Source organism: Argentina anserina, chromosome 5 (genome assembly GCF_933775445.1).
Source record: "Argentina anserina chromosome 5, drPotAnse1.1, whole genome shotgun sequence".
NCBI lineage: Eukaryota > Viridiplantae > Streptophyta > Magnoliopsida > Rosales > Rosaceae > Argentina > Argentina anserina.
In genome coordinates, this window is record NC_065876.1 from 28,212,533 (window position 1) to 28,279,632 (window position 67,100).

Genomic DNA, 67,100 nt, shown 5'->3' on the forward strand with positions numbered 1-67,100 from the left:
TCAGAACATGGTATCTACACTAATACTCTATGCTATGTACTAAAAAACTAGTCTGTGTTGCCTAATTTGATCAAATCAACTGGAAATTATTCAAATTAATGCTCACTGGTTGATGACTTTCATATAAACCACTATTGTTTACTTGTGATTTCAACTTTGTTTCAAGTTTCTCTATAATTGAAGATCTGCTTCCCTGTACAAAACTTAAAAGTGGCCGACACTAGGTTTCAGTCAAAATGGTGACTTAAAAGTGTGGAGAATAGTTGGAAACAACGGAAGAAGAAGAAGATATGTGATTTAGTTTTAGGAATAGAGGTAACTAGATGGAGACGTGTCATATATGCGAGATGGTAAGTGCAAGATCATCAGTTACCTTCAAATATTTTATGCGGCGCGCCTTATTGTCTGGAATTAACTTTACCTTCTAGGAGAAAGAGTAATAGTAATTTGACAGTACCTCCCCCACACCAATTTGGTAATCCTTTCTTTGTAAGAGAGAATTGGCTGATGATGTTAGATAATTTTTTTCTACCAAGGATCTTTAGTTGGGTCAATTTTAAACAGTTCAATTTTCTTTAAATTTGATTGGAGATTGCTGATTGTTTGACAAATATGGAGAGTCAGAGTCTTGTTAGAGTTCAGAGCTACCATGGTGAACCTACTTAGTGACTGTTTTATAGTAGAAACTACCTAGGAAAATTACAACACTGGTGCTATAGCTCTACTGTGACATGCTGAACAAAATTGTGCTTTGTCGAATGGCCTCCTAATTTACATTTAATTCTTCAAACTTCATTTGCTAAGGCTCCAACATAGGTGAAATTCGGCACAGTAGAGTTATCTAATTTGACTTTGACATTTAAACCTTTCACTTATATTCCTAATGATAGTATTAGTGCAGTCAGTTATTTGTCCTGCTCCTATTAACACAGGAACTGGAAGTATTGCAGGCTCCAAGAGGATTATGGGGATCTTTCACTGATGGCTAAGTTATCTATGCGGAATGCCAAAGGGCGGATATGTCCTGTTCGTATGAACACAGGAACTAAATTGCAGGCTCCAAGAGGACTGCTGGCTAAGGTTCATACATAATGAACGGAACAGGGCAAATACTGATGCTGCATCAGCATTCTATGGGCAGTAACCTAACAGTTGCGTTCATTTATTTGGTTTTCAGAGGTGATTATTGTTTGCAAGTGTAATCTCTGTTTGGTTATTCATGTTTCATAATTTGCTGCATTTGCTATATGTAAAATGAAATAATGATATTACTAAAATGGAATGCATTCATACCCAGTTGTGCGTGAAATCCAGCCTCCAGCTGTCCATTCCAAAGCTACTCTGTAATTGCCAGTGTCATGTCCATTCAGAGGTGTGAAATGTAGCAGCACTCCTGGATCGTTCCTGCTTACAATGTCCAAGCCATCTGGATAGGCGCTCCCAACTACTCCTTCCATCCACACCAATTCATCATTCCAGAAGTCCACCACCTGGCCCATGTGGGAAGCAGCCAGAGGGCGGTGTACCCATGGTGGTGGTGTGGGACGAATGTGACGGGTAGGAACCATAGTATGCACACCGCCATTAGGGTGCTGCACGCATATCACACTGAGGTTCTGAGCGGTTGTCACCCAATGCAAAGCTCTCTGATGACGTCTGCCATCAGCCAAGTCCCTCCAGATCTCAATTCGCTCGCCGTGTCCTGCTTCATAGTATGCCATCGACGTAACGACCTCAACTGCCAGTACAATCAATATGAAATAAATGATATTGCATTAATACCCATGACTAACTGTTCCCTGAGCCCAAACTGATAAAGAATTCGAATTTCGGTTTCCCAACCCCCAAAAAGCTATTAATAATTAATCATTTCCATGCGATGTACATGAATTAGTGACCAAATACATACCACTGATACCAGATTGAGGCGCAATGAAAGAGAGACGAACTCTGAGATCGGCGGCGGCCGTGTAGGGTTTTGGATGGAGAGGGTAGGGTTATAACCACAGAGATGCTGACGTGGATGGAATCAATTTTTATCCAGGGATTAATAAATTATTGCGGTTCTCATGTGTCCTCTAGTACAGTGGCTAAGGAGGCATATTGTTCCCACCATATAGCCAGTTCGATCCTCGGAGAGTCGGAGGCAACCTTATGTTTTGTAAATATTAATTCATTCAAAGGTTCTAGTTGAGTTCATAACTTATTTGAAATTTCAAATGTACTAATTTGTGTTATTTCTGGTAGCGAAAATGCCCGAGCCAATGTTCGAGGGTTCTCTGACTTTAAAAAAAAAAAAAACTTCTCTGACTCTCGGTGATAATATTATCGCGGCCGCCACCACAGCTTCACATCCCCAAACCACAGACAAGCATGAAGTGAAGGGGCATGTGCTCGTTTCCTTTTTTAATAAAACTTTTTCTCTTAGAGACCTCAATCCCACATCGAGTAAGAGATTAGATGGGGACCTCTGATAGAAGGCAACATGAGGCCAGCCAAGGATAATCACTCTATCCTTACTTTAGAATAAATTGTATTAGTGTGAATGTGTGATAGGTCGAACGAGACATAGAATTAGGGCTCATCAACGGGCCGGGCTCGGCCCGACCCGGCCCATGAGTGACGGGTCCGGGCCGGGCCGGGCTTTAATAAATTTAAATAAGTAGCGGGCCGGGCCGGGCCGGGTATTTTCAAAAATACGAAGATCCAAGCCCGCCCACCTAAGGCGGGCCTTGCGGGCTTTTGCGGGCCGGGCCGGGCCTTACGGGCTTGTATTAGAAAAATAATATAATACTCTAATTTAAGTGTTTGAAACAATAAAAGAATTGTTAGAAAACATTCTAAAACAAAAGTCACAAATAAATTCTAGTTTCGAAATATTGTCGATCGACACCAATAGATGTGATCGATATATATATTTAGGGACCGTGTAAAAATTTCATCCAATTCGGACCTCGTTTAACCGTCGGAATTTTCGGTCAACAAAAAAAAGTGGCGTTTTCACATAATAAAATCTCATTGACCGGGGCTTTGTCAAATAGATTTCTTCAGTTCGACCACGCACGATAGGTAACAAAAATTAGGTGATTTCAAATATGTAAACAAATTTCCACATTCACATCTTGGTAATTGGTCCTCCCTTAGGGCATATTAGTGTTGTTTTTGGTTTACCGGAAATTCTGACGGTTAAACGAGGTCCGAATTGCATGAAATTTTAAAATGATCATTAAATATATATATTGATCACATCGGATGGTGTCGATCGATTCCGAGAAGTTTCCTTCATATAGTCGCTTCATAATGTGATAGTTTTATTATAAACCTAATATAAGGTTATAATACATTAGTGGACACATCGGCGATCGACAACTCAAATTCAAAATATGGTCGATCGACACCAGTAGATGTGATCGGTATATATATTTAGGGAACCCGTAAAAATTTCGTCCGTTTTGGACATGGTTTGACCGTTCGTACCAACGGTCAACTAAAAAAGAGGCGTTTTGACATATTTAAACCTCATTGACCGGGGCTTTGCCAAATAGATTTATTCAGTTCGACCGCGCACGATAGGTAACAAAAATTAGGTGATTTCAAATATGTAAACAAATTTATAGATTCGCATCTTGGTAATTGGTCCCCCCTTAGGACATATTAGTGTTGTTTTTTGTTTACCGGAAATTCCGACGGTTAAACGAGGTCCGAATTGCATGAAATTTTAAAATGATCATTAAATATATATATTGATCACATCGGATGGTGTCGATCGATTCCGAGAAGTTTCCTTCATATAGTCGCTTCATAATGTGATAATTTTATTATAAACCTAATATAAGGTTATAATACATTAGTGGACACTTCGGCGATCGACAACTCAAATTCAAAATATGGTCGATCGACACCAGTAGATGTGATCGGTATATATATTTAGGGAACCCGTAAAAATTTCGTCCGTTTTGGACATGGTTTGACCGTTGGTACGAACGGTCAACTAAAAAAGAGGCGTTTTGACATATTTAAACCTCATTGACCGGGGCTTTGCCAAATAGATTTCTTCAGTTCGACCGTGCACGATAGGTAACAAAAATTAGGTGATTTCATATATGTAAACAAATTTCCAAATTCGCATCTTGGTAATTGGTCCCCCCTTAGGGCATATTAGTGTTGTTTTTGGTTTACCGGAAATTCCGACGGTTAAACGAGGTCCGAATTGCATGAAATTTTAAAATGATCATTAAATATATATATTGATCACATCGGATGGTGTCGATCGATTCCGAGAAGTTTCCTTCATATAGTCGCTTCATAATGTGATAGTTTTATTATAAACCTAATATAAGGTTATAATACATTAGTGGACACTTCGGCGATCGACAACTCAAATTCAAAATATGCTCGATCGACACCAGTAGATGTGATCGGTATATATATTTAGGGAACCCGTAAAAAATTCGTCCGTTTTGGACATGGTTTGACCGTTCGTACCAACGGTCAACTAAAAAAGAGGCGTTTTGACATATTTAAACCTCATTGATTGAGGCTTTGCCAAATAGATTTATTCAGTTCGACCGCGCACGATAGGTAATAAAAATTAGGTGATTTCATATATGCAAACGGCTTTCAGCATTCACATATTTGTAATAGGTCCTCCCTTAGGGCATAATAGTGGTGTTTTCGATTTACCAAAAATTCCGACGGTCAAACGAAGTCCGAATTGGATGAAATTTTTACAGGGTCACTAAATATATATACCAATCACATCGGCTGGTGTCGATCGATTCCGACAAGTTTATTTCATATAGTCGCTTCATAATGCGTTAGTTTTAATATAAACCTAATATAAAAGGGTATGATACATTAGTTGACGCTTCGACTATCAATAACTCTAGTTCGAAATATGGTCGATCGACACCAGTAGATGTGATCGGTATATATATTTAGGGAACCCGTAAAAATTTCGTCCGTTTTGGATATTGTTTGACCGTCCGTACCTACAGTTAACAAAGAAAAATGCGTTTTGACCTATTAAAATCTTCTTTGACCGGGGCTTTGCCAAATTGGTTTCCATGGTGCAACCACACACAATCGGTGACAAAAATTAGGTGATTTCAGATATGCAAACGACTTTTGGTGTTCGCATTTTGGTAATGGGTCTTCCCTTATGACATATTAGTGTTGTTTTCGGTTTACCGGAAATTCCGACGGTCAAACGAGTTCCGAATTAGATGAAATTTTTGCAGGGTCACTAAATATATATACTGATCATATCTACTGGTGTCGATCGATCCCAAGAAGTTTTCTTAATATAGTTGCTTCATAATGCAATAGTTTTATTCTAAACCTAATAAAATATGTATGTATAATATTTTATTATTTGGCGGGCTTTTACGGGCCGGGCCTTGCGGGCTTTTGGCGGGCCGGGCCCACGGGCCGGGTTTCACACCTCTAATTTAAGCCCGGCCCTCTACCCACGGAAGCGGGCTTTGGCGGGCTTTCTCGCGGGTCGGGCCGGGTAAAAGCCCGTCGGGCTTGCGGGCCTCCGCGGGCTTTTCGAGTCCGCGGGCTAAATAATGAGGCCTACATAGAATCACTTAACTGTGTCCTGCTTCTATGGACTCTTCGAGACTCACATAAACAAGTAGTATGCATTATTGACCTATAAACTTAGGAATGTAGTATATTATTTTTCTTTGTCAAAAATGTCAATTTGCACCCCAAATTTAGTCTTAATTGTCAATTTGCACCCCAAACTTACATTTGAGTCAATTTACCTCCTAAACTTGGTAAAAATTGCCGATTTACACCCCGAACTTGCATTTGAGTCAATTTACCTCCTAAACTTGGTAAAAATTATTGATTTGCACCATATCCGTTAAATTTAATGTTTTCAATCCAATTTTAAGTCACATGTCATACATTTAAGGAGCAGTATTGTCATTATATATTTATTCATATTTAATAATGAAATAAATTAATAAAGTTACTTAAGAGGAACACTTGCTACAATGTTTGTTTTTTCGAAACATGTTATTGATTTATATATTTATTATTTTATGTGATATGATATGTTAAAAGATATTAGAAAAATATAAATAAATAAATACATTAAAAATTAAAAATAAATGTGTGTTCCGAGAGAATTACTATTCTACCATTGTGTGTGTCTTAGCCTTATTAGGTTTCCTGTTAGAGATAGATTCGCATCTCTGTAATAGATTAGGACTCCGAATCCTACGGGGTTGTGGTTATGTAATGCCTATATATTGGCCTCATTATCAATCAATAAACGGTTACGTTCTGTTCTATTACGTCGTTATTATTATCGTTTTGTTCATCCTCTAACAATGTGTACATATAAAAATATATTTATACACAACACACTATATTTGAATGGGTGGATATGTTGAATATATAATTCAAAGTAGGGTTACGTATGTAGAAAAAAGATGTAAATAAATAATTTGATTAACAAAATAATCCTCATTTTAAAGAATATTTTTATTTGTTTTAAAGAAAAATATAAATAGAAAATGACAACATTACCCCTCATGTGCATGACATGTGATGCAAAATTGGATAGAAACAGTTAAATTTAACGGATGGGGTGCAAATCGGCAATTTGTACCAAGTTTAAGAGGTAAATTGACTTAAAAACAAGTTCGGGGTGTAAATCGGTAATTTTTACCAAGTTTAGGAGGTAAATTGACTCAAATGCAAGTTCGGGGTGCAAATTGACAATTAAGACCAAATTTGTGGTGTATTTTGGCAATTTTGTCTTTTTCTTTTTGCCGCTCTAGTTCCTCCTATTTTAGGACATAAAAAAGAAAGGAAAGCCATTGTTACCTGTTCTAGTTGAGAAACTTTTTGCCTCCCCAAGCAAGGCTGATCAAGCAACGAAACTTCTTCTTTTTTTTTATAGCAAAAAGTTTTATAACAAATTTTTTTCTCAGGCCTGAATAACCAATATATACCCATCTATTGTATCAAAACACCAGACAAGAGGTTATGAGTCGACACTTAAAACTAGCTTTGGAAGAGAACTATTCTTTGGTTATAAGCTCAAAATGGAAAAATAAAAAAAAACATATTCTACGACTAATTCAAGCGCAACAATAGGCAAAAAAAAATCTAAATCTTCCTATTTCCCTTCCCACTAGGGCCTCGATCATGAGTTGCAGCTTGGACACTTAGACCTCCAACTTTCACTTCCACCTTTGTCTCTTTAGGTCTATTCCTAGAGCCATAAAGTCTGCCTTTCTTCTTTTTCTTAGCCAATGGAGGCATCATCAGCTTCACAAGAGAGCTTTATGTCACGAGCTTACTTCTTTTTCTATGCAACTCGTGCGGCCTTAGCAACTCCCTTATGCTAAGTCAGCCTTACTCTCGCAAACGCCAATTATGCTTGATAGCTTGCTTCTTGCTTGATTGCTTGATGGAGCAAATGAGAGGGGTGCTTTGCTATTTATAGGCCTCCTCATCCTACTTTACAAGTTCTAGATATTTCTAGGACTATGTACATTGTAGAGAATTCTAGAGAACTCTCCATAAGTCTACACTAGTCTAAGATGAACCTTGAGTGTTCTAGAGAATTCTTGAGTGGTCTAGTTCACCTAGCCTCTCCAAGGTTCTAGAGATGTCCGGCAATATCCCAAGGCTTCTTGAGACTTCTAACGCCTTCTAGGATCTTCCAAAGAGTTCCGCCACCTTCCGGATTCATCTAGAATGCTCAAGGTAAAATTTGGCTTAAGTTTGGCGGGATGTAACATTCTCCCCCACCAAATCCCGCGATGCCCTCATCGCGCTTCATTGTATCGCTGGATCATGTCCTTGAACTACCAAAGCGTATTCTCGGACTCCCAGCTTGCTTTCGTATCGGGCAGGCCTCTCCACTTGATGAGGTACTCCTTGTAAATTGGTACGCCTCGACGTCGAATGATCCGATCTACAAGTACTTCATCGACTTCCTTGTCGAAGTTGGTGATTACCGCTGTTGGTGCCCGATGCGATATGCCCCTTGATGGGTCTTCCTCATCCTCATTGTATGGCTTCAACATACTAACATGGAAGACCGGATGTATCTTTAACTTGGGCGGGAGGTTGCGCTAGTATGAAACTTTACCGATGCGCTTGATAACTTCAAATGGCCCTTCATACATGCGGATCAAGCCTTTGTGCACCTTCCTAAAGGCCTTGAACTGCTGCGGAAAGAGTTTCACAAGTACAAGGTCTCCTTCCTTGAATTCGACATGCCTCTTCTTTTTGTCCGCCCACTTCTTCATCCTCTTGGCAGCCTTGTGCAACGCCGCTCGGGCTAACTCCTCTTGCTCATGCCATGACTTGGCGAACTTGAATGCGGCTGGACTCTTCCCTTCATAGTGAGTTGCAAGGGATGGAGGGGTAGTAGGCTGCTGTCCCAAAACGATCTCAAAAGGACTCTTGTTGGTGGCCTCACTTTGCTGCAGGTTGTAAGAAAACTGCGCCACATCTAGAAGCTTGGCCCAATTCTTTTGATTGGCACTCACGTAGTGCCGTAAGTATAGCTCCAAGAGAGCATTGACGCGCTCCGTTTGACCGTCGCTTTGTGGATGGAAGCTTGTTGAAAAGTTCAAGTCTGACCCCAACATCTTGAACAACTCCGTCCAAAATCTCCCCGTGAAGCGCGGGTCTCTGTCGCTGACAATGTTCTTTAGAACTCCCCAAAGTTTGACTACATTGCGTAGGAATAGCCTTGCTGTCTCCTCCGCTGTGCAGTCGGCTTATGCGGCCATGAAGGTTGCATACTTGCTAAATCTGTCAACGACCACAATGATGCTCCCAAACTGCTCGGACTTCGGCAGGCAAGTGATGAAGGCCATAGAGACACTCTCCCATGGTCTCTCGGGTATGGGTAAGGGGTCAAGCAAGCCCCCCGGCTGCTGGTGGACTACCTTGTCTTGTTGGCAAACTAGACATGTCCGTACATACTCTTCGACCCCGTCTCGCATCCTTGACCAATAATACATGGACTTTAACAAAGCAAGTGTGCGTTTCATACTTGGGTGGCCGGACAATTTGGAATCGTGGCATTCCTTAATATGCTCCCTTCGCAAGTTTCCCCACTTCGGTACGTAGATGCGGCAGCCTCTTGTATAGAGAAGGTCGTCGTCTAGCCAAAACATCAGGGTTTTTCCTTCCTCCACTAAGGTGATGAGGCTTTGTGCTTGAGGGTCTACCCTTAGTCCCTCTTGGAAGTAGCTTATTGCTACGTTTTCGGTCATGATCACAAACTTGGTCCCAAGCAAGTAATGTCACCACACTCGAAGGCAATGGATGACGACAGTCATCTCCTTCTCTTGTACGGTGTAGCGCCGCTCCTTGTCATTAAGCTTCCGACTCTCATAAGCAATTGGATGCCCTTCTTGCATGAGTACTCCGCCTATGGCAAAGTCGGAAGCATCGATGTGCACCTCATATGGCTTGGCATGGTCCGGTAGGCTAAGTACGGGTTCCTCGCATATCGCCTTCTTCAAGTCTTCAAAGGCTTCTTGACACTTTGTTGTCCATTCCCATGTCTTGTTCTTCTTGAGAAGGTCGGTTAATGGTGCAGCCCTCGCCGAGTATCCCTTGATAAAGCGGCGATAATAGTTAACTAGCCCAAGAAAAGATCTTAAGTCATGTACCTTGGTGGGTGGCTCCCATTCTTGGATGGAATGCACCTTGCAATCCTCCATCATAAGCTTACCGTCCTTGATCTTGTGCCCCAAGAACGACACTTCCGGCTTAGCGAATGAGCATTTCTCCATCTTGATGTATAGCTGGTTTTCCCTCAAAACCCTAAGCACTTCCTGCAAGTGCTCCACATGCTCCTACATGGTCTTGCTATACACCACTATGTCGTCCAAGTAGACGACCACAAACCGATCAAGGTAGGGGTGGAATAACTTGTTCATCAAGGTGCAAAATGTCGCCGGTGCATTAGTTAGACCAAAAGGCATGACCAAGAATTCATAAGATCCATACCTTATGATGCATGCGGTCTTCGGCTCATCTCCCTCCGCAATGTGCACTTGGTAGTACCCCGAACGAAGATCTAACTTTGAGAAGTAGCGTGCATGACCCAATTGATCAAAGAGATCGGCAATGAGAGGGATAGGGTACTTGTTCTTTACCGTGATCTTGTTCAGCGCCCTATAGTCGATGCACATGCGTAGAGATCCGTCCTTCTTGTTTTGGAACAACACCGGGGCACCGAACGGGGCTTTCGAGGGTCTAATGAACCCCGCGTCCAAAAGCTCCTTCAATTGCCTCCTTAGCTCCGCTAACTCCAGCGGCGCCATGCGGTATGCACCCATGGCTGGTGGTTTTGTCCCTGGTTCCAACTCGATTTCGTGGTCGATCTCTCTCCTTGGGGGTAGTTTCTTGGGCAGCTCCGCGGGTGATACATCCTTGAACTCCTCAAGAACTGCAGCTACCTCCTTAGGGATGTCATCTTGTGGCCTTGGCTCCTCGTCATCGAACTCACTAAGGATGGTCAAGTAGCTTTCCTCTTCCCTCTTGATGCCTTTTTTGAATTGCAATGCCGACAAGAACTTGATGTCTTGCTTTGCTCCTCGGGTTGTTGGCACCACACACGACCTCTCACCATCCATAATGCATAAGCTGTTGGCGAATGGCACCGGGAATGCCTTGACTTGATCGTGAAACTCCAACCCCAAGACTACCTTGTAATCATCCATCGGTACAATCGAGAAGTCTAGGTTCCCACACCAAGCTCCCACGCTTGTCTTGACTCCTCGAGCTACTCCTTGTATTGGGCGGGCAGGTGAGTTAACCGCCTTAATGGAACCTCCTCCATTTGTTGCCTTAAGTCCAAGAACCAGATTTCTATGGTGTAACAGGTCAAGATCATCATATAGTAGGTGAAGCTACTCCTACAGCCTCTATAGCTAATCGTTGTAAGATTGGTATGGCTTTAAATATTTCTAACTTTGTTAGTTCTGATACATGGATTATTGATTCTGGTGCTTCAGATCATATGACTTATGATAAATCTTATTTTGCTAAATTATATCCTCTATCAGTATCATATGTTACTAATTCCAAAGGAAAGACATTTCCAGTTTTAGAAAAAGGGTCAGTCCGTATCACTCCCACAAAAGAGCTTCTTAATGTGTTATATGTGCCGGACTTGTCTCATCATTTGATATATGTTCCACTGTTGAATACTGAATCTAAATACGTTGTGACCTTTTATCCCATGTATGTGATTTTTCAGGATCTTCTCACTAGGGAGTTAATTGGTTGGGGGTATCTGAGGGGCAGGTTGTTCCATCTGGATCAAACATACGCAGGAGAGAAACCAGGAGCACAATTTCGTGCTGCCATGACATTGACATCATATAAGCTAAGTGAAGTTTGGTTATAACATCGTCGTTTAGGGCATCCATCTTTTAGTCCTATAAAAAAATACATGCTTACTTTGTTTATTGGTGTGGATGAGTCAGTTTTACGTTGTAAAACATGTGTTTTGGCCAAAAGCCACCGTACTACTTACTCTTCTAGTATTTCCAATAAAAGTGTCATTCCTTTTGAGCTTATTCACTCTGATGTTTGGGGACCCTCTAGAGGAAAAATCACCATTTGTTTGATATAGCTTGCTCTGTTCTCTTTAGTGCTCATATGCCTAAATATTTTTGGGGCAATGTTGTCTTAACCTCTTCCCACCTCATCAATCGTCTTCCGTCTAGTGTCATGTGAGTTTAAATTCCCTTTGAGGTACTTGCATCCCATATTTCCTTATCTTCATTTCACAATCTTCCTGCCACGTGTCTTTGGTTGTGTTACTTTTGTTCATGTACCTAAAAACAAAGATCTAAGTTGGATACTCGGGCACTGAAATATGTGTTTGTTGGATATGGAGGACATCAGAAAGGGTACAAGTGTTATCACCCTCCTACTAGATGTTACTTTATTTGAGGATACGAGCTATTTTATCTCTTCTGATACAACTCTTCAGGGGGAGCATTCATATTTCGAAGAGCTATATCATGAAGAAGGGGGAGGAATTAGAAGAAGTCATTCAGGAGAGTGAAACTTTGACGAATCCAATTGAAATTATTAACTCATCAACTCTCAAAGAACATTCAGATTGTGAGCCTCCAAACATCCAGGTACCAGAACCGGCCCCTCATGTCATCACTCTTACCCCTGACTCACATCTCCCTGGTACTGAAGATCATACTCAAGAGGTTAGTCTGTCTACTGATATCAGTGGTAGTGAGTCTAACAGTGGTCAATATGTGTTACCAAATAGGTCTACTTGTGGTCAGTCAGCTAAAAATATGAACCTACTATACAAGCGAGATCTAAGTATCCAGTAGCCAATTATATGTCCACTAGAAGAATATTCAAGTCATATGAATCATTTGTTAATCAAATATTTGTTGTATCAGTACCTAATAAAGTGCAGGATGCATTGGATGACCCAAAATGGAGGAAGAGATGGAAGCGTTGCAGAAGAACAATACATGGGAACTTGTTCCTCCACCAAATGAAAAGAAGGCTGTAGGTTGTCGCTGGGTGTATACATGGGAACAATAATGCCGATGGATCAGTGAGCCGGTATAAAGCACGACTTGTAGCAAATGGGTTCAGTCAGACATATGGTATAGATTATGATGAGATATTTGCTCTCGTTGCTAAAATGAATACTATTCAGGTCCTACTCTCATTGGCTGCAACTTCAAACTGGCTACTTCGGCAATTTGATATCAAGAACACATTTCTTCATGGAGAGTTAACTGAAGAGGTATACATGAGTCTTCTACCTGGATATGTAGCTGCATCACCTGGTAACTTTGTCTGCAAATTAAGAAAATCCGTATATGACCTCAAACAGTCACCTCGTGCTTGGTTTGAAAGATTCTCACAGTTCATACGGAAGGTTGGTTACAAGCAGAGTAATTCAGACCATACTTTGTTTCTCAAACATCAATAAGGAAAAATTACAACCTTAATTATCTATGTTGATGATATGGTAATAACTGGCGATGACACTGTGGAGATGGAAAGATTACAAAAATAGTTAGCCTCTGAGTTTGAGATGAAGGACTTGGGTGAAATAAGGTACTTCTTAGGCATTGAGGTAGGTAGGGGAAGTGAAAGGATGTACTTGTGTCAGAGAAAGTACATCCTCGATCTACTGGCAGAGACATGTATATTAGATTGCACACCTGTTGACACTCCTATTGAGAAAAATCATCATTTAGCAGAATATCCAGATCAGATATCTATTGATCGAGCTCGTTATCAGAGACTCATTGGGCGATTGATTTACTTAACTCATATTAAACCAGATGTTGCATATGCAGTAAGTATGGTGAGTCAATTCATGCATAATCTGAGTGAGGATCACATAAATGGTCTTGTGAGAATTTTAAGGTACTTGAAGTCAGCTCCGGGGAGAGGAGTGATGTTTTCTAAACACAACAATATTCTTGAAGTATGTGGCTTCACAGATGCAAATTAAGCTGGAAATATCACAGACAGACGGTCAACATTAGGTTACTTCACATTCGTGGGAGGAAATTTGGTTACATGGAAGAGCAAGAAACAAACAGTTGTGGCATGATCCAGTGTGGAAGCTAAGAACAGAGGTATGGCTCATGGTGTGTGTGAGCTACTATGGCTGAGAAACTTGTTACTTGATTTGGGTGTCAAATTAAAAAGTATCATGAAACTGTATTGTGACAAACGAGCAACAATTGATATGTCACATCCAATACAACATGATCGCACTAAACATGTAAAAGTTGATCGTCACTTCATAAAAGAAAAGCTAGATGCCAATCTCATAGCTTTCATTTTGTTCCCATACAAGAGCAGCTGACAGATATATTAACAAGGTGTTTCCAGAAAAACGTTTTATGATTAACTTAGTAAGTTGGACATGATTGATGTGTATGCGCCAACTTGAGGGGAAGTGTTAAAGATGAGCATGCTAATGTGAAATAACATAGCACACCAACAAGAAGTGACATCAACCATAGCACACAATCCTTGACATACAAGCATACAAATCTTTACTATTGACAAAACTATCAATGTCTTCAATGCATCAATAAATTCTCAATTGTATATTGGTAGAATAGTTGTACTATCATCTGTATATAAGAGCATCACCATAAGTTTGTAATAAATAGTTGAATATCAAGTATATATATACAACAATTCTGATTTTAATCTCTCTTGATTTCATCTAGTTTAACTGATGCAAATGACAAGAAAAGGTTTGATGAATCCAAGAAGGAACTAGATGCACTCCTTTCTGATGAAACCCTTGCATGTGTCCTATTTCTAATATACTGGCGAACAAGATTGACATACCATATGCTGCCTCGATCAGAAGATGAATTGTGATACCACCTTGGACTGACCAACTTCACCACAGGCAAGGGGAAGGCAAACCTAGCCGACTTAAATGTCCGTCTATTAAAGTCTTCATGTGCAGCATTGTACGTAAAATGGGCTTTGGTGATGGTTTTAAGTGGCTCTCTCAATACTTTAATGAAGTAGGTTCAAGGATGGTTGATGAATTTATGTTCTGGAAGCTCCTGAATTTAGGTGTAGCTTACTCTCTCCTGCTTTGTCTAGGCTCTTAGAGTGTTTTAAACCCAATCTTCTGTCAGGAATGTTGTTCGTTCTATATTCTCAGTCATTCTCTTCTCTGCATACATAAACTGTTAGATTTGAGGGTTTTTCTTTTAATGGAGAATGCTGCTAAAGATCCTCGTAGCTTGGAGGTTGTTAGGTACAAGATATTCAACAGAAAAAAAAAAAACCGATCGTAAAGCCAAAATTTGATACATTATTGCTTGCCATTACCTAGCTACTATCCATCTTATAGCTTTTTGTAAAACTGTTCGAGCTGATAATTTATTTCCAAGCAGTTGAACAGTTATTGTTTTCTCACCTGTAAAGAGGCTAGATTTTCTCAAATTTTTGACCTTTAGTCCCTTTACAAATCTAACCCTGAGGGTGTCCGGGTGATTCAGATTTTCCAAATCAAGTAGTTTGGCAATGGCAGCTTAGTTATAGAAACTGGGGAGTGTATTGTGTGCTCTAGCAGTGTGTGCACACTAGCACAATTTAGTGCTTTAGATGACACGTGGTTTCTAACTTTTGATATCAAATTAATACTCTATTTTAAGTTTTTATTTTTACCCTCTTATTCATCATTCTCTCACCCTTATCTGGGTTTATGATCGTCGGTCATCGTGCCAAGCAACAATGATCAGCATTAATTAGCAGTGATCTTCAATCTGCATCTACTTCAACAAATTAACACAATAATCACTTAGGCAATGAAATTATAGTGGCGATTTTCAAACTAGTCCTCGTTAGTCATCCATCTCTCTCTCTCTGATCTTCAATCTGCATCTACTTCAACAAATTAACACAATCATCACTTGGGCAATGAAATTATAGTGGCGATTTTCAAACTAGTCCTTGTTAGTCATCCATCTCTCTCTCTCTCTCTCTCTCTCTCGGCTTGGCTGTGTGACTGTTCGGCTCACCGGAGAAGATCGATTGAGGTATATGTCTTGTGGTAGAAGAGCTTTGCTGAGTGGAACTGTGAATGTTTGAAATGTCTCACAGATCAAATGAAGAAAAGGATGATGAGAATGATGGTCCGGCAATGCCGTTATCCGACTAATCCGAGAAATGATGCCCAGAGAGAGACGAGATTTAATTCCATAGGGAGAGAAAAGGGGGCAAACGAGTAATCTAATTTCAAAATAAATAATTATGGAAAAACCACCTGCCACATATATATTGTCTGGTGTGCATACATCGTTAAAACAGAAGGTGCATCGAATCCGTTTCCTAAAAACTGTTATGTTATGAGAAAATATACAAGATTTGTTACTCTATTCTTCCTCGATCTTCTCAGCCACGGCGTTGCTTAAACAAATGATGTCTCTTTGTCAGATCCCGTGGCTTACTCTTCATCTGTGCTTTGGAGTTCTTGTGTTTCGAAGTACTGCAACGCAGGTACCTCATTTAACAAATAAATAATATGTGCTTTGCCATGAATAATTATTATGATAACAAATAAAAGATAGAGCTCATTTAACTCTTACGATTGCGGCAAGAGAGAAAAATTATCAAGCATACCTGTATTCCATGTAAACTGTTCCATTAGCGCCTGACATCGAACTCATGGATCCTGAACTTCGATGCGCTTTCTGAAGGGCAATCTCATCAGCATCTTCTTCTAGTATCTCTAAGCCAACTTTGTCATCACCAACACTCAACACCTTTAAGCATTAAAACTGCCAGTATTATCCTTCAATAAGATAAAACTTATTTAGTTAAAAGCCTTAGAACGATGCATGCAATATGGAAACCTTTGACAGTAGTGCAAGTTGGTCTTCAAGACGGTGATAGCTCAAATCAGCTCCTGATTCAGGAGGGGGCAAGCTTGTAATGACCTGTTAATCGTAGAGATCAAAATGAGATACAACGTACGTACAAAACTATAACCATATATGTACACTTCGGGGAATATGGACTACCTTAAAACTATAACCTTGATCAATCAAAAACTGCTGCCTTTTGGTGGAAAAGTACATCTCCTGCATTCAAATGGACGACTAACCGAATGTACGTCAAGCTTATAATTTTAGAATTAAAAAAAAAAAGACATGTATGTATAAATAAGGATAGGGAATATGTCTACAATATCTTGAGGTTATAACATACCCTCAATTACAATTTTGAAAATCAAAATTAAAATTTTATTGAACTAAATTTACAATATTGAGAATAAAGTTACAACATGTGTTTTTATATATTTACAAATAACTAAATAAATTTACCACATTGACAACTATTTGTTCATAATCTTATAAAACAGTGGGTGAAATAATTACAACGAATAAAACTATACTTACCTAAAACATTAACTTTGTCAACCTATTTACTATAATGACAACAAATTTATTGTCATATTAATAAATAGGATATTGTAGACTTATTCTTTAAATATGGAGAAAATATATAAATAACAAGGGGCGAAATCGCATTTGAAAATTCTGTGGTGGAAGACTGGGGCAGCGGTTGGTGTGCCTCTATTAAAAGGTAGAGCTCCACATGATCGATGAAAACCAATTTTTGTTTTGTAGGAAAAGATCAAAGTAGAAGTTAAGAAGATAATAAATCTTATGAAACTAAGTGTCACCGGAGTTTTTATCTGGCTGTAACATAGTAGGAAATCTGCATTATTGAATATTAAGATATGTTTTCATGTTACATATGTATTTATCTTTGCATTGTGTCACGTTGTGACAAAGCAAAGAGAGTCGTCATTTGTGTATTACTCTTTATTAGTTAGTGTTTTATTAAGTACTTATTTATAGAGATTTCTGATATTATTTAAGGTAATAAATGATTCAGATTTCACGTCCTCTTTGTATTCGACAGTTTCTTTAATAAAAACTTAAGAGAAACCGCATCAGCCCATTATTCAAAAAAAGAAGAAGATAATAAATGCAGACCTGAGTATCAGTTGACACAAGAGAATAAAAGAACGCATTGTACTCTTCTTTACCTCCTGCTATCCGATCCTGAGGTCTACCCTGGTTATCCAATGAAAAGTTAACTAACATGTTAGAAGCAAATTAAGATGTAATGACTATGCTTATATATATACGCAAATCGGATTCCCCGAATTTTTATGAAAGTAAAACTCCTCTTATCTCAAATGTACGTATCTCTGTACGTAGAAAGAAAACATGAAAAAAAAAGGAAGCACAAAGTCCAACCAGACATGCATGGTGTCCCCATACGTCCAAATGAAATTAAGTAGATGAACATGAACGTAAGTACGTAACCTTGGCCCTCAAAATGCGTCCAAGACGCTGTGCTTCTTGACGCCTTGAACCAGCGTGTGATGATATTTGAATAATCACATTTGCCTCAGGAATGTCTATGGAATTATCACCCACCTAAAATAAAATTATTAAACCCCACTATGAGTTCAACTATATCATCTGCAAAAGTATTTCAAATCAAACGATAATAAAGCTCCACTTGTCAAGTAATTGACTTATGAACATGACTAGAACAGAGAATCAACAGTGAAAGTTATTTTAATAGCTAATTTAGCTGAGAATAAACTATTTTGAAAGCGATCTAAGAAGGAACTGTACTAAGTTTAATTAGCATTTTTTGAAATAGCTAGTTTAGATACGTTTAGAGCATTTTCAGCCGGTTGTCTATTATAGTTTTTAAGTTATTTAAGAGTGCATGTTTAGTTTTTTAAGAAAAATTGTAGATGTACCAGATTATCTGTTATAACTTTGTTTTAATTTTGAGATATCTCACTCATTAGTTTTTCTAGTGAGATAACACAAATTTAAATATTTGAATTTAAAATATTCATTGTATAAAATTATATATAATTTATAAATAAACCCATAAATTTATAACGTTTTTTAGATATGTAATAAATATTTTGAATTCAAATAAAGCTAAAATATAGTGAAATGACGTAGACGCATTTCTAAATTGGATAACTAAAATGACTTTTAAGCTATTTTAATTGAAATTTAACCCAAATATGATTAACATGTTACTAAAGATGCTTATTACTTATTTGATACTTCTTCTAGTCGGCTTTTCTGAGTTTTACTCTCTGCTAGGGAAACCCAGCTGAGAAATAGACCGAAAGTTTCCGTAACATGGTGACGGTGACTTCAAGAGACGCCGAGGCTATCAGTCAGCGAGGGATCAATATTGTGAAACAAGATTCTTTCTTTTACCTTTGTGGACGTTTGCTCTCTTAGAAGAAAACCCGTGAGGTTCCTTGACTTCATTTACAACAGCGCACGATCACAGTAATATAGGGTTTAAACTTTAAAGTAGAACATCTTGATCCGGGAAGATCGAGGAGCCCCAGAGTCTTTGTCAACATGTTCATGGACAAGGAATAGAACTCTCCATCGACGATCGGGTTCTCGGCGTGGACCTTGGTACTACGGTGGCTCTATGTCAGTGCTGGGGGTTTAAGATGGACTTGGTCCATTGATCGTGGTAGCACTTAACCATTTGGAGCTATGGGTTATTGTGAAGGCTAGGGGCTGACTACTGACAAAGCCGGCTGTTGACAGTGCAATGAGTGCACCAGCACAGCTATGGCCGCAAATCAGAGAGCCCTAATTGTTTTACTAGATTGTTAAAAGTGTTTTAATTTCTGGAGAAAGAGGCCTCATACCAATGTATCCTAATTATCCTTCTTCACATTCTCCACCATTATTGCTCTCTCTCTCTCTCTCTCTCTCTCTCTCTCTCTCTCTCTTTCTATATATCTACCATCGTTGAAAGCCGAAACCGACATTTCCCCTTCTAGAGAAGGCAAATTTAACTTTAAAGGGTTTAGGTATGTTAATAAAAAAGAATAACATGGAAGTGTTTCCATCAAGCACAAAAATGTAATTAAAGGGATAATGTGTTTCTTACTAAAAAATTACAAACACTTGAAACGACTCAAACGAGGACAACCTTACCTTAGACAAGAATACGGTGTTTACGTCCGGACTTGTTTTGAAAGCTTGTAGAATTTTGGTCCTCTCAGCATGGCTGAAATTAAGAGGGCATAGCTTTATTAAGATTATACAATCACCAGATAGTCATATCCACAGCACTGACAGCTAGCAGAAGTAAAGGAAGTTAATAAAATTAAAAAGAACGTCCAGAAAATAACCTGGTAGCACCATAGATCATAGGTTTCCGAAGTTTCATTGCGTACTCTGTAAGCGCAAATAGATTATCGGCAAATACAATGATTTTATCACCACGGTGCTCTTCATGAAACCGTATTAGAAACTCGCATGCCCTAAATTTATTTGGATTCATTACATAAAGTGCCTGAAAATGAAATAAGTACGTCTTTGAGGATTTCTGAAACATGAACCACAAACAGCAACAAACAAATTTGACAAGTTTCAAAAAAGAAATGATGCATCTTGGCATAGGTGATGATCAGCCGTTAATAAGTGACTCTGAAACTTGTAAACATACCTGCTTTTTCTTTGAGTTTTCTTTCTTCAAATATTCCATGAAAAACTCTTTGGTCATTGGACACCATACTTCAGCACACTGTACATTAGCAATAAATCCACCTTTAACCAAATCCAACCAGTTTGCTTCATACAATTTGGGACCAATAAGGAAGTTCAGGTCTGTGATCTTCTCATCCTCTCTCACAAGTGTGGCTGCAATTTTGCTGATGAATGAATTTGGATGTCCAAAAAAAAAATATCAAGGGCGCACAAGTGTAAAAATGAACCGAAGCCGTATCCAACTCACCAGTGAGCCCAAGCTTGCAGTGTGATTTAGTCCATTTGATGACATTTCGGAACATTTCAGCAGGAACAACATGCACCTTAATGAAGAAGAGAACGTAATCAATATTCTAAAATGTTAGTATTACATTATTGTACAAGCAAAGCATCTCTCTCTAAGATCATATAATTAATCACCTCATCCATGAGAAGCAATCCCCATTCTCTGTTTCTTATTTCTTCAATGATCTTTTCAGATTCTTCAGACCTCTTGCCACCAAAACCAATCATGTTATATGTTGTCACAACCACCCCAGCATTTCCTTTGACTCTTTCTTTACTATCCGATGTGAAACGACAAATTTGGTCATCTCGGATAGTTGACCACAACTTAAACTGAAAAGCCCACTGATCAACAGAAACAGCATTTGTTGCTAAACAAAGGCAGCTCTTTCTTATTCGAGAGGCTGCCAAAACACCAACTAGAGATTTTCCAGCACCACAAGGCAGTACAATAATACCAGATCTTGCCCTCCCTAAAAGTATCAAAAAAGTATCTTTAGTTCAATATATATGAATAACCAAATAAAGGCAGAAATTTTGTTTATACAACTTTTTTTTCTTTTTCAACAGGTTTTGCATAAATTTCAATATTAAAAGACAACTAGAAGAGTTTCAGTTATTTCAATGTAATAATGTGTGTTTATTCCTCAGGACTTGAATAATTTTTCATCTGCAGTCATGACAGACCTACAGAAATGATAAGAGTCTCCGAAAATTTAACAAGCGTGATAAAGTTATTATGTAAATAACAAAAAAATTAAATCTCAAAATTCTAACATTCCTATCCAAGTGAAAGCACATTATAGGTACAGTTAAGTAAAATACTACAATATATCAAACAGAAGCATCTGTATTTTTGTTAATTATAGAAAATTATAATGGAGAAAAAGGAAAACAGAAAGAGATAAATATAAAAGAAGAATACCATTCCCAAACATTTTACTCAAGCTTTTCTCTTGATATGGCCGGGGTTGCGCTTGAGGCTTTAGTTCCATATCAAGATCAGGGTTAACCTGTAGTTTAAAAAAAAAACAATTTGAGAACAAAAGAAGCAAACAAACTTCCAGATGATGACTGATATCCATTGATCACTTATTAGCAAGATCCAGCAGGGAAAAAGTAGCTCACTGTATCATTTTTGAAGTCATACTCCTCCAACATAGGATAGTTCAAAGACTCTGGCAAGCAACGTTGCTTAACATTCTCAACCTGTCAATAAATTGAATAACATGCCTCATTAAATTAAGTAGAAGCATACAGGACCTGAAAATAATATGATGTAGTAAACTGATAAAATCAATCTCAATAAAGAAAAGAGTTCAAATTCATAGGTCGGCTCTGTCTACTGTTGGAACATATAATTATGTGCCCTGACAATAATCTGCGTACTTCCAACCATGTTGCAATGTTGCATTCTGTAGTCACAAACTTAATTAATTACAGTACGTAACTATGAAACTTAGTAGTAAGACCATACAAATGCGAAGCTAGTATAGTGGCCTAAAGCAACTTAGGTCGGGCACACACACGCGCACACATCAGTAATAATGGGAAACCATACACTGTATGGCCTTTAGCTTTGAAATTAGAAGCAAGGTACCTTTGAAGGATCAATTTCAAATGCATGAGTTTCTTTTTCGTCAGCCACAGTAGCCATTTCTGCTTCATTTAGCAAATCACTAGGACCAGCTCCAGTTTCACCCATCATTGTGCTAACAGTAAAACCTTCATTTCCTTGAGGACCCTATAAAATAACTCAGATTTTGCATAATTGTCAAGCACCATGTACTTTACAAACAACGACATAAAGACATAATTTTGATATATAAAGTTGAATGGTTAATTAGCTGCAGTGTAACAGACCAGTGTTCAATACAAGTGCATATGAGCAGTAAATCTACCTTTATTGATAGAACGGGACTCAAGATACACAAAAAAAAAGGGGAAGAAAGTTTTTGTTTCGATATTTTTTCTGTTGCTTATATTAAGACTTGTGTTAGATGTTCTCATTGCTTCCCTGGTGCTCTAGCTTATCACTATGTTTACTTGCCCTTGTTTCCTATGTTTTATTTGTTTTTCACTTCTCATTATTTTAACCGATCAGAGTCATCAGACAAGTTCAGCTTCTATGGAGCATGTACAAACCTCAGAATTAATCCTTGATTCTGCTATATAGTTGTCCTTGAGCAATGTCTTCAATACCTGCAAGAAAGTATGAATAAACTCCAAAGATCTGCATCACTAATATAAAATGAAAAAGGTAAGAGGGGAGGGTCTTGCCTCTGGAAATGGGGATTCAACAAAGTATCGATTCTTCTTAAGCACGAGCTTGACTTTGCCATAGTTAGCAGTAGAGTCATGAATGAAATCACAAATATCTTTGGGAAGCTTGGTCTTTGACAACTTATTCAAAACAGAAATAATTGTTTCGGTTTCAAGGCCAATTGAGACAGCCGCATATAGAGAATGCGGGGTCAAATTATACTCGTGCATCAACTCTTGCCTACCAATTGAGATTGAATGAGTGTATACGTACATGCTGATCCATTAAGTTAACACAAAAGAGTTCAGTACCTGCAAACGGGTTCGGAAATGGCAATGAGGAAATCATAAGCTTGTTTGTACAAAGCCGAGGAAGTTTCCAGGAATAATCGGCCGTCGGGACAAGCCCATATAGGCCGATTAGTGTGATCAGGCTTCAATTCTAGTTTGGTAAAGTCTCTCTTTTTTCCTTCAACTATATACTCCATGTCAGTCACAAATCAATGCCATATAGGCACATAAAAAAACCACAAAAAATAATAGAATTTTTGCTCCTTCTATCACCAGTTGACCTGTAAACTTAAGATTTACACCAATTTATGATCGATCTGGACGTAATGAAACACGCACCATCTCGAACAGGCCGATCGTCTTCTTCACGACCCCTGTAGTAGACGTCATCGTTTTCCACTAGTGTGCTTTCCTGGATCCAAGACACCTTTTGTTAAAACCATGTCGAATAAAATTGGTATGGACGTTAAATTATTTAGAAATCAAGAATGAAACCTGCGCTCCGACTTTGAGTTTTTTATTGCGCCGGGATTTCTCACCTGGAGAGTTACAAGAAAAATGATATAATTTCTCTTAATTTCGAACAGAGAAGTCGAAAGGATCTAAATTAGAGAGACTAGGATACCATGTCCCATTGCTGGGTTTGGTTTGGAATTTCTCTGCAGTTCCTGGTCTTTTATTTGAGGGAGAAATATGAATTTGTTCAAGGCTTTAGGCCTCTACAATAAGAAAAAAATAACTGGTTGATCAGTCCTTGCATGCCTCAACAACGTACTTACTACCAAAGGCGCAAAAATCCTTCCGGAGAAAATAATCATACCTCAAAGAAACGTTTTGGCTGAAGCTACGATCAAGCTGAAGTGATCTTTGTATTAGTTGGAAGGCAAACATTTTGATAAATCATCCATCACACTGTACGTGCGATGCTTTTGAGATCGGTTATCTTGGACTTAGTTAGGATCGAAAATTATACCCTACACGGCTGTGGAGTGTCACGGCATCTAACTAAATGAGGTGGCAATCAATCATTGGTGCAGTAAAAATCAGTAAATTTTTGCCTACACCACCTTTTTTTTATAATACTTTATTTTTTTGGGAAAAATCTAACCTACGCGGATGTATACGGTACGCAGTCAATCTGACCGCACAATCCCACCACCACAACATCGTGCAAAAGCTGACAGCTCGTCAGCCGTTCAGTACATGTTGTATGGTATACAACGATGTACCCAAGATAAACTATTTTCTTTTTGGTTAGTCCTATTTCCATCTTTCTCGGGTATGACCTAGTTCCAAAACTTTCTTCAACCATAGATTGAGCATAAACCAACATCCATTAGATTACCAAAAAAAATCCAGCCAGTGGGTATCTCAAGGAATTTCAAATTCAAATGTTTGCCTACAACATCTAGGGAAGCATAGGTGGGCATACTTCTATGAGTCCTGACAACTCCTTTGAGTCCTTTCAGACCAGAAGTCTTATAACTCTGATGAGAGCATTGAAGGGAAATTGGTTCCCAACAAGAAGCATGGAGTTCTGGCTATCCAGGTTAATAGGACTTCTGTTATCTATCATGTATTTCAATTCTTTTTAAGGTTAATTTTGTTTATGGAATGTGTTGAATCGTGCTTGGCCAGAAATTGACCTAATCTTTAATTTGAGCAAAGCAGCGTAGCAAGACCAAATTATGTGCTTAACGGGCCGGCTCATAAATTTATTATATCCGGACCGTGCCGGACCCATAAGCTAAAATATTTCGACCCGGCCCATTACAATAACGAGCTCAGGCCGGAACGCTAATGGGCTCGGGCCGTGCCGAGCCGATATTTAACGTGCCGAATCCGAGCTGAGCTCGGGATTTTGGGCCCATTTGCCACCTCTAGTATATGGTATTGTGAGTTCTCTTGGTATGAAATTGTGTCGAGACCAAAAATACAAAATGTTGATTAAAAGGACATATACATCTGATGCATAGAATTTTCCCATATATTGCGCGCTCTTCAACCACTGCCGGCCCTGGGGCAAGAGCAAGTAGGCTCAAGCCTATGGCTCTACATTTAAGGGGACCTCAATTAAAGGAAATTAAATGAAAGAAAAAAGGAGTTCAAAAATACTAATTACTTTTGAATATAATGAAAAGTTACTATTATATCAACTAAATAAGTGAGATGCATGAGCACTACAAAAAATCTTAGCAAAAGACATGTGAGATTACAATAAAAAGAAAGTCCCAACTTTTCATTCATTTTCAAGTCTTTTCTTATAGCATGTGAGAGATCATGAAATAATCGCAATTCGTCGAAATTTAAACTTGTGACTTATTAATAGCTCAAATATAGTAGATGAATTTATTTTGTTTTTACATTTACGGTTTTTTAAACATTGATTTTGGGGCCTCGAAATATTTTTTGACTTAAGCCTTTATAAACAGAGGACCGGTCCTTTCTTCAACACAATCAATCAAAGACTTTAGCCGTTTAGGTACGGTATACATAATAAGTCTGAGCACCGTTGTTATCGATCAACTTCAACCAATCCAAATTATCCTTGGTTGGGTTCAATGTCTTCGTTACCGCGAGTGTCTACCGTACCGATCCAAGTCAGAGGATGGTGTTGGTATAACCATACGGAGTTGATATATCTCACATTCCTAAGTTCTCTAAACCCTAGTTTATCATTATCAGGTTATCAATCACGTATAGTTAAATTATATGGATCTAAACAGCTGAAATGTACGTACGAGTGCGAGTCTGCATATATATGGCCCCCGTGTAATGCATGAGACTAATGACCAGTACTGGCTTCATTCCCTTCATGCACGTACACGATCCAGAAATGGTTTGCTTCTGCTGTACAAGTCTGTGATATATATGTGTTATTATCAATGCTAACTTAAGGTATTGTCACGTACTGAGGCCTATGAATGCATTTTCAACGAACATGTCAATTTGATACATCTTTAATCAAGCTGATATGTACGAATAATTAATTGGACAATCACATATATACGGTTAATTTCTAGGGTTTTAGGTTAGTAGACGCGTCGTTGTTAAGGTTAACGTACGAATGACGAATGAGCTCTTTGCATCGGTTAATGACCGTACCGACGGGGCAATAGAAGATACTCATCTCCAATGTAATTACTCTAAATCTGAAACAGTTATATGCTTCTTAATAATTAATATTGAAGGAAAAAACTTGCATGCATGCACCCTAATATCTGTGCGTCTGTCTAAACTCTACGGTGTAGAGTATGGTCCAGCCTCATTCAGTTATACCCTGGTAAGATTTTAGACTACCCAGGTAAGATTTCAGATCTTCAGATTCGGTTACAGTCAAACACGATCGACAAATATGAAATCAGGTAAATGCATCATCATACAAGTAGATTGTCCAACATTGATGCGATGCTATGACTCCTTCTGTGTTAAGCAAAAACAGCTAGTTGTATAACGTTAATCACGGCACATTATCATTCTACAGCTTGATTATGTTACTGGATTCAGGATGGACCAAATTCACAAGAACTTGAACCATAATTCCTCGACACTACTACAGTTGAACACTATGACACCTACGAAACGACGTACAGTATTGCGTTTTAGCAATCAAAACTCACAAGCTCACTCTTATTTGACGTTTGTAGTACACAGGGCTGCTGCAGCTCTGAGGAATTATAACTCGTGTGTCCTTCGGTACTTGCATTCTGTATTTAGTAGTTGAAAGCAGGCCACTTTAGAGGCTTATTGATCAAAATCCGTGTTGTATTTTACAGGATTATTGGCTCTAAGCCATTGGGTAAATTCCTTAAATAATACTTAATGTGTGGCTACTTGGACAATTTGGTACTTGATATATGAAAACATACAATTTGGTACCTAAAGTTCTCAAATTTAGGTCATTTTAGTACTTATGTCAATTTTGACCATCTTTTCAGGGTTATTTTCGTCATTATATCTATACTTTATTTAATTTTTTCATAATACCTCCAAATTGCCTATAAATTATCACTAAAATTTTGATAACTCATCCATTTAGTATATGTGATGATTTACGTATATAAGTTTTCATAATTTAGCTATCAATCTAAATTAATTTTAATTATAAATAATTTTAAAAATATATTTTAATAAAAATTTATAATTGCATAAAGGCAATTTATTTCTTTTGCATAAAATAATTAAGATACAATAAGTATATTAAAAATTTTTTATTTTCGATATATGCGAAGTAGATGTTAAGTGGAGTAGATATATTAATTTAATTATCTCCAAAGAGAATCAATTATAGGAAGAATTAAAGAAAAATGTGAATTTAATGAGTTTAGGGCTTGAAATGACAAAAATAACCCTAAAATATGATCAAAATTGATAGAGGTACCAAAATGGCTTACAAATGAGAACTTCGGGTACCAAATTGTCTAAGTAGCTATACTTTAGATATCATAGGAGGAATTAACCCCCTCTAATTATTAGCTGAAAGTACATTGGCCGGAAAGACCACCTTGCTCTACAAGTTGAAAGATGAGGTCAGCTTATTCATTCAGTCCATGCTTTCCGTTACTTGTACATAACTTAATTAGATTGTAGCTAATTGGAATTTAAGCGAGACTTACCATATCTGTAATCTTTTATCAGTTTATGCTAAACAACGCTAACTGTTGGAGCTTGAAGCTGAAATTGACTCAGTCTCTGTGCACCGAGTGTCCGAGTCCAGCCCTTCTTGTTTAGGTATTTCCACCCCGGTTTTCCCTACCATTCCGTAGCCAACCCGCATTCACAACGAATCATATATTGATTCTTTGTCGATCTACAGTCTAACTATATTACGAGAAGCAATCAGAAACGGAGAACTTCATTTTTGAAGATAAGTTTTTGTACAAAGCAATGTTATAAAAAACGAAGGCCTATCTCAAAACGTTTTTTTAATAGCCTTAAGTCTTAAACTTGAGGCGCATTAGACGTAAGCATTATGTTATAAAAAATTAGTAGTTAAATGTGTAAATATATAATTATACACGTACAAAAAGAACAAATATACATAAGAACTTACAAATTTATTACATTTTGATGTAATGACATTCATGATCTAAACATTTTAGATAGTTTTAATCAATTTAGACACACACTATATATATATATATATATAATATTATTTTTCTAAGGCGTAGTAAAATTCGTAAAAGTCATGAAAAACGTAGTTATAGGCGTAAGCTTTTTAAGCATCACTGCCTAGACTGAAAAACAGAGACGTTATGTAAATAGTTTCATGCTTTTTAAGCCTCGGGCGAGCCTTGAGGTGAGTTTTTTAAAACATTGGTACAAAGTAAGCAAAGTTGATGCAAAATTTGAAGCAAATACTATAATTATTATCACTATAACAACCCCTTCACATTTGAGCTTACTGGTATATGAGTATATCATAACTATAAGCAAAGGCAGACATGAGTAATTAGTTCAAAACTAAAGATCAACAAGTTTATTAGCCAACAATATCTGAGCTGTGTATATATCTGATACACATATAAAATCAGTATTATGTACCTGAGGGAAAGCTTTCATGATGAGAATATCTTCATATAGTTCACCCAGGTCTCCATGTTGAAAAATTTGATGGAAATTGGTTGAAGAGAAGCCAAACTCGATCTGCTAAAAAAAGTTGGATTCATTAAGCAGCTTCTACAGTAATGTAACAAATTAAGACTCATAGACTACACGTTGACCAACTAATCAAGTTCAATATATTGATGAAAATAATTTCTGCCTTTAAAATAACACCGTACCAGTTTCGATCTATTCAAAGTTTTAGCAGAGCTTCACCCTTTGCAACTTACTAGTATGAATTTTGTAGAACATGCTTCCCAACCCCAACAACCAAAATCTCTTGCGAGTATACAAAAAAATATGGATCATTTAATTACTTCAAGACCAACAGGCAATTGCCATGGACATCAAAACCCATTAACTAATAATCTTTCCTGTGATTGTTAGCATACCTTAGTCATACGCTCTGTTCGAAATATCGGCGATATCGCCGATATATCCCCGATATATCGCTGATATTTCGAATCCGATACGATAATAGCATATCGGTCAAAATTTATCGATCAACGCAAAAATGATAGTCAACGGTCAAATATCGGTCAAACTTTCATTTTTTTATTATTTTTTCAATTTTTGTTTAATTTTTTAATATTTATTTCCTCTTTTTTTTGAAAAATTTATATATTTTTTCATTTTTTCATATATATTTTTAATTTATATAAATTTTAAATATATATGATGAATTTCAAGTCTAAATAATCATTCTTAAATACCTATTTTTATTATTAGATGTCGTTCGTGTACTTTAATTGTCATTAAATCAAGTATTTATTTTTTTATGTAATAACCCGAATTTTTAGAAACTGAATGTCGAGTATTTTCAAAGTGTTAAACTTGTGAAATTAATTCAAGACGACAATTGGAGGTTTGCGACATTTCGAAACGAAAACGGAAACGTTATCGGATCGTTTATTTAGAAAACGTAACGTTACCGCAACGTATAGATCGATTTTTATTCCGTCGCTCGGTTGCGAAAACTTCCTTCACGAAAGTCGTAGAGCTCATCGATACGAATTCGTGGACACGTCATGCGTTCGAATCGGACGTCGGACGCGAAAGTTATTAACGTTGGAAGTTCGTTTCCGATTTTGGAAATAGTATAAAAGGAATGAGAGGAGATTAAAAATCAGAAAATCAGATTTTTTTTCTAAAAATCAGCTCGGGTACTGTTCACCCGACCCAAAAACCTTCTTCGGCCGATTTCTCCACCATCCGACGTCGCCTCGTGTCGTGCCACCTATCAAACTGACGGGCTCGACGAGCTCCATCTTTTGGGCTACGCCTTGCACTCCGACGACAACCACACACGGTGTAGCAACCGCCGGAAGTTACTGTTATGGCGGCGCCGCCTCCTCCGGCCACCATGGCTCGAGATTCTTAGGGGGTTTTGCTTGTCTCAGTCCCAGCAACATTCCCACAAAAGGAATCGAGCCAAATCGAAGTGTAAGTACCCGAATCAAAATTTCAATTTCTAGGGTTTGTGAATAGTGCCGATTTTATGTTTTTCGTTGTTTGGACTGTTTAGACTCGGATTTAGACATTTGTGTCAACTAGGAAGTTGTTGGAAATGTTGTTTAGGTTGTGGTGGTGAAATTTGGTGATGATTGGTGGCGGTCGGTGAACAGTAACGCCGAATGGATAGTAACTGTGAATAGTAACTCTGCATGAATAGTGATCTGTAACAGTAACTGTGAATAGTGATCTGTAACAGTAACTATGAATAGTGATTTGTAACAGTAAATGTATCTGTGGCGTGGTAAAAACAGTACTATGAACAGTGTTTTGGTAAAAAACAGTAACTGTGAACAGTGATTAGTAAACATGAACAGTGTTCCGTGAGCAATGTTTTATGAACAACATTTAGCTGTGCTGAACTCGTCACCTGATATTTTAAGTATCATTTTCTAAGCATTTATCGTGCTATTAGGTGACTGACGAAACGAGTGGGGAAATTACTTTCAGGGTCGTGGAAGTTGCACGCAGGAAAGAAGGTGAGTAAAATCTCACATAATTACGAATCTACCCTTGTGGAGATTCAGGATTTTACAAGAGTTTTTAATATTGAATTACGACATGTATACGATATAGTGGATTACATATATATTGTATAAATGGTAATAAGTACATATATATATAGTTTGCTATATTATATACTGTTATAAATTCATTGGAATTGGTCATTTCGATGACGAGAATTAAATATTGAGCATGTGATTTGATTTTTGTACAATAAGATGTGTGATTATCGTACGTGGTTTTAACATGAGTTTGTTAAAATGTTTTGTCTTCGGACGAGTTTTGTCTTCGGACGTGTTTATGAAATATGACATGTATATGATATAATGGATTATATATATATTGTATAAATGGTAAATATGTACATATATATATAGTTTGCTATATAATATACTGTTATGATTTTATCGTGTTTTATGTCATTTTGATGACGAGATTTATATATCGAGCATGTGATTTTGATTTGTACAATATGATGTGAGATTATTGTACGTAATTTTAACATGGAGATTGTTAAAATGTTGATTTGTCTTCGGACTTGATTTTTGGTACAATATGATGTGAGATTATTGTACGTGATTTTAACATGGAGATTGTTAAAATGTTAATTTGTCTTCGGACTTGATTTTTGGTACAATATGATGTGAGATTATTGTACGTGATTTTAACATTGAGATTGTTAAAATGTTGATTTGTCTTCGGACGTGATTTGGTACAATATGATGTGAGATTATTGTACGTGATTTTAACATTGAGATTGTTAAAATGTTGATTTGTCTTCGGACGTGATTTTGTACAATATGATGTGAGATTATTGTACGTGTTTGGCAAGTCGGAACCTAGCCTTTGGCCGGGCGAAAGTTACGATACAGTTAGAGCTCTAGTATGTCTGCCGTAGTACTGCATGTGAGGTAACGGGTGGTTATCTGCTTATGGGTACTCAGATTTTTTGGATGTTGGGTAGCGGGTGGCTATCCAATATCGGTGGTGTATTACGAGAGAGGTAACATATGTGTACCAGCGTTCTTGGTACCCGTATTATAAATGCATTTGGGTAACCAGAAGGGTTACTTAATTTCTCATGAGCGCTTCTTTTCATATTTCTTTGGGACAACCAGATGGGCCGTCCATTAACTCATGAGTGCATTTATCTTTGTTTGATTTGTGGATTTTCGTATATATATTAATATGCGAGTTATATTTTCATTTTACTCATACGAGCTGTAAAGCTTACCGGGTTTGTGTTTACAATCCCGGTGCACTAATTCGATGGTGTAGTGGATAACTCCGCAAGTGTGGATTAGCGGGAATTGACGGACCGCTCAGAGGACTTGAAGTTATTTATCTCCAGCTTGTGTGAGGATTTTGTGTGACTATCTTGTAAGTTTGTTGTGAGGATTACGCAATTCCATTTGTTATAATGTTGAACTATAATTTGGGTTTAATAATCGGTTTAACTGAGTTGTATTTTGAACTCAGAGATGATCCGCTGTGGCATTTTAAATGATTTCGATTCGTTGAAATTGTTTGGTGTTTAACGACTTTGAAATTTTGAGTTTTTAAGCTTGAAATTTTGGGGTCGTTACATTTTAGTTTACTTAGTACCGTTTTTTAGTTTATTTGGTACATATTGAAGTATAATTTTATAAATTTTATTGAAAATAAGCAAATCTGATAAAACTGATATATTCCCCGATATATCGTTTTACCCCTCGACCGATACGATGCCGAAAACGATATTTAGACCATTGGTCATACGTACAGATTTTTAAGGTTATTTTGTAGGATTCAGTTTTGCTCACCCCCCCCCCACCCAATGGGGTGATATCACCTCCCATTTCATAACAGGGCACCTGTCTGATAGAGAGAGAGAGAGTTAATTTTTTAAATAAATAAATTATCTGATAATATATATTCTACATTTAATGAGTAATTAAACTATTTATTTAGAGAAAAAATTAAAAAAAAATTCACGAGTCTTCACGGGTATATTCTCACAATCTGGTGTCAATTATAATCATTAGTGAACTAGATTTTAGTTTTGTGTTCGATATTTGTATTTTTCTGGGCACGTACTATGGTAGTTTATGTTATTTAACCAAAGAGAGAATTATTATTTTTAATAAATAAATTATCTTATAATTAATTTTACTTAATCATAGTTTACCCATGATAATTTATTTTAGAATATAAATCAACATAGTGTGTGCTCAGAAAAACATAAATATCGAACATAAAGCTAAAATCTAGTTCACTAATGATTATGATTGGCACCAAATTATGAAAATATACCCGGAGTCGTGTAAAGCTTTTAATTTTTTCTCTAAATGAAAAGTTTAATTACTCATTGAATGTGAAACATATATTATCATAATTTCTCTCTCTCTCTCTCTCTCTCTCTCTCTGAATTCCTGCAACTCTGCAAGGAAACATAGATGAGTACTTGAGTAGCAAGAAAGGACAGCAAGAAAGGAATTTGTATGCTTTAAATATGTGGGATTAACAAGAAAGGAAGAGAATACCGAACAGCAAAAGACCTCTTCGAGCTCGAAAGTTGAACTTCATAGGCACAATTTGAATTGAGTGACAAAAGAAAAAACAAAAGAAAAGAAAAAGAGCAAAGTAAGGAAAAAAGATTATAATATATGGTCCTACTTAATATAAAGCCAAACCATTCTACTCTTGTAATTATGCTCTGCTTAATTAGACTAAAATTTAAGTCTAGCTCAAAATGACTGCCTCCTGTGCTTCAGTTGCTTTTTCTTACAGTTCTAATGTCATTTTGTTTTGAATTTTTATGAATCTTTTATCTTTTTTTTGTTCCTGGCATTCATTTTGTGTTATACTGTTCATCCTTACTGTACAAGGTTAGTATAGAATGTGAATTTGGTTGATTATAGTACAGAACTCAGTACTAAATACAAAGTTACAAACACATGTAGGCCTTAATTTTAAAATGGCCAAACCAACCAAATGAAGCAATTTTGTGAAATTGATTTGAGCCTAGCTTATGTCAACAAATTGCAATTCATTCATCAACAGTTTATTTTTCTTCCATTTGAATTCATTCCAATAATTCTGGTAGGGAGCCAGTAATAAGTTCTTTAGAATTAGTACTTAAATAGTCCAAACATCTTTTGAGTTGCATCTTTCATGCTCTTTAAGACTTTTGGTAACCATTTTCAACTTCTGAAGCAAATTTTTCTCTCAACATGACACCTACACAAAAAAAGAATTCGACTTATGACTAAAGTAAGCTTCACTGCTTGTGGTAATAATTTGTTCATGGTTTGCTTTACAGGTAGATGCTGACGATCCTGACATGCTGTAGTGTACTTTGCTGATGCAAATGACAAGAAGGAACTAGATGTACTCCTTTCTGATGAAGCCCTTGCGTGTGTCCTATTTCTAATACTGGCGAACAAGATCGACATATATACCAGAGGCTCCCTACAGCAAGGGGAAGATCGATCAGAAGATGAATCATTGAATTGTGATACCACCTTGGACTGACCAACTTCACCACAGGCAAGGGGAAGGCAAACCTAGCCGACTCAAATGTCCGTCCATTAAAAAGACTTATGTGCAAGCATTGTACGTTAAATGGGCTATGGTGATGGTTTTAAGTGGCTCTCTAAGTACTTCGAATAAGTAGGTTCAAGGATGATTGATGAATTTATGTTCTGGAGGCTCCTGAATTACCTAAACTCAACATGTAGTTTATTCTCTCCTGCTTTGTCTAGGCTCTAGAGTGTCTTCAACCCAATCTTCTGTCAGGAAAACAGTTCATTCTATCTTCTCAGTCATTCTCTTCTCTGCATACAGAAATTGCTAGATTTGAGTTTTTTTTTTAATAGACAATTCTGCTAAAGATTCTCGTAGCTTTGAGGTTGTTAGGTACAAGATATTCAAGAGAAAAAAAATCCGATTGTAGAGCCAGAATTTGATACATTATTGCCATTACCTAGCTACAAAACATGGGTGAAAGCATGCTCTCATCTCCCTTGTTTTCAATTTTTTTCTAATTTTTTCATTTTGTTGTTTTGTTATTCTGTATTAAACCTTGTAAATATATATATATATATATATATATATATATATATATGTGTGTGTGTGTGTGTGTGTGTGTGTGTGTGTGTATTATGTCTCTGGCATGGGTATGAGGGTATCTGGCCATGAGAGAGTGAGAAATGTACCAAAAGAAAGGCTGATAGTTAAAATTACTCGTCTCAGATATGCCTCTCTGATTTGGCTTTTTGTTCAATATTTATTAATGAGGCAGCTTAGAGTTGGAGGGTGAGACGAGTAAAACTATCAGCGAGTTCTCTCTATATTATGATCAGGATTCAGATTCCTTGCTTTGGCCTATGAGTAACTGCATGTTCTTGTTGCTTCTCTGTCTCCATAAAGCCCCGAGAATTACACTAATATAACAGTACAGTTTGTAATAATTTAGATCCCAACCAGCCTAAAACAAGTGAGGAGAGCAAAAAGAGGCCATTCAAATCAACATCTAAGCCCTAGCACATTTGCCAACATACGGCATTGGCATTTCCTGAAAAATGTTTCTGAATCAACCACATACCTCAATGTCATGAATTCAGCAACCTTTTTGGCTGGCAACCAAATTGGACATTAGAGTACATGACAACAATCTAAGATGAGAAGCTAAAGCCATTGCTCACAACGTAAGATTAGAAAGCGTAATGGTCCAGTCACAACGTGAGATTAGAAAAGCAGACTCCGTATATGAAGCACTGACAATTCTTTGGAAAAGAATAACAAAACCAAACAAGTTCAATTCAATCAAACAGCAAAACATAACAGGGGCAGGGAGGACACACCCAAGTGCAAGTCCCCAATTATTTCCAGACAGACAACTAATACACCATTTAAAAAACAAAATAAGAAACCACAAATTCATAGTTACTGGTAGTAATCAAGCAGAAGATAATGCAAGCAAGCATTAGTAATGCACTCACTCCTCTTCAGTCTCCGACTCAGCACTCTGGAGCCAATCAATGAAAGGCTTAATGTTCTTCCAAATCGGGGAGCTCTTCCCATTGCCACTTACGCCTTGCTGATACCACTTCATTATGTATTCCTCCTCCAGCACATCTTCATCGTACAGTGATTTCAGAACCAAGGCCACCTCCTTTGTAGCGTCGGGGTTCGCCTTACCACAGAAAGACTCAAAGCCACGCAACAAAACCAGCTGAGAGCCTTCAGCTTTAGTTGCTTCAGAGATGTACTTGATCTTCTTGTTCACCTCCTTGGAGAACCCCTTTCCAACACCTTCAAACAGAGCTTCGAGTAGAGCATCCATCTTCTCTTGGGGAGTACCAAAAAGATTAGCCAACAAGGATTTAAGCTGGTTGGCATTGTTCCCCGCCTTCAAGGCTTTCCTGATTTCATCAACAAGCTTCTCACGAACACTCTCAGCTCCATTCTCACTCTTGACTTCAGCTTTCTTTTCACGCTCTGGAGACTTCGGCGGGGATTTTTTCTTCTCTTCCGTGGTAGAAAGCATGACCATATCAGCAGTAGCAGCGCTCAACTGCTCCTCTATTCGCTTCTTAGCTGCCTCAACGGAGGTGTCTGTCTGCCACTCGACATCATCATCATCATCATCGTCGTCTTCAGCAGCTTGGGCAATTCCATTTCCATGTGTTAGAGTAGGGGAGTGATCCTCATCAGAGCCGGCAGTTTTCTTTTTGCTTGAAACTTTAGAGCCAGAAGTGCCTTTCTTTTTGGCCGCCTCCTTCTTGAGCTTCTTTTGCTCCTCGTCAGCAGCTTCACCTTCCTTAAGCTGCTCTTTGTCTGCCCTCCTCAAAGCTTTCTTCTCTTTTGCAGACTTCTTCTGTTCTGGAGGATTCTTGAGGATGAAAGTAGTTAGTTTGTCCCTCATGTCAACATCAGAAACAAAACCACACGCCGCACATTTGAGATTCAACATCTGTGTCTTGGTGATGATGATCTCAGTTTCAGGATTCCCACAACCATAGCATTGCACATACTTCTTAATGAAGTTCTCAAGAAGTCCAGCAAGCTTTGCTGTGTCATGGGCACCATTCACATGAGATGTTCCCGTCTTCTCATCAAACTTTGACTGTGCTCCAAGCTCACAGCCAAAATACTTGGTGGTATAAGAAGGGGGTCTCGCCAAGGCCTTTGCAATTTCCACCATGTTGACCACATTAGTCTTGATGCCATTTCCTCTACCTTCAATTTTAGTAATCATCCTCGGCATCTTGTACCTGTAGAAGGCATCATCACGGTTGGAGGCACCAATGTTCTGCAGAGCCATCTTCAATAACGGTGTGAGAGACGATCAATATACGAGAAGGGCTCCTGTATCAGATAGGTCAGCAGCAGGAACAGGTTGCATAAAATGGCAACCAAGGGACTGAGTGTTATTGTCTTCTAATGATCCAAGATGGATGCATTCAACTTCAGCAGCAGTAAACCTGTACTTTTTTCTAGTGGGACAGTATTCACCGAGCAATCCAATTGACGACCAATAGAGAGAGGCCCGTTCAGACATAAAATAGGGTACAGACTTCACACACTCCACTTTGACTGCAATGTAGCAGAATGAACTGCCAACTTCCTGTAAGCAAATAACAAAGGTATTCAGCACAACATTCTTATCAACATAAAAACAACCAAAAACAACTTCCCAATCAGCAGTAACAAATTGCAGTTCACACAAATCTACCTAACGATTAAGTAAAAAGTTTCTAGTGCAACTGAGACTTATAAGTTCCACATTCACCACACATAACCAAATATATTTACTCACACAAACTGGCGTAGAAAAATGTAAAATTAGAGTTTTAATTTCCAAACAACAAAGCACAGTTACACATATGGAAAAAACAATGCACAAAAACCAAAACCTAGAGGTTCGTGGACCCTAAACTCATGTTTCACAACTCATAACGTTTAATAAACCAGAGCTGCACTTATCATACAGAGAATGCAAACTTAATAATAACGAAAAGATTTCAGAGTTTTAAACGGCGAACAAATTTAACAAACCCTAACGAACAATCAAAGCTCAATCACGAACGAATTCAATCAATCGCAAATCACAATCCATCGAAGGAAAATCAATACAGCATAAACCACAAAGCGTATTATTAATCCGAACAAAAAATCACATCAAAGCACAACACAGCTACAGATCTACATAAACAAGAACAATCCACAACCAACGCACAAAATCCAATCGGAAAACAACGCTCCGATCAAACAGAATCGAAAAACAAACAATCCGGCGAAAAAAAATCGATAAAATCAAAGAGTGCGAAGCAAATCGATAAAGAGAGAGAGAGAGAGAGAGAGAGACCTGGTGTTGGTATTGGAGACGAAGGAGAGAGATGACGAAACCCTAGAGTGGGAGAAAGGATGTGGATGCTGTTTTAGGTGATATGCTTTGCGTTTGGGAGAGAAAAGAATGGAGAAAGCGAGGTATTTATATGCGGCGTTGGCTGCGAGAAGGTTACGCGTAGGGCTAACTCACCGCCTTTTAATTTTTACTATATTGTTTTTTTATTTTCTTTTCTTTTCTTTTGTGACAACCTGGTCCTTTTACCGCGGGATCATTTCCTTTTTACCATTCAAATGCAAATTGTCCTACTTTCTAGTTTCTGCTACAATTTTCTTGTGTTACATGGTTAAATAAGTTTTGTACTACTAATGAATCATATCCTCTTGTTGGTATTTTCATATTTCAAGTTCAAGTATCTGGTGCATGATGCACTAAACTGTGACATATTGAATCCTTAGTCGTCCTAAAGTGAGTTTTATAAATTTGAAGATTTGGTTGAATTTTGCAGAGTGCAAAATAACAGGGCTCCTCCATATTTGAGAGACGCAGCAGAAAGAAGTAATTCTGGCTTATTCAAGAGTAAAAACAAAAGGGTAAATAATGAGAAAGAAGGATTCAAAATACAAGCTTGATGTGTTTGTTTGAGTTTCTTAATTGTTGACGTTTGACTGTTGGATCACCATGAACATGCATAAGCTGGAATACACATCAGTGGATTGAAATATTTGAACTCATATGATGGTAGGCAGCACAGCCTGTGTGCATTGTGACTAATATATGGCACCAGCAATCCTATATAGAAATCTCAAATCTCCTTATATCAGCAACCAAAACTATTGACAATATTTTCTCTCAGTCAACTTCATCAAACATTCAATTACTATCTAGATCACATTCTTTAGAAAATGGAGATCAAGGCCCAATAGATGAAACCTCAGAATCAAGGGTGCTGACTGTTGAGAGAAAGATAGAGTACTACTATGATTAAATCAAGGATAACATTTAGTATAGTGGACACTGGACAATATGAGAAAGTGTATGCCACCCATTTGCCTATCCACCTGTTCATTACAAACTAGTGCTAGCTGATAAACCATTACCTGAAGATGCTATCTATAAGGGCCTCTGCCATTGGTTGCCGAGATCTGGTAAGTGATATCATTCCCAACATATTGCTTGAGAAGAGAGATGCTTGTATACGGAAGATCAGAATCCTCAACCGTGGCGAATTTGGCGGCAACCAGTGCTGGGAGTTCTGGTAGTAAATTCACACTCCAGCATAAACCTTGTTGCAAAAAGAAATAAAAAAAATTAATGGCTGGGACGCCAGACAAATTTTACCCAAACACGATTGATAAATATGCACACGAGTCGTCAATATATTTATTCCAAATATATAACGCTCGATACTTACACGATATTATAAGAAGAAAATAAATTTATTGACTATTATTTTTGTGTTAATTTTTTTAAACTCATGACATGTGTCCAATTCTCAATTCATATTTAGATAATAATTGAGTAATTAGACATATGTCATAAAGATGTGCACGATATGAGTACAAGTGGTCGTCAAATTTGTTTCTTGAAAGCCCCTAACCATAGGATATAAGTAAGCTATTCATTCAACTCATGACTAGAGGCGTAACAACTCCCCACTGTAGAGATAATTTTATTGTAGTCCCCAATTGAAGAAATAAATTCTATATCTTCAGGAAGATGCAATATTGCAACATCTGAAAGACCAACCAATCCAACATCCATCTGCTTGTTCCCTCATTTGATAGACCATAGTCCTCCACCAGATCCTGCAAATGACACCGCACCAGCAAGTCCACTCATACTGACACTTGTTTAGCGATGGTGGGTCCATCAGCAAAGAGTTCGGGCCCATTGCTGTGGAGAAGGGGACGATTGTGGTGCTCGGCGTGCCGTTGGTGGTGCCGGAGGTGAACCCGGACGCGATGGAGGGAATCAAAGCCGGAAAAGGAAAGGGCGCCTCTTATTGCTAATCCTAATTGCTCCACCATTATTTGCTTGATGGCTGCTACTCCTCTACATCGTCACTCCAAGGTTGTCTTTTTTTTTTTGTTTTTTTTTTCTGTGTGTTTGGTTTTGGATTTGTGATACTAATTTGAGGTGTGGTGTTTTTTTATTGGATGTGGGTTTGGAGCTGTGTAAAGTTGCTTGCTTTATGTTTTAGTGCTTGCAAGTTTGTAACTTTGGTGGTTATTTGGGTAATGTGACTTGGGTTCTGAGTGGTTATTTGGGTAAAGGTGTTGGTTTCCGTATTTTGCTTACTTGACTGTGTTTGGTGCCACCAAGTTGGATGCTTTGGGGATTATAGCAGCACTTTAGAACTATATGATGTTGCTTAGTTGGTGTATTTTGCTTACTTGACTGTGTTTCTTGTAAAAAAAGGGTTAGTTGCTACGGGGTTGTTTTTGGATATTGGATGGGTGTTGAGTTGGGTTTTGTGTTGATTGGGTTATGTATGGTGTTTTTAGGTGAAACGTATGGTGGTTAGTACGTATCAGGCTGCTAGTGGAGCTGGTGCTGCTGCTAGGAGAGAGCTTGAGCAGCAAACTCATGAGGTTTTCTCTACTTTCTCAGTCTTGTTGTATTGGTTTCGGTTGTGTTTTGATTCATCTTTCAAGTTTAGCTAATGTGATTTTGTTTTTGTATCAAGGTTCTGCAAGGGAAGCCAGTAACTTGTGAGATATTTAAGCGACAGGTATGTCTATCTTTGCTCACAAGACATTGTTTTCAGAAAAGTAGTTGTCTTCTATTCTGTTTCTCATGAGGTTTCACTGAACCACATATTTCTACTTTCATTTGTGCAGTATGCTTTTAATTTGTTTTCCCACAATTCAGCGGTCCTTCCAAATGGATATAATGAAGATGAAATGAAACTAGTCAAGGAGACACGCAAAATATGGGTAAGTACTTTTGGTGGTTTCTTATCACTCCCAGAACAATTAGCTTGTTACTAAAGTAAGGTTAAGCAAGAAATAGTTTGTTGGAAGTCCGATCTTACGAATGAATGTGATAACATATGGAATAGCACACTGGATGTAATTTATTTGTTGTCCATGTTTTCAGAATGACAAGGATGTCAAGGTGACTGCACACACATACGAGTTCCTGTAAAGCGGGCGCATGCTGAGTGTAAATCTTAAATTTGAGTCCCCTTGATGAGGTAATGCTACTATACTGTTATATAACTCACGTCGACGTTAAAAATATTGGTTGTTGATGACTTTTTTGGTAGTCATATGCACATTGTACTTCTATACAGTTAGTGGGAAAAAAAGTAGTCAGAACAAACGTGTTGACGATTTCATGAAATTTATAGTTATTCTTATCAAAATAATACTGAGGAAAGACTTATCAACATTGTATGTTGCATCTGCATGATGATTCTTATGTTAATAATAAGTCTCTAGGTTGTTCCTGTATCTTATTTACAATGGCCTGATCTAGAAGTCGCTGTTTGTTCTCTTCTACTTTTTTCTCGTGCATAACATTAAGATTGTCAATGACAGTTAACATTATAAGTACCGAGGTGTAGCATCGGTTTATCATCTTCATATCAAAGAAGAGATATTAGATATTATAGAATATAGAAGTTGCTAAGATGCTTGTGTACTTTTATCCCCAAGAAATTGTTCAGTCTCTTTTGTCCTTTGGGCTTAAGGTTATGATTCTATATAACTAGAGGCAATCTCTTGCATCCATGAATCCAACCTTGATCAACCCAATTAAGAGGATTTAAGTCACTGTTTGTTCTATTCTACTTCTTTCATGTGCATAACATTAGAAGTGTCAATCAATCTTAACATACAACTGTCTGCCAATGCTACCAGTTTCATCCCGTCCTTTAATTAAGAGTTTCTTGGCTGAGGGTTTGCTATTTGCTAGGAGTTTATATATATATATATATATATATATATAGTTTTGCATGGGTGAGTGTACATATGCCGGATTAAGCTTTTTTATCCTCTTTGTTAGAGTTTATCAGACATAGGAGGTCAGGTTTTTTGTCCCCCTCCTCTGTTAGTTTGATTTCAATAAATTAGGGGCATTTTGCCCTATTAAATAAATAATCAATCTTAACATTAAAAGTACCCAGGTAGGATTTGGTTTATTCTTTTCATCTCAAAGAAGAGATATTAGATATTATTGAAGTGCTAGGATATGCATGTTTACTTTTATCCCCATAAAAAGTTTAGTCTCTCTGTTCATTTGAGGGCCTTGGGGCTTGAGGGTTAATAATTCTGTATAACTTGATAAAAAAATGTTCATTTGATGTCCCTGGTATGGTATGCCTAGGATGCCAGCTTGGAGCTAGCACTTTCTGCATTGAACATACAAATACGTTGACTAGTACAGTAGGATTTTTCTTATTGGACTGTGAGTCGGATACTGTATTTCCGTGTCCACGTTCCAGTTATATGTGCATGTCAAGTTGTTTTATGTGGGAAGTAACCAACCATGTTTACAGTAAAGCTAATTTGCAACAGACATTATTTATAAATCAATAATTGTACTCAGTGCAGTCCTTTTTCCGTTTGTTCATCCCAACTCCTCATTAAGAGGTTTAAATTTGTTCAATGTCCAGGACACCGCAAGAGATATTCTGAAGAAAGCTCCTGGTGTGGTGGTTATTGATGACCGTGCATCTAATAACTTCCCCAGTCCTTTGGAGGTGTCAAACAAAGATGATGTTGCAGTTGGCAGAATCTGCCGTGATGTGTCCCAAGAGGGCAACTATGGGTAAGCCTAATGTAACACTGTAACAGTACATGCTCTAAGTTTGACGTGCATATATTAACAAGCCACTGATGGGAATGTCTGAGCAGGTTGGACATCTTTGTCTGCAGTGATCAAATACGCAAAGGAGCTGCACTTAATGCTGTTCAGATTGCTGAGCTGTTGCTATAGTTCACTGTGATTTCAATGGTGAGGTTCCTCACCATCTAATCTATTTGCAGAGATGAAGTGATCTGATATCTTCGTAGTTATGCTTTAGCCTGTAGCCTTTAGTTGGGGTTGTGAGGTGAGACGGAACAATTCCAAACAGTTTTTGTAGACTAGTTATTCGTTTTCAAATGCAACTGATAGCATTGTATCCTTAAACTTAATGCAACGAATTTTGTTGGAGTAAACTTATAATTCAATTCAGATGTTGTTTTGATTAAACTCATTAAAGTGTATGCCAAAACTAAATTGGTGTCTTATCGGTCAGATGTTGAGTAGCTCAAGGGGAGTTATTCGGGTTTAGATGAGCAACCATGAATTCTGACCAAGCTTGGTTCAACATTTCTATTTGAAATATCTTGGTTCAACATTAAAGCATGAATAAATTGAGTAAAAAAGTTATACGGGAGTTTGGTTTGAAATGGTCATTATAAAAATTAACTATAATTGTTCCAGCAAAATTGTAAACACGATGTAAAAATCTGCTATGAACATGAACGTGTCTGGTAGCGCCAGGGCCACAATCTAACAGTATTATTGCTTGTATATGACGTTGTATGAAATACTAATTAGCATTTTCAATCTTTGATCGTGTAGGAATAGTATTACATTAGGCTTTGCCAGCCAAGGTTGATTAGTCCAATTCTACTGTTCTCTGATGGGAATATATGATGGTGCCAATGTGCTATTGCTGGCTCCAAGCTTCCAACTCCTTTCCGAGCAAGTTCTTGTTCTTCTATCCAAAAAGCAAAGCATTTTTTTATTGCTGATGTTTCAAGTCTAGTCACTGTTTTAGTCTCATTCATTTTCACTCACTCAAAGGTAAAGATGCTCTCTTGTCTCAACCTTGCTCAACAAGGAGTAAAGTTCCTCATCATGGAGAACATAGGCGTCCTTTGCCCTTTGGTGTGAGAAACTGAGAATCTAGAAGATTCATGGCCTGAACTTCTCACAAGGGTTAAGGCGTTGTGGTTCATTAGTCCCTGGATTTCCAGAACATTCTTGGCCAAAAAAGTTCAATTTCAACATCAATTGAACAAAATATACTGGACGAAGGGAAATTAGATTACCGTACCATTTCACTATAAGAAGAACCGTATCATATTTTTTCAATTACATTATTATAAACCACTAATCTTAATTGAACCAATCTTAATCTTAATTTAGGCATTTAGCACTGTTTATACTTTTAGTATACTAAACAGAAATTTTATGCTAATGAACACAGGTCAGCCATCATGACCTTGCTACGTGTCGAAAGGCAATTCGAGTCCTTGAAGCTGACCGGTGAAGTCATTGCTGCAAAGCACAAGATCACGACAGTCGTTTATTCTGTTCAAAATAATAGGCAAGATTCTGTAGACTAATAAGTAATAACCGCCGTGACAAGTTGTGGCCAAAAGATAAAAAAAAAAAGAGAACTGCCATGACAAGTTATTTACACTGTGAGAGATGTACTTGAAACTTGAGGACCAATCTTTGACCTTGAGCTCTTTTTGTTCTTATAAATATTGGCTTCATAGAGCTGCCCACGCTTCCTCCAAAGCAAAGCAGCGTTGTTACTTCTGAGCACACGTTTCAAAGTCATTGTAAGCTTTGCATTCCATTCTTTTAGCTCTTTTTGTTAACTCAAGCCTAATGAGACTGTAATATTATGTCAATTGCATTTTCTTTCAAAGCATCTGGTATGTTCTGCATTTCTTTATTGTCACTATTTGAGAGTTACTAATTTGATTTTGTACTTTGAAACAGCAATTGCCATAATCAACTAGTCAGCATGGTCGAGACAGTTTACTTGCATGGATTTCCCACTGTGGAGTCTTCAGAAGCAGTGAAAAAATTTGTGGAGGAGCATACTGGAGAAGGAACTGTTATCTCTGCCAATGTTCTACCACCAAAACAGAGAGGATCCAGATCATCTGCCACAGTTCAATTCACTACTCCAGACCGTGCTGCAATAATACTCCAATTAGCCGATGATCGAGCCCTGTGGTATGGAGAGTCTTATCTGGATGCTCGAGAATGGAAGTGTGACAGGGCATCCAACTCAACAGTCTTGGAGAAACTTGTGACACTTCACTTCGGAAGCAAGATATCTGAGGAGAAGTTTTCGGTGCTCTGGACAAAATCAGATGTTGCTGTGAAATTTGGGATGGAACTGAAATATGTGCACATTTCTTTCTCTGATGATTGTGTTGAATACAAGCTTGAGCTTCCATCTGACACCATTTTCCGGATTGAGCTGCATAGTCCACGTGGTCAATTTGCAAAATTTCTTCTCATCCAGGTTTGTTTAAGTTCTTACTGCTTTTCCCCCTATTTCTTGCAAATGAGCAAATCAAATATCACATACTATAAATTTCAAACTTAGCTAGCATCAAGTCATTAACTGTGGTAGCCAGATTCTATGACTTTATAAGTTATAATGGAAACTAGTACTCCTGGCGTGCTTAAGCAGCGATACGTTTATATTTTTAGACTCATGTTGTGGTTTTCATAAAACACAGACCATTGAATAATATACAGAAATATGGTCTCTCATTGGGAAATTTAGGTGTGATCTCATATTTGACTAGTAATTCAACTCTAAACTTCTGATAAAGTTTCAGTATTTGAACACTATGTTTTTTATGTGAATGGTTTACACTGTCAGCAAGAAAAATATCTAACATTTTCTCGTCTTCCTCTTCTTGCTAGTTACGTGGTGCCCCTCGGATCTATAAGAAAGATACTGTGAATTCTCACTGGATTCGGGAAGTTGATTTTACTCCATCATGCTGCATTGGGCAATCCACTTCTCTATGCTTGGAACTTCCATTTGAATGTTCACTTCCTGATCTACTCAAGAGCTTTGTGTACTATATAGAGAACGAAGGACAGTTTGGCCTGAAGGAAGGTAACACTTTCTCTGGAAGCTCAACTCTTGTTCCTATTCTGGCTCCACCCCCAGGCATTAACTTGCCATATAAAATCATGTTCAAGATAAATTCATTGGTTCAGCATGGTTGTATTCCCGGACAAGCTCTTGATGTCAAGTTCTATAATCTAGTAGATCCTACTAGTATTAGAATTGATTATATAGAGTGTGCCCTGGACAAACTGTTCAACTCCAAGGAGTGCTGCTATGAACCTGTGAGGTGGTTACTTGAGCAGTACAACATGTATGAGGAATCCAAGCGGATTCCTCAGTCACCAGCTATATCCTTAGCTGAAGGCTTTGTGTATGTACACAGGGTTCTCATTACACCAAGTAAAGTATACTTCTGGGGTCCGGAGGTAAATCTCTCAAACAGTGTTTTAAGAGCTTTTCCGGAAGATACTGAAAATTTTCTTCGGGTTTCTTTCGTTGAGGAAGACCTGGGGAAGATGCGGTCTGTAGATTTGTGTTCACGGAATGTTGGTTCAGAAGAGGAAAGGAGAACTAGAATTTATGAAAGGATACTTTCTACTCTAAGGGATGGGATAGTGATTGGTGAAAAGAAGTTTGAATTTCTAGCATATTCGGGAAGCCAGTTGCGAGAGCAATCTGCATGGATGTTTGCTTCCAGGAGGGGCCTTACTGCACAAGGAATTAGAGACTGGATGGGAGATTTTAGTCGCATTAAAAATGTGGCTAAATATGCAGCCAGGCTTGGTCAGTCTTTCAGCTCATCCTGGGAGACTTTTAGTGTTGGTTCAGATGAAAAGGAAGACAATCCTGATATAGAAATTGAAAGGCATGGAACCCAATACTGCTTCTCTGATGGAATTGGGAAGATATCTGCTGAATTTGCTGATAGAGTGGCAAGAAAATGTGGGAAAACTCATACTCCATCCGCCTTTCAAATCCGTTTCGGTGGCTATAAAGGTGTAGTAGCCGTTGATCCAACTTTATCAAAAAAGCTGTCATTGAGGAAGAGCATGTGCAAGTTCAAATCACGCAACACAAAGTTAAATGTCCTGGGATGGAGCAAGTACCAGCCTTGTTTCCTCAATCGTCAAATGATTACCCTTTTGTCCACCCTTGGAGTTGAAGATTGTGTTTTTGAAGAGAAGCAAAAGCAGGCAATGAATCAGTTGGAAGGGATTCTAACTGATCCATTGAAGGCACAGCAGGCATTGGATTTGATGTTCCAAGGAGAAGCGATCAACATTTTAAAGGAAATGCTGGTGTGCTACAAGCCAAATCAAGAGCCATTTCTCTCACTGATGCTTCAATCCTTGTGTGCATCAAGACTTGCAGAACTGCGGTGCAAATCACGGATTTTTATCGAAAAAGGAAGATATCTGATGGGATGTCTAGATGAAACTGGGACATTGGAATACGGTGAGGTATTTGTGCAATGTTCTCACCATGCTATCTTCAATGGCAGCAGTACTTCAACTGCAAGCCATGCCAACTTTACTGTTAAGGGTAAGGTATTTGTTGCTAAAAATCCATGCTTACACCCTGGAGATGTCCGTGTTCTTACGGCTGTGGATGTGCCGGCATTACACCACATGGTGGACTGTGTTGTATTCCCACAGAAAGGAAAGAGGTAGGCTTAGATTGCTTAATGCTTGGATTTGTATCTCATTCCTTCTTGAATTGTTTGATATTAATTTGTTGCCTTCACTTCTTAATTCTTCTTCCATTGAATAGGCCTCATCCTAATGAATGTTCCGGCAGTGATTTAGATGGAGATGATTATACTGTTTGCTGGGATCATGAACTGATTCCTCCTCGGCAAACTAACCCGATGAACTATACTCCAGCACCCACTGTGGAATTGGATCACTATCCTACCATTGAGGTATTGTAAATTTAAATTATGAGGTGTAGTCGGGTATGATTAAACATGACGTGACTTGATAATTGATGCTCTGTTCTGCTGTGTTACATCTCAGGAAGTCGCGGAGTCTTTTACCAACTACATGGTGAATGACAGCTTGGGCATCATTTCAAATGCACATCTTGTCACTGCAGATATTGAACCACAGAAAGCTATGAGTTATAAATGCATTAAGCTCGCCAAGCTCCAGTCTCGTGCCGTTGACTCTCCTAAAACTGGTGTGGTAGTGCCCCTGCCCCCTAAGCTGCGCGTAAAAGCTTTCCCAGATTTCATGGAAAAGGTTGACGGGAGAACCTACGAGTCCAAGCGTGTGATTGGGAAGCTCTACCGACAGGTGAAAGATACGGAGCTAGGATCACATTCACACTCTTTTAAGTCCTTTACTAAGGAAGTGGCTATGAGGTTTTATGATCCTGACATGGAGGTAGATGGATACGAAGATTACATTGAGGATGCCATCAGTTGCAAAAGGGTGTATGACTACAAGCTGCGCAACCTGATGGAGTATTATGGTATCGGAACTGAAGCTGAAATACTGAGTGGAAATATCACCAATGTATCAAAGTTCTTCAACAAGAGAAAGGACTTACAGTCGATTAACTATGCTCTGAGGTCATTGAAGAATGAGGCAAGGACATGGTTCATGGAGGACCCGAATAGCGATGATCAATCAGATTTCAGAACTGATGTCTGTGTGAATGCAGCAAAAGCATCAGCATGGTACCGTGTTACATATCATCACCACTACTGGGGTTACAACAATAAGGGTATAGCAAGAGAGCATTTCCTGAGTTTTCCGTGGTGTATTTCCGAAGTTCTCATCCAGATAAAGAAGCAAAATATGCACGACTAAAGTACAGAAGTCATCACAGAAGAGCCATTAGACTTGGCAACCGAATAACATCAGTGTCTGTTCATGAATTGTTGATTAATCCTTACCTGTTGTGTGTTTCCTTTATCAAAAAGAATATGATTAGCAAGTTGGCAACACATGTTGTAATTCTGAATTGCTTTTAATTTGAATATTGTATCAACACTGGAGCGCCATTTTACTTGGCAAAGGTGGTATGTATCGGCACGATCTCTAGCTCTTTACAGCAGTAGATCAGCTCGATGCATCAATACACTTATACACCAACAGTTGTGGCTTTGATATTTGGGGCACCTTTAAAAGGTAAAAAAGAAACTATATTAGAAACTTGATTGAAATGAATGACGGTTGATGAGACTTGGTCTTCAGCAAATGTGATTAGCTTTCCAGCCAAGTCATAATTAAACTAGCTAATTGTGTACCAATTTGCTATATGTTGTAGCTGATGCTCCAACTTGGTTCCGAACTGACTCACTTCATCACATCTTGTTAATGGTATAGCTACAAGGCACCGTGACATGGAACCAAGATCAAAAGTATTGGAGGAACTTGAGAGTTGAGACACTAAATGACAGGAATACAGCAGGATTGAGTGTCCATCAAGTATGAAGCTGAACTAAGTGTTGCCAACTAATTTAAAGGAAGCAAACAAAGGAGATGTCCATGTTTGTTATAGTTCTTAATAGTAGCCAAATAAAACTGTGGTTTCAAGGACAAAATGGCAAGTACCAAAACGGATAGCTCGAAGAACTTGTAAAGGATCCTCCATAAATGTTTCTTTTGACGGTAAAGGAGCCACAATTTTCCAACAAGAACTTATTGACTGTAGAGAAAGTGGGAGGTGCATAATTGTGTGAAAGATACCAACAAGCACTATTTAACAGTATAGATCTCTGATTTGTCTATCATGACATTTTCATTTGCAGAAAATTCTTGGATAAGACATACCTATTTATTCTTGGAAATGTTACCGATCGGAGGTCCACATCAGGGTACTATACCTTTGTTGGAGGCAATCTTGTTACGTGGAGGAGTAAGAAACAAAATGTGGTACCTCGATCTAGTGCTGAAGCAGAATACAGAGGTATGGCTCAGGGAGTGTGCGAATTATTATGGCTTAGAAATCTACTAGAAGACTTGGGTATTAAGCCTAAATGTGCTATGCAGCTGTACTGTGACAACAAGGCAGCTATTGATATTTCGCATAACCCTGTGCAACATGATCGTACAAAACATGTGGAGGTTGATCGTCATTTTATAAAGGAAAAGCTAGACGCAAAGATCATTAGTTTTCCTTTTGTTTCCACAGAAGAGCAACTTGCCGATATGCTCACAAAAGGAGTGTCAAAAAGAGTTTTTTATGATTCACTTAGCAAGTTGGGCATGGTCGATATGTATGCACCAACTTGAGGGGGAGTGTTGGCATGTATAGTGGCGGGAAACATGATCCGTGTTTTACGGAGTGAATCCCGGAAAGTGAATTCGTAGATTAGTATATATAGGTTGATATGTGTATGAAGAAATCATCAAGTTATATATCCAACTAATTCCAGTCAAGCACTATTTAACAGTATAGATCTCTGATTTGTATATCATGACATTTTCATTTGCAGAAAATTCTTGGATAAGACATACCTATTTATTGTTAGATCCCTTCTCAGTGCATCCTGTTCTGGTGTGCCATATTTTTGCTGCAGGAGAACAAATCCTAAATTCAATTCAAGTAGTTTGAACTTTCATTTGCAGCTAGCTGACTCGAAATTTGATAAAAGTAGAAAAAATCCAGAAGATAAGAAAAGTTTCTGCGATTCATGGTGTATAAAGTAAAGTAATGTGATGCCAATCACGCCATAAACTCAAATCAGTATCAAACAAAACTCTAGAAGATCCATATATCCCAGAGCAAGAAATTACCATAGTAGGTATGCTTCTATCCAGAGAGGGGTTTTAGCTATGCAAAGCGGGTCATTTCCGGCCCGATCCAGGACCCGAAATTCATTTTGGAGGTTTGGCCTACACGTGTCGCGTGACTTGGTTTGTTTAGTATGGTGCGGTGTACACTGGATTGCTTCATTCCTACTCCTTGCAGGGGAAGTTCACATCTTCAAGTCTATTGGTCGGCACCAAATGAATTTGCAGGAGTTCCTATGACCTCCAATGAAACTCAAGAACTTCAATGACTAATCACTTATTAGCAAACCTCAGATTCTTCCTGAAAGTTGAAAGTTAAGGCACCAGAGACAGGATGTACATATACATATATATATGTACGTATATGAGAAGTCTTACACACTGATGGAAAGGAAAGCTAAAATAACTGCAAAACAAATTGCAGAGAAAGGGCTGTAAGGCCGATGAATGTCCCACTCCAATAATATGTAAAATTAATTAAATTATAAGTCTCTAACATTTCTGTCATTTCTTAACAAAAGAAAATTCTTGCTTACATGAACAAAAAGATCGAAAGAAGAGCTTTCAAACTTATAGCATGGCTGATACATATAGGATAACCAGGGTCACAGTGCTCATTTTTCATCTGAACTAATGTAAAAAAATCAACTGTTTATACATTGTATAAGGTGTACGAAAAAGATCAATAAACTATGAAGGCAACGGGTGGCCTGACCTGTATGAATGTATTTTTGCCAGACAGAAGAGAGTTTCCCGAGTAAATCCCCGTTGTTGGTTTGGTATGGGATTTGATGATAGAACCAGTACATACAAAGTTTTATGTGTTACTTATGACAAAGATTATCAAATTAGACATAGAGCAATGAGAGTACATGTTCTTGTATTGGGTACGAACTCGTGGAGACAGATATCCTCACTCCCTCCTCCTGAGTTCAGCTGGATACCCATAGTCGACAAGCCGACATGCACAAATGGAGCTGTGCATTGGTTGACAGGAACAGAACGTGATCGAATAGTTTCTTTCGACTTCAGGAGAGAAGAGTTCTGTCGGACCCCTTCTCCTCCCACATTACAACAAAGCTCGAAGGAGGACTGCTTGGAATCGATAATGTGTTTGTTTACTTTGAAAGGCTGTTTGGCCATTGTGAGGACAAAGAGTTTATGGTCATTTAGCAGTGGTAAGATCAGGAATATCGATATGGGTGTTGAAAGATTTCAATCAAGAAGAAAGACTGTGGGAGATGTACTACAATAACAAGATACCAGACTGGTTCCCCTTTGAGTTTTATTGTCCTAGGGTGGAGGAATGGGAACATGGCATATATTGGAGGATGCTCATCAAGTGATTACTCGATTTTAAGATACGGCGATTCGGCGACTCATGTACCTGACTCAAAATTATAGAGCTTCTTCGCTCAAACTCTTGTTTTTTTTTTTTTCCTTTTTGTTTTATGTTTATTAGTTCTATCCAAATCTGCAGTCCATTGGATAGGTATTGTCCTCTCCCTGTTCCATCTCACATAGGTTATCCCATAGTTAGGTGTTTATCATCAGTTGGTATGTAACTGCATTCCTATATATTACATATGGATAGGTAATATCACTAACAGAATTTGTCCACTGAAGCTAGGTTCAAAGATGGGTTTGTATACATCTGGTATGTCGCTGTGATTTCAGCTACAAAGGAACCAGTAGTCCAGATTAACCCAGAAGCCTTTTGATTCCAGTAATGTATTGGGTTTCATAATCTCCTCACAACACTGCACATCAATAGCAAATTGTTCAAATGGAAAAGGGAAGAGTTGAAACAGATCAACGCATACCTCTATGAAACTATTGGTGATTGATGGCTAGCCAACATGCAACATAGATGTATCAAATCACAGGAACAGTACCCTAACTCCAACTCACTTCATCTCGCACGGTTCTGAGACAGCTTAAAAAAACCCCAAGTAAATGTAGAGTTCCAGAGACATTAGTAACCCAGAACCAACAGTATATAGCTATCCAGGAACCACAGAGATATTGGAAACCCAATAAGAAAACAACTGGATGAAGGAATAGAAGCAAACCGAATGTAACTGAAAAGCATTGAACGATTTTGTCTTTAAAAATTAATAAAACTATTTCTCAAGAGTATGAGAACATAGTTAATTAAGAGATTCTTATGTGTAACAGAGTTGATACGAATACAAAAGTTGTTCTTTAAGGACCCAGTTTTCTTATGTAGATACATAAAACAGATGTTTTTTACATAAAGCTAAAGATGAGGCACTGTCACTGGAAACCATTACAAAAATCTAAATAGCTCCTAATCCTGATATAGGTGATATACATCGTGCTAATTGTCAGTTATATGTACCGAAACTACTTGATGGTGATTGGTGAAGCTATAATGTCTCTTTTGTTTAGATGATGATTCTTAAAACAAGAAATGCAAAAACGTTGCACTCTTCGCAGCAAGGTGATGCCTATTCACTTGGCTCTATACATAAGAGGACACTCTAATAACATGAATCCAGATCTTAAGTCGAAATAATTTTAAGAAAATATAGAAGCATATACAAATCATACATGTAATCACTAATGAACTCAAATTATTTAGCATATTTTAAGTTACCTCACAGTCTCACACCATCATAACAGAATTGAACCAAATTGAACCTTGAACCTTACAAGTAAAAGGACAATGCATATATGAATCAGTACTATATTCTACCGGGTGAAAACAAAGTCTCCGAGTGCCAAATGAATAGAAATTCTTTTCATGATCAGTTTATGATTTAGATCTCCTCTTCTAATCCAAATAGGAGATTTACTTATTTAACAAGGACATCCAGGGTTGGAACTGAAATTAATTCGTGAAAACAAATAATTGAGACCGATGGAGAGAGAGACAGGGCGGCTGATGGAGCTACCGGTCGATACACTGGTTGATATTCTTTTGAGACTGCCTGCAAAGTCAGTAGGCTGCATCAAATGTGTCTCCAAGACCTTGTTAAACACGGTGAGCAGTATGTCCTTCTCTACACTTCACACACGTTTATGGGGCGATGATGATGGTCAAATACCTCGACTGATGTATTGCACTCGCAATAAGAATGTATTGGCTTTGCAATCACTGAAATACAAGGACAACACCTTAACAAAAGGAAGACATACAATCACAGTCTCGTCATCCACTCCTGGCTTTGTGCATTTTGTTTTCCGCAACATTATTTGCTTGGGATTCTGCTTGACTGGAGATTGCGTGTTAGTTAATGCTCTTGGGGAAAGGGGAGTTCTACGCCTGCCGGAATGTAGTTTTGCAAGACCGGACGCACAGAAGAGATTTTCTAATTCTTGGTTTGGTATGGGATTTGATGATATAACCAGTACATACAAAATTCTATGTGTTACTCGTAAAGGAGATGCTCATCTTAGACTTACAGCTACGACAGTACATGTTCTTGTATTGGGTACAAACTCGTGGAGACAAATATCCTCACTCCCTCCTTATGAGTTCTGCTGGCGGCTAGACTTGAACATCAAGCCGGTATGCGCAAATGGAGCTGTGCATTGGTTGGCAGGAACACAACTGGATCGAATAGTTTCCTTCGACTTCAGGAGTGAAGAGTTCTGTTGGACCCCTACCCCTCCCACATTACAACAAAGCTGGAACGATGACCCGAAAATGAGTTTGTTTGCTTTGAAAGGCTGTTTGGCCATTGTGAGGACAAAGAGATTCAGGTCATCTAGCAGTATCCCGAACATCGAGATATGGGTGTTGAAAGATTTTGATCAAGAAGAAAAACTCTGGGAGATGTACTACAAGAACAAGATGCAAGACTGTTTATTCCCTCTTCAGGCCAATGGTACTTCGGGGGAATGGGAGCATGGCATATTTTGCACGACTAACAATCTTTGGGAAACCTCTATTTTCTTTTTAGATGCAAGATTCGACCATTGGGTCGTATGCCCATTAGGTGAAGTGAAAATACCCGACCCGTCCTCTATATGTATTGAAGATTGCTATCTAGGTACATACAGTCATTCTGAGACCTTGATTTCCTTGAGAGATTATGCCGATTTGGTGATATGATCATCAAGTGATTACCACCTGATTCAAGATTATAGAGCTTCTTTGTTCTTTTGTTCTTTTCTTTAATCCTTTTCTTTTATTATTATTAGATGGTATAACATGCATATATTACGTGAAAGATTTGAGATGCCTAACATGCATCAATGTAAACTAGACAAACTCTTTTCATATATTAGGAGACTAATAATTGCTAGCTAAAGCATGATTGCATATTCAAACTTTGCTCACCTATATAATGGATACGCGGAAGAAGTTTGAGTTCACTAAATATCTAATGGTCTTTGCCCCATTGTTACTGCATTAACAAGAAAACAACCTTAAACGAAGCACAATGATATGGATAATGCCTTTCCCGCAAATGAGAACTTGCAGGATAATTAACCATATAACAATATCCAATATCTCAAGACAGCAAAATCGGCAAAGATTCAAAATCCGATATCTGAAAACAATGAACAGGACGAACGAGAAGGAATTGTGAATATTTTAAAGGCTCAAATCTGATTCTTATGTGCTTGATATAGTCAACACAAAATTATCAAACAAATGCACCACGATACTTTCCACAAGACAAGTAACGAGAAATGGATCCAAGAGAATGTCAAGACTGCATAATTATGAGTCTTTTATTGCTGCATACAACCATATCAACCAGAGGCTGTTTTCTTCTGTTGGAAGATGACAGCGAATATTGGAACACCCACACCGATGCTGAAGGCAGTGAACACTCCAAGGCTCATCTTCAAAGCCTGGTGCTTCATCATGTCCAAGTTATACATGTGTTTGGAATGCATGTAGAAGGGTTCATCATGGCCATGTCCACCCATCCTCTTCACTCCAGTTGAATGGAACCCCCTAGTAGCTGCAATAGCACAATATCCACTACAACTTAGCACATAAAGTGACAAGAACAGCACTTAGTCTAGACTTATCTATAAATCAAAGGAATACTCTTAAGTTTGGTATGAAAGCTACAATTACCAATATGCAAAGATTTACAGTAGCTTCGAACATCCACTCTCCCATTACAAGGTGGTGGTAGCCTTGCATTTGGCATTAAGGTTCTTCAAGCAAAATTAATTATGAGGATGGTTCACATGAATTTGTGCTCATTACAACATACCTATGTTGCACGGACACGGCAAAGAGTGGAGTGTCGGCGTGTCCGACACGTTCCGACACGCCGATACGATACGATACGCCTTTTTCTCGTATCGGACACGCCATGTGGCGTATCAGAAAATTTGACTTTTCGACACGTTGACTACAAGCCACAACAGGTCCTCCGATCTCCGATCTCATGCGTCAGCGGTTCTGGTGCCACGCCGAGGCTCCTGGTTCTTCTTCTAGCCGGCCACAACGCAAGAGAAGCTCCACAAAGTTGCCGGAGCTCGGGAAATCGGTGATGGGTCCCCACTGCCTCAAACTTGGACTTTCCGGAATCGAGCTGAACGTCGCTTCTGCGAGTATGCTTAGAGAGAGGGGAGAGAGGCGGTAGTTGTGGTGGTGGTTTCGTGGCGAGGCGTCGCCGGACGGCGGCGGGGCGACCTGGAGAAGGTGGCACTGTGTTACTCTGTTTTGTAAGTTGTAACAGAGGAGAGAGAAAGAGAATGCCGAGGGAGAGAGAAGAGGAGAGGAGAGGAGAGGTGATGGTGTGTGGGCTAGGTGTAGGGTTTTTGGGTCTTTATAGGTTGATCTAATGGCTGAGATAAGATGAAGGAAATGAACGGATGAGATTTAAAAATGGAAATAAAAATTTCAAAGAAGTATTTTTAAACATTTCCAAAATACAAAAACTTCTAAAGTTCGTAAAAAAATAAACTGAGCGTCAGAAAATTATTCCGCGAATACTCTCGCGCTCGTGGTGATATGTAGTTTATAACAAAAATATTAAACTATAAATTCAACATTTCGGAAAAATATTGGTTAACGGAATCTATTTGTTGGAAAATTAAAAAAAATAGTCTAGGGGCTCACAACGACGCCTCTACCTATTAACAGCTCTATTTGGATTTTTGTAATTGGTGAGAGGATTATGTATATATAGGGGTAAATGACTATCTCAAGTTGTTGGATATTAATAGGCTATATGCATTTTTGTGTTTTATTGGCTATATGCACTTTTCTATTTGAGGTCTTGAAACGAGAATATGTTTTATTGGCTAAATGCACATTTGTTAGTTGATTATTTAATATTTTTTCTTAAAATTATTGTGTAATGGATGAATTTTACAACTTAAAAATGATATTATTAATTTATTTAAGTATTAAAAAATATATATATATATATATATTTATTATTTTGCCGTATCGGAGCCGTGTCGGATGATAAGTTTTTGAGATTTTCCGTGTCGCCATGTCGCACCGTGTCGTTTCGCCGTATCCGTGTCCGTGTCCATAGCAACATACACACTTACACAGTATTTAAGTGTCTGATACTAACCCAAGAACCCATCTACTACAATCTTAACCATCCAATTTACAGATAAAATAGATAAGTCAAGGCCAAGCAAGTTATAGGCTTATAGCCCAGTAAAAGAAAAATTAAGTTCCTTAGTAAGTGGTAACAAAACAAAAATTTAGGGCAATTCCCTGAATCAAAACACAAGAAAAACATGTCAACCCTTGATTCTGCCCCATAATCACATATTGGCCAGGTGAAATTGAGCCCTTGCACACACATAATCAAAGCGAGAAGCCATTTGGAACGGCCAAACAGATTTTAAAATGCATAACTACAATGATAGAGATATCACTAAGACAAGAAAACACTTAACAAGTAAGAAGTTATTTGAAATAGCCAACGTGGGTGACATAAAGATATGTGCAAGACCATTCTTTCACATAAGAGCAAAGAATAGAAACTTTTACAGAACAGAAGAAAAAGGAACTGCTTTCACTTTTCTGTATGCCCGCATGGGAACACGAGTGCCATCAGAGGCAGTTCACTCTGTTCTTTGAAAGGCATAACAAAGGAGAGTCACTAAGACTGAGTTGAACATTGGCTGAGAAGTGCATGCAGCATGATCGCCTTTTTTTTTTCTACAAAAAGTTCTATTAATATTTAATTACTACATGGCAAGACTCATTTAACTCACTAACTGTCAATGCCTTCATTTTAACTGATTCACAGCAATACACTCCACAACGCCACAAACTAGGATTTCTCACCTGGCTGGGCAAATTTAATAATGTAATGCAATGAAACCGCAGAACAGATTCTTTGGGGAAAAATTGTTCTTCCCATTTATACAGAACCATTCCATAGCCACCAATTAGACACATACAACTATTAAGATACCAAAGAGAAATGCAATTGATAATATCAAATCCCTACAAATCTTCCTACTAATCATACTTTTAACATCTAAAATTAACCATTCAGTTGTATGCTCGGGGGTACATCCTGGACTCGGTGGATATAGCAAGGATGAAACATACACTGCTACTTCAGTAACAAGGACCCCAATTATAACACTAATTACACAGGAAACCTTATTCACTGTTTAGTCCAAAGCTCGAAAGTACCATTACATTATGCAAACATTTGCTATCTTGAATATATAGTGGCCACAACCGAAAAAATAAAACAGCAGAAGACATTAAAATAACCTGATTTCGATAGCGAAGCTTCTGAAGACATCAAGACCTTGGCACAGGTCCTCATCCCATTGCTCAAACTCATGTCGCAACAAACAAATTATATCTGCTACTGATAACCTGCTTCACCAGAAACACTAATCGAATGAAAAACAGAAAATAACAACCGAATTTCAATTAATTGACTTTCTAATATTAAACAATAAAACAATAGATTTCTAAGGGAAATAGTCGCCAAACTTAGTTCACAACAATTGGGACAATTGAGAAATAAACAAGCACAGATCTATGGGTACAGTCGGACCCAGAACAATCATGGAGCTCAGATTAAGCTAGCTCTTTATACAAATCGGAAATTAACAATTCACTGATTTGAGCGATTCAATGATTCAATAAAAGAAAGCAGAAGAATGTAGAAGATGAGAGGTGAAACGTTTACCTTGGGAAATGATGAAACCCTAGAACTTTCGAGCAATGCGTAGAATGACTGGGATTCCTCTCAGAGGAGGACTTAAAAGAACCAGTCGGGTCATAGAACGGGTCGAGACTTTTGAGAGCCTTGAAGCCCAATAGGTTTCATTTGAGTTGGGTTGGGGTTGGACCCAACTTCTTCATTTTCTCAATTTTGCCACCCAAACAAAACAAAAAACACTTCAATTTTCCTCAATTATCAAAAATAATTGGGAAGATCTTTCAAATGGGAGACCAATGGTGGATTAAAATATTTTGAAAAGGTATTTGAATGAAAAAAAATGTACACATTAAATTGATTTTCAAATAATGTTAGCTCTTTTATAATTTTAATTAAGATGGAACGTGTGATTTCGAGGATATGAGCGAATTTGTACAAAATAATGATTTTGATACAGTTTCATCATGATATTGTATAATCATACAACTAGGCATCAATGCACTCTTAGTAACAAACGTCATTAATCCAACAAACTTATCAAAGATAGCAAAGAAGCTAGAACACAATTTGTAAGTTGACTCAATTATACAATAAATGCAAGGACATGGGTAGGCAAATGAAGAGTAATTATTCTGTGTACTTGCCACACCATGTGGCATTGTCATATGGTGTACCCAGCCAATCATATTACGCTATGGTATAATTAACATGCGAACGGTGAAAATGAAAAAAAAATTATTTATATATAAAAACCAATCAGTAATAATTACAGTAAAAAATGAACCAATAACATTAAGGGGTACCTCATATAAGATATGTGACGGGTACATATAATAATGAGCAAATGAATAAAATCAAAGGACAAAACTAGCTAAGGGGATAAAATGGACCATGCATGTAACTATATAATTAGCTCCAATTAGCACAGTTTTACAACGTGCGTCAATACTAATGTGCTATTTTGCTTGGACTTGCATTTCTAATCTCGCAAGTATTTCAAACTTGAGCCCAATTATGTTTGGTCATCCACGCATCGGAGGGGTTGGGTGGAGACTAACATGAATGGTGAAGTAAATGGGTTGCCATGCTTATAGGTGTGACCTTTGAATCAAGGAAATATTTAAGCACTATTGTAGTGGGGCTCGTAGAAACTTCCTCTATTCATTTTCTCCCCCCAAACTGTTTACCTCTAAAATTTAGTTACAAGTGAGTCGTTATTATCGTGACCACAAAATGAGTTAGTTGCAATATATGTGGAATGACTTGGTCCAAAATGAGACTGAGAAGTGATCTACTTCACCTTTTATTGTTGCACCAACGTGAGTTTATGATCTTGAGTTAAAATATAGTTATAAAATATTCGTATACAACCAATATGACTGTGAACCTTTTCGCTGGTGTTTCTATCAAATAATCGAGTATTGAAACCATAATGAACTACATGACCTGCTGGCAATGTATAGAATAGGAAGCCATCGATGTATCCAAAACTCTAGCTAGCCATATCCCCCATACAAGATGATTACTGGTATCTACTTGGAAAAGGGAACAATGCCCTAATGATATTTTGTCATAGAGTACACGACGACATTATTAGCATGCATGTTGTTGAAGCAAACGAAGGACTTGTTAATTAGTTAATTTGATAGTTCACATGCATCCTTTCATGTTAGTTCTTCCTCCAACATGAGAGCTCCATTTCATATCATGAGAGGGCAATTTACATATCAGAATTAGAAGTAGACGACACGCTTGTGAGTATCAACTACGTCCAACTAAAGAAAAACACATTATCAATGATTTTTCGTTGATCATGCTACATGCATGCTTAACCTGACCTTATTCTCTATTTTTTAAAAATGATGGACGAGTGGGTCTACCACTTCGGGCCCGGAGAGCAGATACGGTACATGTATTCCTCATAAGTGTTTTTCACATGCGGATGATCGAACTAGTAACCTCCTATTATTAAGAATATCATATCAGCATTCGCCCAACATGCGGGTGGTGTGACTACCAATATCTTATTCTTATTTCTTAACAACCTTTATTTTATTTTATTTTAAATTTAGTCAAAAAGACTATTTTCACTTTGATTCAACGTCTTAGTGCTGTCCCGATGGTCCACCGGCTCAAAAATTCCCTACAAAGTTCAAAAAACGGGTCGGGCCATCATCCCAAATCAAATGAACGGATCGTAGACGAGGTGGCGTGACTGGCGGGCATAGACCATAAAGACGGTCGCCGTAGCCAAATCCCCTGCATGCCTACGTGGCTACGTGACATAAATTCGCATCTGAAAACGTATATAAAAAAAGTCGCATCTGAAAATGATAACGCCGTTGCCTAACCTCATCGCCGGACCAAAAATTGTCAAGTTGTCTCCAAAATAATGGACCCAACACCCACGCCTAAGCTCAAAACTAGAATATTCAAAAAATGACACCCCCCCTTCTATAAATCTCACCCTCCTCCCATTCATTCACTTTCAGCTTCGCGCAACTCTCACAACTTCATCTTTAGTTCATCTTTTCGTCTCTGTAAAAAAAAAAACACGCGGCGAGGATGAAGAACCGAAGCTCCAGCAAGATCTCAGCTAAATGGATTCCCATTTTCTGCGTACCCTCTTTTCTTCTCGGCATGCTGATCACCAGCAGGTATAGTGTGATCTCCGTCTTGTTCATAATTTCCATATTCTGATCGGTGTAGTTGAATTATGGGTCTCAGATGGTTGGTTTTAGTAGAATGTGGGCAGTTCCCGAATCCAACGGTCAGTTCATTTCGACTCGTCGTCAGGAGCAAGAGCTTCAGATTGTGTCCGAAGATTGCGCGACTAAAAAGGTTAGGATATTATTGGTCTTGAAATGGAAACTCTTTAGTTTGAGTTTGGTGTTCTGTTTTTTAAAGAAGTAGATTTTTGTCGCTAAAGATGGAAGCTTTGTTGGGTTTTATGCAGAAGCTTGGGCAAGAGAAGGATGTGATGAATGAGATTTACAAAACCCACGAGTCAATTCAGTGAGTTCAACAAGACTTGAGCTCTAGTTGTGATTTTATTGGACTTGGGTTGCAGTTATGTGAGTTTTCTTTGTGTACTGATAATTTTGGGTGCTTTTTTGCGGAGGTGGATCAGATCTCTAGACAAGCAAATGGCGTCAATTCAGATGGAATTAGCGGCATCTCGGAGTTCTCAGGAGATGGGGGTATCCGGTGACTCCACAGCCACTTCAGTATTGCAGAAGGACAGTTCAGTCAAGAAGAAGGCTTTTATTGTGATTGGAATTAACACTGCTTTTAGTAGTAGGAAGCGGCGTGATTCGGTTAGAGAGACTTGGATGCCTCAAGGTCTTTTCTTTTGCTCTTCTTAATTTGTGTTAGCATAAGATCCAATTTGTTTTTGTGGGCTTGATTGCTGAAACTGTATGAAATGTTTGGCCAGGGGAAAAGCTACTGCAGTTGGAGCGTGAGAAGGGGATTGTTATTCGTTTCATGATTGGGCACAGGTAATTTGGCTTTCACTTGTTCTTTTCCATCTGAATTGTCATAATATGTTTATGAAAAATTATATAATCAACCTGTGCAATGAAACATGAAGAGGAAGTCTTTACTTATCTCAATGAAAAATTATATAATCAACCTGTGCAATGTACACACTTCACTTATTTTTGCTTGATTCTAAGCTTCAACCCTCACTCTACTTTTAAATTTTAATTCAACGAGTCAGATATTGAGATTTTCCATAAGATGGAAAACCTTGTGCAAGATGCCATATTATCCATTCGTGGCCTCATTTCTGGGAACAAGTTCTGCATCACATGCTTCCCTACTTCAGTTTGAAATCAATTTTCGTATGAAGTTTTAATTTTTCTTTTGCTTATGACCTGGCAATTTTAAAGAAGGGGAACTTGAAGAACAGGAAGATAATTGGAAATTGTTATATCGAATAATATATGCCACAACATGTTTTACTTATTTATCTTTTCTCATATATGGTATGAGTAAGATTATATCAGCATTAGAAATTGTTTTACACTTATCAAAAGTAGGTTTTGTTTCCGTTTTGAAACTGACCTCAGTTGTATCTGGACCATTTATACAGTGCAACATCCAACAGCATTTTAGATCGAGCCATTGATTCAGAAGAATCTCAACACAAGGATTTCCTCAGGCTGGTAAGAGAGATGACATAAAACTATCCATGGAACTATTATACTATAAATCTGTGCTGAGTCTTGTTTTGTGCTTAGGAACATGTTGAAGGTTATCATGAGTTGTCAGCCAAAACAAAAAATTTCTTCACCACTGCAGTTGCAAAGTGGGATGCCGATTTTTATGTCAAGGTGGATGACGATGTACATGTCAATTTGGGTAAGCCCTATTGCTGAATTGCTCTTATTTTCAGTTGTAGAAAGATATGAATGTCATTACTAAGGATGGTTTTCCTACTGTCTTGCTTGCACAGGCATGCTAGCATCAACTCTTGCCCATCACCGTTCAAAGCCTAGAGTATACATTGGGTGTATGAAATCTGGACCTGTTCTTGCTCAAAAGTAATTGTCCTGAGCATTTACATTGATGATAGCTACTCTAATTCTCATTAAGCCTTGAGGGGAATTAATTCTTATGTTTCTTTATTCTTTAGGAGTGTTAAGTACCATGAACCAGAGCATTGGAAGTTTGGTGAGGCGGGAAACAAATACTTCCGACATGCAACTGGACAGATTTATGCAATCTCCAAGGATCTAGCTACATACATATCCATTAACCAGTAAGCCTATTTTTCTGTTCTTGCAATATCTGATATTTCGGACCATATGTAATCTTATATGCAAGACTATTTGATGGTGTTCATATGATTGCACCTTTTCTTTTATACTACATTATGCATATATTGAAGTCTGAGCACACATTCTTTATTTTTTCAGGCCCATTTTGCATAAGTATGCCAATGAAGATGTGTCTCTCGGTTCGTGGTTCATTGGTCTTGAAGTTGAACACATTGACGAGCGCAATATGTGTTGCGGCACACCACCGGGTACTCTCTTTAGTACAGAGCTGTTATTAGTGAATGTCTTCCATCTAACTTCAAATAAATGAAAACAATCAATGCAAATGTTCATATGTGAAGTTGGACCCACTGAAGAGATTACAGTGACATATTTGCGAGCAATTTTGCCTCCTTTAAGAACAATACATTCTGGGCCATTTGATGTCCCTGCTTTACTTACAAGGAACCTCCTTGCTGTTAGGAACATGATGTTTACCCAGAGTTCATTACTCATATCTGAAACTTATGGATGTGATGAGCCTATCTTTTTTTATTTTTAATCTTATTTTTAATTCATTTGAATCTTCTGCAGACTGTGAGTGGAAGGCACAGGCAGGTAATGTGTGCATTGCATCATTTGATTGGAGCTGCAGTGGTATCTGTAAGTCAGTGGAGAAGATTAAATTTGTTCATGAAAAGTGTGCTGAAGGGGATGCAGCTGTTTGGGGTTCGTTGTTCTAGATCACTTCTTTTTGTAGGGTCTTTGCTGTCAAAACAAACAAGTACATAGAATCAGGTCAGTTGTGATCGCATCAAAATGCAGCAACGGTATTGAGATTTATAGTGGAGGTTGACATACCGAAGATATAATCAGTCAGGGAAGACTCAGTGAGCTGCTGCTTTAGTTATGCCGAAGCTGTTCATCTGAAGTGTTGTGAATTTGAAGACACCATTTGTGTTTCAAGATGTCTTCTGATTGTAATTCAGCGCAGGAGGAGGATAAGAGCCTATTTATACAAATTGAGTTATTTTCTTTTATGATACTTTTTACATAAGAGTGAAATATGTTCTTATGTATGGAACTTATTCAAAGCACCAACGGGCTACTGAACCCACTGTCTATTTTACACGTGGCATAATCTGAGCCATTTACTTGATCGAACCGTTAGTTAAGCCTCACTTCTCTTAACAGTCAACGTCCAGTAATTTTTAAAAACAAGAACATTTGTCAATATGGTAGAAACTGAGTTGGGGGTTGAATGTCCATTAAAGCCCAGGTAAGAATTAGGTGAACGATGGGGTTTCGGGGTCTGTCGCTTTTCTGGGTTTGATCTATGATTCATAGATTAAAGGAGCTTCATGTAAGATCACTAAAACAAGGTTCGAAGCCACGAAAAATATGTAGCCGCTGTCCACCAAAGACAACGGAGTAGACGACGGTGATGAAAACGGGTTCCGGTTGTCAACCTCCGATGACTAGATTCGGGTTCGACCCGAAACTCACCATCCCGTGGATCACCGTTAATTTCATGTTTAGGATCTAGAGCTTGAAGAGGATGAGAGGCCGATATAATCAATTGAGAAATTGTCCAGCTTATATATATCAGTGGTTGAACGAAACCAGTAGCCATAAATTCATGATTTTTTCCTTTGGAAACACACGACTTTCATAGAAGACGAGGGTACGTACATGGGTTGTTGATTTATGATGTTTAATTGGTAAGATTGAGTGATTTTGATATAGTTGATGATACAGAATGGAAGGAGGTGGTGAGAGAGCCATATATGCAGACCTCGCCCGTACAGATTTTGACGGAAACCTTTCCCAAACCTCAGCGATCTTCTTGGGAGTGAGGGAAATTCCGGCGCCGGTCGGATTTGGGAGCCATGGTTGGTCTCTTCAAGACTGATGTGGGGGGATGAAGAACGGGGAGGGGAGCAGATTTTTTTTTGTTTTTGTTTGGTGCAACTGTGTTTATGCTTATTTTTCTAAATAAGTAGTTGATAAGTAAAATAACGGTGTATTTTGGAAATTAATTTTTATAAGTGGTTGTTTGTGGCAAAACCGTGATAATGTATTTAGTAAATTTAAATTTATTTATATTTTTGATTTGTCAAATAACTAATTTAAATATTTAAGATAATTTTGCATGAATTGTTTGACAATATAACCTAATGTACTGAAGTGTATTATTTATGTATCATTTTCCTTAATTTTTAAAACTAAAAAGACAAAGGAATGAGCATACGTGAAAAAGAAAGAGTTAAAGGCTAAAGAATGAGAATAAGTTTTTAAACCCCGGTTGGCTTTGCATGATTATAATTTATCGTTTAGTCAATATATGTATATTTGAACCCTGTAAAAAAACCAACATTTTTCTCAGACACCCTAAAATGGGTTAACCTTGTCAAAAGAAAGATTAAAAACATATTAGTACATAGTAACTTTCAATTGATACAGATTATTTGAAAACTTGTTTCGTGAATAAATAAGAAGTTGTTTTTATACACTTCAACAATTACAGACTATTTAGATCTCAATTTGTGAATGCTACAACTGGTAATAGAATTACAAGGCGAATGAGAAAAGAAACGAAAAAGCTAAGAGAACCTACTAAGTGCAGCTAACTCAATACAAGCTAAAAATGCTAAAGCTAATTCACTGCCATTACAAATATGTTCAATGATTGTTCAAGAGTTATATTTGCCTCATCATGTGCTGAAGAAGGTCCATATTTTCTTCCTTATTGACGCTTGACCATAATGATCCTCATCATCATAGTCGATGTTGCTCTTATCACCTGAATTGTTGCCACTCTCACCACATGTGCTGTTGCCACAACTAGATTCTGTGGCATTCACTTCCATACTCAACTCTGTCTCTTCAACCAGTGAAATAAGATGAGATTTAGAGAATGAATTTTCTGATATCTATTCATTTTCACATTGGATGCTACATATAGAGTTTACATTGTACTACAACCGTACGTACTATGTACTACCATATACATAATAGGTTAAGTACTAACTACATGATATACATCCCTAAAATATATTCTATAACTCACGTTGACACTCCCCCTCAAGGTGGTGCATACACATCAACCATACCCAACTTGCTAAGTAAATCATAAAACGCTTTCTTAAAAACTCTTTTAGTGAGTATATCTGCAAGCTGCTCTTCAGTGGAGATAAAAATGAAGCTAATAATCTTTGCATCTAGCTTCTCTTTTATGAAATGATGACCCACCTCCACGTGTTTAGTACGATTATGTTGTACTGGATTTTGTGATATACCAATTGCGGCTTTGTTGTCACAATACAATTGCATAGCATTTTTCAATTTAACACCTAAATCACGTAGTAGATTTCTCAGCCACAACAATTCACACAGTCCATGAGTCATACCTCTATACTCAGCCTTAACACTCGATCTGGCCACAACTTTCTGCTTCTTACTCTTCCATGTGACTAAATTACCTCCCACAAAGGTAAAATAAACTGATGTTGGGTTTAGAGAACATTACTCTTCTCCATGTGACCAAACTGCTTCTTGTTTGTAATATATCCAGCCCAGTTTGCATATGTAAAGCCACTAACCTCAAGAATGTTGTTGGGTTCAGAGAACATTACTCCTCTCCCTAGAGCTGACTTCAAGTACCTCAAAATTCTCACAACAACATCCATGTGACTCTCACTTGGATTATGCATGAAATGTCTCACTATACTTACTGCATAAGCAATATCTGGTCTAGAATGGATCAAATAAATCAAGC

General features: G+C 37.9%; 6 protein-coding genes and 1 pseudogene across 9 annotated transcripts; 4 read left to right on the forward strand and 3 right to left on the reverse strand.

The window, feature by feature from the left end:
* Positions 1-15,874: 15,874 nt before the first annotated feature.
* Positions 15,875-23,827, reverse strand: LOC126794704 (general transcription and DNA repair factor IIH helicase subunit XPB1-like). Its single transcript, XM_050521472.1, has 21 exons — positions 23,761-23,827; positions 23,566-23,659; positions 23,436-23,479; positions 23,280-23,352; positions 22,962-23,124; positions 22,668-22,890; positions 22,533-22,589; positions 21,988-22,131; positions 21,516-21,596; positions 21,313-21,400; positions 20,523-20,860; positions 20,350-20,425; positions 20,062-20,255; positions 19,745-19,908; positions 19,548-19,620; positions 17,874-17,987; positions 17,538-17,618; positions 16,557-16,616; positions 16,389-16,472; positions 16,156-16,298; positions 15,875-16,021 (listed from the first exon to the last, which is right to left on the reverse strand). The coding sequence occupies exons 2-21, from the start codon at positions 23,573-23,575 to the stop codon at positions 15,928-15,930; spliced, it is 2,304 nt and encodes a 767-aa protein (XP_050377429.1). The 5' UTR covers positions 23,576-23,659; positions 23,761-23,827; the 3' UTR covers positions 15,875-15,927.
* Positions 23,828-35,339: 11,512 nt separating this feature from the next.
* Positions 35,340-38,039, reverse strand: LOC126793654 (probable eukaryotic translation initiation factor 5-1). The gene is made up of 2 exons (XM_050520246.1): positions 37,912-38,039; positions 35,340-37,170 (listed from the first exon to the last, which is right to left on the reverse strand). Exon 2 carries the CDS (start codon positions 36,865-36,867, stop codon positions 35,539-35,541), a length of 1,329 nt encoding a protein of 442 aa, XP_050376203.1. The 5' UTR covers positions 36,868-37,170; positions 37,912-38,039; the 3' UTR covers positions 35,340-35,538.
* A 1,707-nt stretch (positions 38,040-39,746) lies between these two features.
* LOC126795890 (uncharacterized) lies at positions 39,747-43,031 on the forward strand (annotated as a pseudogene).
* A 1,400-nt stretch (positions 43,032-44,431) lies between these two features.
* LOC126793648 (probable RNA-dependent RNA polymerase 1) lies at positions 44,432-48,554 on the forward strand. Its single transcript, XM_050520240.1, has 5 exons — positions 44,432-44,462; positions 44,626-45,160; positions 45,571-47,390; positions 47,495-47,645; positions 47,740-48,554. The coding sequence occupies exons 2-5, from the start codon at positions 44,651-44,653 to the stop codon at positions 48,535-48,537; spliced, it is 3,279 nt and encodes a 1,092-aa protein (XP_050376197.1). The 5' UTR covers positions 44,432-44,462; positions 44,626-44,650; the 3' UTR covers positions 48,538-48,554.
* Positions 48,555-53,350: 4,796 nt separating this feature from the next.
* LOC126795891 (putative F-box protein At5g62660) lies at positions 53,351-54,547 on the forward strand. Its single transcript, XM_050522623.1, has one exon. The coding sequence runs from the start codon at positions 53,351-53,353 to the stop codon at positions 54,545-54,547; it is 1,197 nt and encodes a 398-aa protein (XP_050378580.1).
* Positions 54,548-55,014: 467 nt separating this feature from the next.
* LOC126793664 (uncharacterized) lies at positions 55,015-58,750 on the reverse strand. The gene is made up of 3 exons (XM_050520260.1): positions 58,587-58,750; positions 58,160-58,267; positions 55,015-55,409 (listed from the first exon to the last, which is right to left on the reverse strand). Exons 2-3 carry the CDS (start codon positions 58,230-58,232, stop codon positions 55,195-55,197), a joined length of 288 nt encoding a protein of 95 aa, XP_050376217.1. The 5' UTR covers positions 58,233-58,267; positions 58,587-58,750; the 3' UTR covers positions 55,015-55,194.
* Positions 58,751-61,070: 2,320 nt separating this feature from the next.
* Positions 61,071-64,479, forward strand: LOC126793657 (beta-1,3-galactosyltransferase 7). Of its 4 annotated transcripts, none has more exons than XM_050520248.1 (11): positions 61,071-61,216; positions 61,301-61,400; positions 61,516-61,574; positions 61,681-61,901; positions 61,996-62,059; positions 62,656-62,728; positions 62,804-62,924; positions 63,019-63,106; positions 63,199-63,324; positions 63,482-63,591; positions 63,917-64,479. In XM_050520248.1, exons 1-11 carry the CDS (start codon positions 61,125-61,127, stop codon positions 64,063-64,065), a joined length of 1,203 nt encoding a protein of 400 aa, XP_050376205.1. In that variant the 5' UTR covers positions 61,071-61,124; the 3' UTR covers positions 64,066-64,479. The 4 variants fall into 4 exon arrangements, with proteins under 4 accessions (XP_050376205.1, XP_050376208.1, XP_050376206.1 ...); XM_050520251.1 differs by having other exon boundaries at positions 61,690-61,901; XM_050520249.1 differs by having other exon boundaries at positions 61,304-61,400.
* Positions 64,480-67,100: the final 2,621 nt, after the last annotated feature.

Coding starts and splice junctions, on each gene's coding strand:
- LOC126794704 (XM_050521472.1), bottom strand. Junction 20,861..21,312: donor GAGTAAAATGTTTGGGAATG/GTATTCTTCTTT, acceptor TGATACTTTTAG/GGAGGGCAAGATCTGGTATT. Junction 19,909..20,061: donor AAAACTCAAAGAAAAAGCAG/GTATGTTTACAA, acceptor TTTCATTTTCAG/GCACTTTATGTAATGAATCC.
- LOC126793654 (XM_050520246.1), bottom strand. CDS start 36,867: ATGGCTCTGCAGAACATTGGTGCCTCCAACCGTGATGATGCCTTCTAC.
- LOC126793648 (XM_050520240.1), top strand. CDS start 44,651: ATGGTCGAGACAGTTTACTTGCATGGATTTCCCACTGTGGAGTCTTCA. Junction 45,161..45,570: donor CAAAATTTCTTCTCATCCAG/GTTTGTTTAAGT, acceptor TCTTCTTGCTAG/TTACGTGGTGCCCCTCGGAT. Junction 47,646..47,739: donor ATCACTATCCTACCATTGAG/GTATTGTAAATT, acceptor GTTACATCTCAG/GAAGTCGCGGAGTCTTTTAC.
- LOC126795891 (XM_050522623.1), top strand. CDS start 53,351: ATGGAGAGAGAGACAGGGCGGCTGATGGAGCTACCGGTCGATACACTG.
- LOC126793664 (XM_050520260.1), bottom strand. CDS start 58,232: ATGAGTTTGAGCAATGGGATGAGGACCTGTGCCAAGGTCTTGATGTCT. Junction 55,410..58,159: donor AGCTTCGCTATCGAAATCAG/GTTATTTTAATG, acceptor GTGCTATTGCAG/CTACTAGGGGGTTCCATTCA.
- LOC126793657 (XM_050520248.1), top strand. CDS start 61,125: ATGAAGAACCGAAGCTCCAGCAAGATCTCAGCTAAATGGATTCCCATT. Junction 61,902..61,995: donor AGAGACTTGGATGCCTCAAG/GTCTTTTCTTTT, acceptor ATGTTTGGCCAG/GGGAAAAGCTACTGCAGTTG. Junction 63,592..63,916: donor GTGTTGCGGCACACCACCGG/GTACTCTCTTTA, acceptor AATCTTCTGCAG/ACTGTGAGTGGAAGGCACAG.